Source organism: Ambystoma mexicanum, chromosome 2p (assembly GCF_040938575.1).
Source record: "Ambystoma mexicanum isolate Mex_15411 chromosome 2p, UKY_AmexF1_1, whole genome shotgun sequence".
Lineage (NCBI taxonomy): Eukaryota > Metazoa > Chordata > Amphibia > Caudata > Ambystomatidae > Ambystoma > Ambystoma mexicanum.
In genome coordinates, this window is record NC_090923.1 from 585,392,248 (window position 1) to 585,464,336 (window position 72,089).

Sequence of the window (72,089 nt, forward strand, 5' to 3'; positions counted from 1 at the left end):
ATACTATACCCATTTAGCTCAGTGTCAGGTTACAAACTTAACAAAGACAAATCAGAAATGATGCCCCTCAATCCCTACTGTCTTAAACATGACATTGACTGCTTTGGTTTTAAATGGTGTAGCTCCTCTATTAAGTATCTAGGTTTACGTTTTGCTCCTACTATCCAGGATACCATAAAACTTAATACACAATCTTTATTAGATAGATTAAAGGAATTAATATCTAGATGGTCCCCCTGTATCTTTCATGGTGGGGACGACTTGATACGATCAAGATGATGCTGTCACCAATAATTTTATACTATCTACAACCATCTACAACTCCTATGTGTTTCGATATCTCCTTCCTTTTTTAAATCTATTTACTCAATCCTACTCAACTTCCTTTGGGAGGAGGGCAAAAGCAAAAGAATAGCTTTGACCAAATTGAAGGCGCCCTATGACAAGGGTGGGCTTAAGTTTCCTGATTTTAAGAATTACCACCCCGCTTTTCTCTTGAAACAATCTAGATGTTGGTTTGCTTGTCCTAAATTATCAGATATTCCCACATGGTGTTGGTGTTTCCTATAGAAATAACTGACCTTATTTATGTATTTAACCATTCTTCATCGACCATATCAGACCCAATCAGAGCCACAATATCTGCCCTCCAATTCTTTCTATTTCCTCATAGAAAGTTTCCTAAAAAATGCCTCTCTCCTTTATTATGGCATAACAGCAATATTCTAATTAATAACAGAACCCTAAACAGAAAATCCTGGTTGATAAAGGGTATTCGATTAATACAACAAATCATAGATGGATCCTCTATTCTATCTTTTCAACAACTCAACCATCAATTTTCCATCCCCAATACAGAATTCAATTTCTACAATAAATGAATCAAGTCTTGCTTTGATGCACTTCACAGTTCTTCCAATGACATATTAACTCCTGATGCACTTAGACTACTACAGCTTACAATGCTGCCAGACATCAAGGCTTCAAAATTCTACAACATTCTTATCGCATCCTTAAAGTTATGTACGATCCGCTATAAATGGGAAAATGATTTTGGTCACATTTTAGATGATCGCACATGGTCTATCCTTTTCTCCAGAATTAAACATATCTCTACATCAGCGAATATCTCTCAGCATTTCTTCTTCTTTATGCATAGAGCATTCATCACACCTGCAAAATTATCATCATCTAAGATAGGTAGTAATGATAACTGTTGGACATGTGGAGCTGCCTCTGCCTCATACAGGCATATGTTTTTTAAGTGTCCCTATACTTTCAAGTTCTGGCAACATGTATGGAAATACCTTCATTCTATTTTTTTCACTGATATCCCACTTTCCTTCATAAATATTGTCTTGGGAAGCCTTGCAATAACCACCCACTTACCACCTGGAGCTACCAAACTCTACGATCTCTTTATTAGTTTGGCTTTGAAGAAAATAACTGCCAATTGAAAAGACTCTCGTTCCTTGTCTATCAGAAGCTGGTGGAATGACATATGTCTCACGCAAAGGATGGCACTGTGTATGGCAAACAATCTAAACTCCATACCTAAGTATAGTGCTAAATGGTGTTTTTCATCCGCTATCTGGATCACTTCAATATAACCACACATGGAATGTGACCTCTTCATACCTCTTACACTCCTTGGATGCTCCTAGCATTTTTTTTATTTTTCTGTATTTAGCTCCTGAAACCTTATTGAATATTTGTATTATATGCAAAAGTGTCATATCTTCTTTACTTAGCTCCCAATGATTCCCCCTCTCACCTCTATCTCTTGTTTGTTCTATATTTGTCTAGTGTTTGTCTCCCCCTACTTAAAATATCGTTATGCAGAATTCTTTCAATGATAAGTTGTCCTCATATATGGTTACATATTTCTCTTTTTTGTTTAGTCGTAATGCTACATTTTTCTAGCAACTTATAAGCAAAATAAGTATATAGTGCATCCTTTTACAAGTTCCTCAGAATTTTGTCGTCCCTAATTATCGTCTTTCAATAGTTTAACCAATGGATTACTGCATTATGTTTATAAAACAATGACTTTATTACTGTATTATAAATTTAAATAAAAAATATTAAAATAAAAAAAATAAAAATAATTGCGGCCCATCGGGCTCATGACCCTCCAGAACAGGTAAGTCCTGGACTTAATTACAGCACTCAAAGGAAGCGTGTGTGCACAATTCAGGCCTTCTTTCTGTACACACACACCTGCCCATGATGGATAAAATGGAACCCTGACGGAAGCAATAACTATGTTGTCGATCCTGCATATAAAAATGGTGGAAGAAGTAGATGAGACCGAAGATGAAGATACATTTCTCTTAGATTAAGTAGAGGAGTGAATAATTGTGAGTTTCAAGTATTGAACAATCAAAGATGCAGAAGGCACATGCAAGCCGGAGCAAACAAGTCTCCAGAGGCCGAGGAGAGTAATAGCCACCCCTTATGGAGTTAACCAGGAGTGTGGTTGTGGCAACCTATACCTTTTTGATATGGGTCTGGAATTCTTAAACCCACTTCTATGCCTGGTTAAAGTAGGTCGGCACTCCTTAAGTTGGCTAGCTTATGCAGAGGACTTGGTGTTGGTCGACTACACTCCTAAGGGCTTGCAGTGCCTTGTTGAATCAATAGAGGAATACGCAAGTCAAATGGCTTGGCTGTAAACAAAGAGAAAAGCAAGACAATGGCATTTTCCCCCACACCTAGAAAGAGTAGAATTTATTTATGTACCCTGAATGCCGTGAGGCTAGAGAACGTAGACTTGTATAAATACTTAGGATTACATCTACATAGCAACCTGAAATGGGAGACACATTGGGAAGTGATAAAGAGTAAATGTAACATAGTAATCAATATGATATTTTGCATTGTAAATAGCCAATGTGAGATGTCATTACAGACAGTGTTGTTACTATATCAGAAGAAAGTTTGTTCAATCCTATTTTATGGTGTTAAAATATGTGGGGGACAGTACATTGACGCCTTGAGAAGATTCGAAGCTAAAGTATTACATAAGCTGCTTGGTCTACCTCCGACAACACCAGTTGAAGTACTGTATCTAGAGTTTGAGTTACCTGGTATCGTGTACGATGCAACAAAATAAACAATCTTATTCTGTGACAAATTTCTCAAAATAGGACCTGACACAATGATTGGTTCATTCTTTGCTGCCTTTTTTGACCTTGATAATTATGTCACATTGGGCACCCTGGGTAAGATGTTTGACACCTGCATTAAATGGCAAGCAGGATGCTGTGGAGTGAGTCCGGATGGTGCAGTCTACATTAAAAAGAACTGTCTCAAGGAAAAACGCATTGAACATAGTAGTGAACAGTACCTAATCAATCTGTTTTCTGGTAAAAATCATACCTCATTCTGCAAATATATAATAAAAAGAGATACTATGCCTTCTTACATAAAAGCCTTTCCTAAAAGCGCATATGCGGGGCAATACATTAGAGTCAAATTCAATAGAAGCATTGCCTTATTGACTCAGGGTGCTCAGTCGGGGATACTGCAGGATATGTGCCATTGTTGGTTGTTTAGGAATGACATTGTTGAGAGCTTGGAACATCTACTACTTGAATGTGAAAGTTTTCTGGGCTTACATTGGAAATATCTTAAGGCATGTAATAACAGTATTAATATGGCTGACCTTACTACGGTAAGCCGGCATTTCTTAATGGCTGTGATATTAATTTGATGTTTTACATTATAAAATGTTACTGGAAATGTGTTGAAATTCTGCAGATACTCATCTAATGTGTTTTTATCAGAGGTATGTATTCAATTGTTATTAGGAGTGTACATTTGCTTTGGTATTTATTGAAGAACTGTGCGGATCACTGTACAGTTTACACAAAACCAATTTGTGTTTTTTAGGAATTGTTGCTGATAAGCACTAACGATGTATGTTTTTATCTGTGCAATTGTATTTCATGTTGTATACACAAGGCATGCCGCAATATGTGTATTAAATAAATAAATAAAAGGGCAGACTTGACAAAATCATGGTTTCCTCACAAGTGGTGTACGACCCGAAGGTAAGCTCTATTCATAAATCTCCAGATGAAGATAGCATTGTACATTCCCTCCTTTTTACATTTCTGAGAAAGAGAACAGTCGGCAATGTCAACCACGGAGAGGAAGCCTTGGCTTAAGACCTAACTGATGAGAGATGGTAGGTTAATTAGCTACATTTGGCAGTTGTCTGACGGTATTCCCCTGCACCCGGATTTTGTTGCTTATGTGCTGCTAACGAGTTGAATGTCCAAGGTTGGAGGAGAGTGCCAACCAATCATGAGGATCTATGTGATGGTGGACCATTGTTGCAGAAGCCTTTCCGCTGCTCTTGTTATGCTATTATGAGTATTTAACAAAGTTAGAGGTTGGTTAAGGTGTACCCACAAGATAAGGGGCAGCCAATACTGATACTAACACTTATATGAAATATAGGTATATATGTTCCCTTAACCAATCCCTCCACCTGATATGTTTTTACTCTTTACTACATAGGATGACACCATAGCTGATGTACATCGAGGTATAAAGCCTTTTGCGTAATGGAAATGCGTTGATAGTGTGTGAGCTACAATCTTTTTGTTTTCCAGGTTTCTCTACTTTATTGAACTGATAATAAAGTAGTATTATGCCATATTCTTTGAGTCTGTCCTGTTATTGGGCCTGAGATCATTTATTTGATAATCCCATTCAGCACTTGGAACGCTCCAGTTGCTGCTGCACAACCGATTGATGTGTTGAGTCACGTCTACATCATTATGTAAACCCTGAGGCAGAGGAACAGTATGAGACATGGTTTTGGGAGGATGGATAGAAAGGGTGGGCAGTAGTGAGAGGGGCAATTGCACAGCGAGAAAGCAAAGGTGTTGCTTGAACTTTGGTCTCTCTTTGGTGTCTATGGTCAAATTCTTTCTAAGGAGGGCATGCAGCGGATCCAGTCAAAGCAGATGCCCGAATATTCATGCCAGCATGACAAGATCTGTTGGCCCTTCAATCATGCCTAGGCATGGCTCGCCATTGCCAGTCATTTTTCCCAGCTCACTGCAGAGCATGTTCGGACACACCACAGGAAATAATTTAATATGCCAACAGAAGTCTTAATGATAAAAAAAGACTTATTCCTACATAGAGAAGTTACTGTTATCTGTGGAATGTCCCTGGGACATTATAATGTCTTCCAGTATGGACAATACTTGGCCATTGTTACTGATCCTCAGACATTTGCCATCATTTATGGCAATCTGCAAGCCAAGAATCCAACTTGCATCAAAACGAAGAGTTTGAGACTGTAGTATTATTGCTTCAAATGTAGTCACAGGCCTGGCAAGTAAGATAACCTGGGTGATTTCTTTTCCTGCTCCTCACAACATAGGATCATCTGAAAAATGTCTATGGTGCAAGAATATGTTCACTGCATTTTACACAATGCAAAGCCTGTCTCTCTCAAACTTGAATATAGCGCTAACATGTATCGACCGGATGATACCCGTTTCAACTGCTGGTGCTCTAGCAACACTTGAGACATGAGAATGAAAAAACTCAAGAGACCATTGGAGCCAAACTCGCAGATTTAATAACAATGGTGCAAAGTCAAGAAGAACTATCCATTAGAATAGAGTATCTTCCACTGAAAATAACAGGCTACCCATTCTGGACAAGGTGGTTTTCATGCTTGGATAAAATTGTTGACACCACACTAAGAGGCTGCTAGGTTGGTGATAGTATCTCAAGACAAGTGCACTATGAAGCGCTGCGCATGACGCCACTGCTTGAGAACATTTGGAAGGAAGTTACCATTGGCATTTAGCTCCACCTTCTACTGTTAACTATCTCCTAGCAGTTATGGATGGGAAATCATCCAAAGAATCCTTCCAAGTGAACAGTGCTGGTCATTCCATACTTGACAAAATATTCTTGACTTATGGAATTCCTCCAGAGGTTGAATCTGACAATGGTCCGCCATTCACTGGATGTGAGTTCAGGAAGTTTTCACAATAGCTTAGTTTTTGCCACAGGACATTTACACCAGAATGTCCCCAGGCCAATGGTCTGGTTGAACCATTTATGAGCAGCATCAGTAAAGTGATATGAATATTTCCCTTCATATAGGTTTTGCTAGCTCTGGTGCTCTGTCAATAACTTAGGTACTACTGCAATTCTCAGATCACAATGAAATGTCCTACATTTCCCAACATAGGCTTAGAACAACCTCAATTCAAACACCAGGCCTTCCTTTTCTGCACTCCACCCCACACTGCTGTGTTTACAACAATACTATAAAAACCGACAAAAACACAGTGAAATAAAATGCATTTAAATAACCACCACTAGTTGGTCATTGTCCCCCACAGCATGAAGCTTCAGGCAGCCTCCTCCTTCTAATCACTGTCCATTCCCATCTCTTAAGGGACACTCCTAGGGCTATAGTCACACCCCCACCCATTTTCTGTAGAGGCACAGTCTACAGGATTTTTTGGTACAGGCACTATGGGTGAGACCCAAGGTGTAGGCCCTTGTGCTGGCTTGATGATGTCTGTGTAGTTCACCATTGATTTGCCTCTGGTTCTTAAATAGAACGCCTCAATAGTGATGTGCTGCTGGTTTAACAGATTCATCAATTTGTAGACGTTTCTTTCAGGTCTTGAGATTGGTTGTCCTGGAAATAGTGACGGAAATAATGTGCAATCAGTTCTATGTTGTCACACCTGTGGCTAACCATCATCCCATGCACACGTATGGGGGCCCGTGTACACTGACGCCTCGACGTCGAGTATGCAGCAACTGGTTTTATTTTAGTGCTGATGGCATGTGTGTCTATCTTGGCAAAATGATTATTGTAGCTGCATGACACTGTAAACATCCCTTGGCAGGGTTAATGTCTTTGAGTAATGAACAAAGATTAGGCAAGCCTTTGAAAGAGGAATATTCCGATTTCCCAATGATCAGTCCAGTGTCTATGAGAAACTCCATCAGTTGGCCATTGATTTTTAGGAGGAAGATAGGGTCATGATCTGTTTCTATCGATCTCCATTGAACGAGGAACTTGAATCTCTGTGGTGTTCGGTCTTGGCGTGCAGCCAATGCACTCTCTGGAGCTCATTTTTGAGACTCTTGCACTTTAGCGCAGCCAGTTCCAAGCCGTGTAATGTTCCTCATTTGCAAGGCAGAGTGCAAAAAGGCAGCATACCTGCTTGTACTCCAATGTGCAAATTGAGTAAACGCTGTTGGCTTCCATGTACCCGTGACAGGCTGCATTTACAATCGATTCCTACAATGGATTCAATGGTGCAAATGCTGATGAATTGGAATGGTGATGGAGTCGTAACTAGGCAATATGACCCGAGGAGGGGGCAATTACCAGTTGGATAAAGCCCCCAGGTCCATAGTTAGAAGCCTGATTGAAGTGAGGGCATTACCTGACCAGTAGTGGACCCCCTCCTTGGGTCATATTGCCATAAGTGCCACGGCATGTCGTACTGGGGTACTAATTGCAATTTTTCTTGACTCAAGAATCGGCACTTCGACCATTTCACGACTCAAGAAAAAAAAGCAAAATAATGGCCACCAAGAAAGGGCGAAGGAATTACATGCAGTCCCTTCTCCCTTTCCACAGTGGCCAGTCGCAGAAAGAACTCCGGACGCCGCAGATGTCAGAGCCTTCTCAGGCAGGTTAGGCCCAGGCAAGGGCCATTGAGCTTGCTGAGCTCATTGACCCTCAACGGGTACTGATTTACAATCCGCCCTTCCTCTCCACAACGCAATTGAATGAAAATGGGCGTGACGTGAATGAAAGGCGTAAAAGACTTACACAAAACGTTTAGACCTTTCATATATGTTACGGCCCGGAGCAGCATGAGCTTGTATGTCTTTGCTTGTAGGGTTTCAGGTATTTTGACCAATGCTCTGGGCAATCTGTTGAGTGGCTTTGTTCACTCTTCAAATACTGGTATGTAGACTCATGACAGATAGCCTGAAAATGATGTTCTATGCCACAGAGATTGCACGTCTGACTTATAGCGGGGCACACATCGTCATGAAGACGGCCCTACCCACATTGATAGCATGTGTTGGCAGCTATTCCTTTCATCATGGGAGTGCCACTAACCTGGCATAGGATGGAAGGCACTGGATTTGCCTATTTCGATCTATTTATTACTTTGGCTTGTGGATTGTGGATCTGCTGTCATGGCAGCACGTGCCATAGCCAGGATTTCATGAAGCTTGTGCTGCTTGTGCAAGAGAGACTCACACGAAGCAAAGACTTGAGGCTTAAATGCCTCAGTGCTTCAGTCTTAGTGAAATTCGTAGTGTTCAAAGTGTGCATTGAGGCACATGACTACATTTCAAATGCTCGCACTTCACCTTTAAACTGTGGTTGGAACACTAAACACTAAACGTTCATAGTTCACATTATTTTTGGTCATAAAACATACGGGGAGACTCGCTTTCAGACCATGCAATAGGTCAACACTGTCTTCTGGTAAGTCAAAGACGATGGGCCTCATTACACGGATGGCGGAGAACCATGGCGCTATTAGCGCCATGGTTCATGCCGGTAAAATACCGGCACCGCCTTGGCGGAAAGGGGAATTACCGCCCCATTCCAAGGTTGGCGGGCGGTAATTCCCCCTTCCACCATTGCCCTTTCCCATTCCCATTTTTGCCCTTTAGGGCATAATGGGAATGGGGAAGGCGCTAATTACGGTACCGCAAATTGCGGTACCGTAATTAGCTCCCTGGGTCCCTTTGCGGGTTGGTTTTTAACGCCTGCAAAAAGCAGGCGTTAAATCCCCCAACCCGCAAAGGGACCTCTTAGTAAGGCGGTAAGGGTTTGGTACCGGTATTACCGGTACCGGTAAATCCTTACCGGCATCCGTGTAATGAGGCCCGATGTCTTGAAGGAATTATTCACCTTACATGAAGTCAAATTACTTTGAGTCACCTTATTGAAATATAAGGCTCAGAAAACACACCTGTGTTTAATTAAAAGGCCTGCAGAACTTTTGTTCATCATTTCTTTTTATTGTTCAACGAGGCACATGTGCAATTGTGCTTCCAGGTAAGGGCTCTCACATACAAGTAAGAATTAGTGTGAGGCGCGCTCGTGGATCAGAGATGCACTGTGCTAGTGTAAGAGGATGTGAGGAAACTGTTGATGGGGCGGGGATTGGGAGAGAGAGAGAGAGAGAGAGAGAGAGAGAGAGAGAGAGAGAGAGAGAGAGAGAGAGAGAGAGAGAGAGAGAGAGAGAGAGAGAGAGAGAGAGAGAGAGATAGGTTAGTTGGGGGATCCCATTTCTGTCAGCCCCCTCAAATCTTTTTGCAGTGATTCATCCTCCACTATGAGTATAGGATGGATTTTTGGCATGGTAGAACCCTCGGTGCGGTCTTCCGGGTCTCTCATAAAGATTTGTCATTCAATTAGGAGCCTCGGGTCATGGGTCAAAACTTGGGCTTATTCGGTGAGTTTGATTCGCCAATCAGAGCCCTTTCTGGTTGATTCATTGAGTTCATTCAGCTATTTGAGCAGTAAAATTTCCGAAACAAAGTTCAAGTTTTGCTGCGCTGTGAGGGATGGAGTAAATTGGACTGGCACACACTCGTGGGATGTACTGTCACTGTTCTGAACAGAGTTGTGTAGAATTTTAGAAGATGTTTGTTTTTTGTTAATCTCTGCCCTATTTTTGTTGCCCATTTTGTGCATCTATGTTTTAGTGTTTGTTAAGAACGTTGTATGTTAGTGTTTTGTTTTTTAGCCCCATATAAATAAATACATTTGCTCTGTCCTCATGTCCCTTTTGATTCCCCTAATAAAACTTCAAAAGGCTAAAACACCCTTTGTTTCCCTATTCCCAAAAAGACCACAAAAAATAATGTTTACTCTTTCAAAATTCCCCCTTTGTGTTTGTTGCTGTAGGAACTCGTAGTCTCATCTACCTGCATGCTGCTGTGTTGGTTGTTTTGATGTATAGTGGAGTTTGCAGGGAGTAGTGTCTTGAATATTATTTGTTCCCTGGGTGTTCTTGGTTCTTTGGATGTTTTTGACTTCTCCAGGTTGACTCAGTTTGTGTTTCTCTATTTCTAGTTGCTTCCCTCAGGCACGACAGCAGTGTTGGGAGGGAAGAAGCTGGGAGGCAAGGAGAGTAGAGAAGGAGCTGAATTCCTCCTTGCAGGAGGGGAATGAGTCCCCCATGATGCATTAGGAGGGAGGAATGTTATTCTGTTCATTGGTGCTGTTGCAAAGGATCCAGACCACACTGCACCGCAGGTCCCCTGATTCAGTAGGGGGGATTGAGGCATTGAGGGGGACCTCAGGATAATGAGTTGAAGAGGAGGCATGAACAAGACCATTAGAGGAAGCTTTGACTATTACTGAGGAAAGGGAGATAGGGCCTCCGGTGTAGTCTCCCATGGAGACAGAGGAGGCAGGGACTCTTTTGGATACCCCCATGGAGGCAGGGCCAGGAGGGCATGTTCCTTGTGAATGAGGAGGGGCCAGCTGCAGCAAGCATCTTGACAGAGCAGTGCAGTAGGTCTCCAAGCTTAGTGGGGGCCACTGAGGATGTAGAGGTCCCCACCCAGTGTGTTGACGGTACTGGGGTAGGAAGAGGTCCATCAGGAGGAAGGAAGGACCTGCCTGTGGTAGTGTCACAGCAAGTCAGAAAACTATCTGAGGAGGAGGAGGAGGTCAAGGAGTGGGGCAAGGACGTGGTTGAGGAAGAACCACATCCTACAACTGCTGTTGCAGGTGGGGAAGGCGTGTACAGGAGGAGCCCCAGGGAGCAGCAATCACTACGCTCCACACAACCCATTGATCCTGTATGTGAGAGTATTTTACCCTGCCACTAGGGAAGACCACCGGGGATGGGAAGAGGTCTTCTGCATGGAGGCGGACTGTGGGAAGAGGGTGAAGCTGGGGCAGAAAAGGCCAGGGATGTGCCCCTGGGATGCCCTTGTTCACTTGTGGCAAAAACACATTTACCAAGCACCCCCTCAAGTTGTTGGGAGGAGGGTGTGGATCTGAGTACATCCCAGGACCAGGTTGCAGCAATGTGGCATTGGGCATGTTGTGCCTAAACCTTAAGGGATGACAGCACTCTGCCAGAGAGCCCCATAACTTTATTGGGTGGCTATGCCCTGTGAGAGAACCCAATAACGATAGTGGGCAGCTATGCCCTGTGAAGGAGGTCAAGAACATTATTGGGCTGTTGCACCATGTTAGAGAGCCCAAAAACATGAGTGTGTAGTTGCGCCCTGTGAAATAGTCTGAGAACACTGGTCTGTGGCTGTGCCCTGCGAGAGAGCTGCAGATCTTTAGTGGTGGCTGCACCACGTGAAGAGTCGAATAACTTTAAGGGGTGGCTATACCCTTTGCAAAGGCCTGAGAAAATGTGACTTGACAAGTTGTGCATCAATAGCAGGATACACACGCATTACACACAATAGGCAATGGCATGTGTAAGTCAGCAACTGGTCAGGATCTCTCAGTCATTACTACAGCTATCAGTTTCCCAGCCATATGTGCCATGCAACAACTCCACTCCATTTTTTTATGTTTGTCTTGTACCAGGTAGCAAGTCATTGGGCCTCATTACACGGATGGCGGAGAACCATGGCGCTATTAGCGCCATGGTTCATGCCGGTAAAATACTGGCACCGCCTTGGCGGAAAGGGGAATTACCGCCCCATTCCACAGTTGGTGGGGCGGTAATTCCCCCTTCCACCATTGCCCTTCCCCATTACCATTTTTGCCCCATAGGGCATAATGGGAATGGGGAAGGCGCTAATTACGGTACCGCAAATTGCGGTACCGTAATTAGCTCCCTGGGTCCCTTTGCGGGTTGGTTTTTAACGCCTGCAAAAAGCAGGCGTTAAATTCCCCAACCCGCAAAGGGACCTCGTAGTAAGGCGGTAAGGATTTACCGGTACCGGTAAAATACCGGTACCGGTAAACCCTTACCGCCTACCGTGTAATGAGGCCCATTGTCATGATCTGAGCTGGTATATTTTCTATGGGTAGACGTTGTTGCATAGTTTCATGATTTATGGCTGTTCAATTTTGGAAATGTACATTTTGCAACATGCAGCACTGCAAGGATTCTGCTGCACATAGAGGCAATAGCTCTGGTGGCACTAAACACTCTCTTGGACTGCACATTGGGGAGTGGCGGGGTAAAGCTTAGCAAATCAACAGCTTCTCACGGATGTGCTGCTGGCCAGACATTCTGCTAGCTGTACCAGTACTGTACTGGGTCCATGTAGTTAATGCTCTGACTACTGGTCTACATATTCATGGCGGATGTCGTTTGTTGGGCCCACCGGCTGCTGTAGAAGCAGACCTCCTAAAGCCACAACCTTATCATGCATTTCCAGTATCACCTTGCAAGAGAATAAAAGTTAACAGGAACTTCCTAGCGACAATACAAATGTACCATAAGCAGCAGGAGTCTCAAATCTGTGCTATCTCCCCAGCCTCTGCCACGTTTAGGTGCTGATATGTTGTCCCAAATGTGTTGTAAACTCGCTAAATTGTGTGTTACCCATTTGCCTGAATCTCTCATGCTCCTCCTACCAAAGTCGAAGGAGTGTGAATCTCCCACAAACTGCCCTTAGGTTTTCTTAGCTCCACCTCCCAAGTGTTATTCAATAGCACGTGTCTTGTACACTCACTCCAAGATATGGGCACTGACCGCTGTGTCACTACCCTCATCCACCAGGTTTACATGCAATTCTTTTCATTTACCCCAATTTCCTGTTGGTGGTAACATGGGTCAAGGGCAGGCTAGACTCCTCAGGAGGGGTGTGAAGTGCTAATAGAAACTCAAACAGCAATAGTGCAACGACTTCAAAATCAAATAATGTCCAATCAAATTTGCATATACTTTAATTCAACAATCAAAAAAATGCAACTAACTTAAAAACACTAACAAAAAAAAAACCACCGTTGTGGAGAGAACATATAACATGCAGAACTGATATAGAACAGCATTTTGTGTACTTGAGCAAGTGTGATCAGGCAAGCAGTTGCAGCAATGTCGCTGTTCAAAGGATGTGTCTTTCAGAAAAAGACAGAGATCAGTAGTAAACAGTCACTGTGTCTGCTAGATTGACACACACCAGGGTAATGCAGACACATTATTTATAAGAAGTGAAGTTGAATTCCAGCAATGGAATTTTAAGCAAACCTGGTGACATCTCTTGACTCCATATTAGTCACTACATACAACGAAATACATATTTTTGTCAAAATGTGTGTTTTTGAATCCTTCATTTCATCATGTGTCTAGCTTACCGGGTCCCAATTTTGGATTGCTTTACCATTATTTTGTGAACATATGTGTAACAGTTGTTTATGCATGATATGTGCCTTTTTGAAGTGTGATAACTAGCACTTTTAGAATTGTGTACAGTATTTTCTTGCCAGATGTATGCCTTTTGAGATAAAATGGCCTTCTGAGGCATTCATTCTACGCATTCTCTTGCTTCACCCATAGATGTTTAAAATGAAAAGTCTCTTTTTCCACACGAGAAAGAATTATCCTGTGAGGGGATTTTGTGCTAACCATTAGCTCTGCAACCACCATCTGGTCTTTGGGGCTTAAATACCTAATGCATAATATTGTCATGATAGTCATAATTGCAGCATAATATTGTCAGTACAATAAAAGATGTCAAAACTTTAATTTTTGTGTGCGAGTGTGACACAAGAAAAGAAAGGATTTGCTTTTATGTAGATATTCAAATCTTCTTAACGTCCTGGATAACACTAAGATGGTAGTTTATGGGAAGAAATTACTTTAAACAAGTAGCATTAAAACAAAATGGGCTGCTGAACAGAGCTCCTTGAATGGCCTGCAGGCAGCCCTTTAACGACCTGTCATTACTTCTGTATCTTATCAGCGTTCCTTTCTTCTGGCATATGTTTAAGCGTTCAGCACTGATGGGTCCTGTATTCTATCTCAGAGACACCGGCAGCGTGCTTACTTAGTACGTGGGTGTCCACTTTCAAGATATGTAAAGTTACACAAGAAAGTTTCCTTTTTCAAAGTAGGTCTGTTACTTTACCCAGGAAAAATCGGGTTGCTTTATTGATGATTTAATGTTCTTAATAAGTTGCACAAGAACAGACTGGACGTTTGTGACTAATGTCATCTTTATCCTAGTGACTTTACTACAGAACATTTGTAATGATTCTTAAAGTGAGAAAAGTACAGTTGGGTAAAAGGAAGACATGTTTCAGGCTTGCATTATTTTCCAATTTGCGACTTCTACTTTCCTTTCAGGGTGTTGAAAATAACACTACAAGAATATTCGTTTGGCTTAACATGTTTCACTAAGGATTGTAAGGTTACTTTCATTTGAGGTATGTGCATTTTTCAAGTAATCTATCAGAACTCTTACGTTTCCTGTGGCCAGGTGTGAAAAGGCTATACAGTCCTGTTTTCCCCTCTTTGGATTCTGGGACTCAAATTTTGTCTTTCATATTTGAATTTTAGGAAAATTACAAATCCCAAAATTACAAGCATATTCAGGACTAGATCACCTTCTCACGTGTGGCCATGGGAAACTTGAGCACTTCGCTTTATAAGGCAATATTATTATAGGCCTTGAAATCCAAAATGTAGATATTCGTACCAAGTTGAGCTTGAAAGTTAAGTGTTCAAATGCCTAAACTATAGATTGGGTAAAAATCCTAGTTTCACAGTTTAACCAAACTGTGTGATCATGGGCAAACAATGTAATCTCTTTGCCGAGAGGCAGATGAATGTGTCATTAATAGCATTGCTATCTCACCCCCACCTCTTTACCAGGAATGAAAGGAGCGCATCATTTATGGCACCTGTCCGCCTCCACCGCCATACCGTAAGTACGAGAGGCGGTACTCACTAAGACAACCCTATCGTCCTTATCCCAGAGCGATCGAAGTAGAGATGAATCAGCAAGCTCTAGCATATATGATCATGCTGTAACTGAAAGATGACGAAAACAAAGTAACAGCACCGCTAAACTGACACACATAGATACATTAGACATGAAGCAGGCATACACTCACCACAAAGATACACAGACACTGGGTCAAACTGCATTTATACATATAGAATGTTACCTAAAAGACATATAATCAATGTATAGGCTGAAACGCAAGACGCATAATAATACAAATAAAACTTGCTTAACGCAGAAATGCGACAGTAATGAATGGCCATTTTGGATAAAATGGATGGCGCAGCCTCGTTCGAGTGAATGGGAAGCATCGAAGAAGCATTGAAACCGCAAAGAGTAGGTGCGCTGAATCAGCCGAAAACACAGATCCGATCAGACCAGACAGTGGCTACACAACTCCTGCCAAAGTTACGTCAGAAACGGGAGGTTTGGACTAGCACTGAGGAGAACAAAACATAATAAATCCCAAGCGCAAGGAACATTTCTCTTAGATTTAGTCAAGAAACAACCAACCCTTGAAGACCAGGTACCCATTAACTAAGGCTTAATATTGAATATATAATTAGCTCAACAAGTCTCTACTGGATAGAAATGGTAAAGACACCAGCACTAATATGGGCTACAATCCTAGTAAGAGACGAGCAGAATAATCCAAAATATGGTCTCCCCACACGTGACTTGTAGTTGGAGAACAAGGTCTATTCATTAACTCCAGACAGTGGCTACACAACTCCTGTCAAAGTTACGGCACAAAAGGGAGGTTTGGACTAGCACAGAGGAGAACATAAGATAATAATTCCCAAGCACAAGTCAAATTTCTCTTAGATTAAGCACAGAAACAAACAACCCTTGAAGACCAGGTACCCATTACCTAAGGCCTAAAATTGGAAGAAAAGTAGCTCAACAAGTCTCTAGTGGATAGAAAGGGTAAAGACACCCACGCTAATATGGGCTACAATCCTAGTAAAAGACGAGCAGAATAATCCAAAATATGGTCTCCCCGCACGTAACTTGTAGTTGGGGAACAGAGGCTATTCATTAACTCCAAAGACAGATGGACGGAGGTCTTCTCTCCCCTCAAATTCTTAGAACAACGAAACAAGACAAAGCCCAGTTCAAAGCTAAAAGTCCTGGCTCGTAGGAAATCAGGGATGGTGTGTTATAATTGGGAAAAGCAGCACCTTGATACCGCTCCCCCTGCCACTATTGTTGCTCATATGCTGATGACCTGCCCAATAGTCAAGGTTGGCAAAGCCAATGCCAACCAATCAAAAAGTGTAGAGATGACATGTATTCAACTCTATTAATTTAGAGGTGGTCTCAGGTGGAGCCATCAGATAAAGCATGACCAATGAAAAAAGCGAACACTTACACATTATATAATGCGGTCAGTCCACCTGTTTTTATGTTGATGCTCTGTGCGTTACATGAAGCAGATCTGAACTTTTTGATAGTTTTAGAATTTGACGGATTTATATTTCCTATTTTGGTAAAAATAAGGGGAAAATAGTTTTGATTTTAACAATTTTATTTTATGCATTCATTGAGACTGCCAGTTTATGACCTTTTGTTTGCACATTGAGGTATTGCTTAGTCGCACGTAGCACTTTGCTCAGTGTTTGAGACTCCACTTCCTGGCAATACCCACTATGCGTGCCTGTGTGACGGTATCAAGCATAGCCGCAGGCTTTAACCGGCCCATATAAGTGTCAAGTGCTGATGCAAATCCTGTTTGAGCCTGTTTATGGCCTGAATGGCAGTCAGCCGAGCTCGCTGACAGTCCTGGGTCCTATCGCTGTAGTGGAAATGCTATATTACCACATTAGGTTGGTCCCTCATTACTGATTTTACTGTTATATACAGCTATTTTATGAAGTATGTCCATAGGTGGCATCAAATATGACGCACCCTGTTTGAAGGGGTTGGACAATAATTATGGTGATTTTTCACTTAAGAAACTAAATGAAATCAGATATCTGGGCATTTGTAGACCAATGCGGGAACTGTTGGTGAAATTAACAATATAAGATTTAAGGCAGCTTTAATTAATGAAAGGTCTGCTTGTGCTCATGCCACATAAATTACTGAGCTTATTGAGGAATATAATTTGGACCTGCTCACGATTACTGAAACCTGGATTTATGAAGCCTGTCAGGCTTCTTTTCATGAATTAGTCCCGAAAGAACATCTTATACAATGTATCAACCATGTAGGAAAGAGGGGGCATTATTGTTATCTTTAGGACCGCTTTACAAATTTCCCATTTAAAAATTATTGAATGGGATGCTGAATCACAGGTGGGACAGATAACTTTCAAACTATCCCAAAAGTCCTTCATTAACATAGTACTGATGTATAGACCTCTTGGACCATGTAGAACATTTATGGAAAATCTTGACTCCTTTTTGACAATCTCAGGGAGCAAATATAGGGAACTAATACTTATGGGTGATTGGCACATTTGGCTAGATGATCCTACAAGCTCAGAGTTAAAAGAACTTTGGGAAATCTTAGATAACCATGGATTGCACCCACTAGGGATTCTGCCATCCCATGTAAAAGGCCACTGTTTGGACGTGCTCATGGCAAGAAGCAATTATGTCTCCCTGATGGAGAGGGATTTATTGGTCTGACCACTTTGTACATTTGTTTACTCTGACCTCGCCTATGGGGGGGAAATCAGACATCACGAGAGGATCCTCTATATTGACTCGGAAAATTAAAGATCTGGATAAGATCTCAGGGACTGAAGTTAAGGAATCATTAGCCTCCATTGATATCTCACTACCAAGTGAGGAATTCCTCACTGCAGGGGCAAGGATCATGGATGCAATTTGCTCTACCACTGCACCCCTAAAACCCAAGAAGAAGAGGACCTCTAAACTGTGATTCACTCAAAACTTTACACCTTTCCGTAAAATGGCTAGTATGACAGGTCGTAAATGGCAAGAGAGTAAAACTCTGGAGACAGCTTGCAGGACAAGAAGGGCCCTAACTTGCTGTAAACAAGCCATTTTTAAAGCTAAAAGAGATTTCCTGCACAAGGAAATACTGGCAGCAAGTAATAAACCAAGTGAACTATTTTCCATTGTTTCCAGGATTTGTTAACCTATTTGGAAGATTTCTACTATCAAACCTTCCCTGGCACAGGCCAACCTTTCAAATAGATTTTTTGATGAGAAAATCAAACTAAATGAAATAGATATTGCAGCTTAATACAAGACCATAGCATCTAATTTACCTGGACCGATAACAGACTAGTCTTCAGTGTGCCTAACACAGGCGCAGACTGTAAGTTTGCTCGTCTTCTTTGATTTCCATCAGGTACCTGACAATTATATATACTTGCTAATGAAAGTATTTAAACTGACTCATGACTCTATTTCGACTTCCCGCTTATGCTGCTTGGCTCTGGAAGTCACTCCATTCTTGACTGAGTTTAATAATATGTCTCAGATGCAGGGAATAGTGCCTCAAAGTTTAAACAACACTTTCTGACTCCATTATTAAAAAACCGACCTGGTTCCAGGGACTCTCCAGAACTATCGACCAATTGCAGGACTCCCTTGGCCTGTAAACATCCTTGAGAAGGTGGTTGCCTGATAGCTGCAGGATTTTGTGGAAAGAGAGTTGCTGCTGGATACTTTCCAATCAGGCTTTTGATCTAAGTTTGGGACTGACACGGCTCTACTGACTGTTCAGGATGATCCTTTCGAAGCCCCAGACCGAGGGGAGCTGTCACTTTTGCTGATGCTGGTCCTGTCCGCGGCCTTTGACACGGTCAACCACTATACTTTACTTGACTAATTGAGAGTGGTGGGCAGAGTGTCTGAACCTGCCATTAAGTGGTTCGAAGCATTTCTAACTGGCCACCAACAACAGGTCAGGTTGGGATACTACATCTCAGATCCCATTATGGCCGGATGCAAAGTACCGGGGGGACCTTCACTCACACCCCTTCTTCTCAATCTTTAACTTTTCCCTCTGTTGGCGATTTTGAGGTATCATGGGATGAATTATCATTCCTACGCTGACGATATCCAAATGTTCATCAAAATTGTACATTTTGAAGAAACTTTTACCAAGATTAAACTTTGTTTGGAGGAGGTCAGCCAGTGGATGTCCACTAAACAGCTTCAATTGAATGTGTCCAAAACGGAGCTTATATTGTTTGGACCCAGACATCTACTCACCGTCATTAAGAAAATGTAAATCCCTACCCTTTTAGGTGCTAAATTGTGGTTTGCCTCCAAGGTTAAAAGCCTTGGCTGTATCTGGCAGGACAACTTCGGCAGCAAGGCCGAGTTAGGAGCTAAAGTACAGGCAGTCTTTTATTCACTTCGACTCTTACGCTAGGTCCTACCATATATTCCAAACGAAGACCATGCCAAATGCCCATTTAGATTACTGTAATAGTCAGCTGATGGGCATTCTGGCAGGGACTCCAAAAAGCCCACAATGTGCCCATCAGCCGATGGATCTCCATCTCAGTGCACACTACATTGTTTGGCAGTGAATGAGTGCATTAAATTTAAGGTGGCATACCTTATTTTTAAATATGGACTGGCCCCATCCACCTAAGAGAAAAGATCGGCTGCTATCAACCATCTAGGTGCCTTCGATATAGAGATATCTTGCTTTTGACTGCTCCCCTTTCAGTATGTGTTTGTAGGGGCGACAGAAGATATGCTGTTTTTGGTCGAAAACTGTGGAGTGCTATCCCCAGAGACATCAAAACCCTTGAGACACTGTATCAATTCCGTAAAGCACGCAAGACGTTTCTGTTTAGACAAAACACAGTGCTATACCATGACTCTTCTTTCTGATTTTGAAACTATGTTCAGTTCATATCCTGCTTTGATTACATTTTTTGTTCCAGCTGTGCCGCTATACTATTCGTCATGAGCTCATTATAAATACCCAAATACAAATACATAGATTATTCCGCTCACCAATCCCACCTTCCCATAGGTTTTTGAACCCCCCGTTCAGGGGGTGGTGTTGCCCTTATCTTCCCTGAGTGGATTCCTGCCTCTGTCACTCCTACGCAGACCTACTCCTCTTTTGAATGCCTTGTCTGCCGACTCTCTCTCTCTCCTAGCCATTCCCTTACCGTGGCTACTATCTATCGGCCACCTGGTCAAATTTCCTCCTTCCTCTCTGAATGGGCTGACCTCTCCTCCTCACTCCTGTCCTCAACCACCCAACTCCTCTTTCTCGGTGACTTCAACATCCACCTCGATGCCTCCTGTCCCCCCACTGGTCTCTTTCGCGAACTCTGCAACTCTCTCTCACTCTCTATTCTCCCGTCTGGGCCTACTCACTCTGCAGGGCACACTCTTGATGCTCTGATCTCTTCTGACCTTCCCCTCTCCCTCCCTCTCTCCACTCCTCTCTCCTGGAGCGATCACTTTCTCCTATCCTCCCACCTCTCCCTCCCTACCCCACAGGCAAAGCCACCCTCTTCACTGCCACCCACCTTCTCGGTCATCCGACCCATGAAGCGCGTGTCAGTTGAGGCTTTCGCTGCTACCTTCTTGCCCCCTCCTCCCCCCTCGGCTGACTCCCACCCTGACACAGCCCTCTCCATGCTCTATTCCTCTATATCTGATACTCTCGATATCCTTGCCCCCGTCATGAGAATCCGCCTGAAGCCCAAAGCCAAATGTAACTCCTGGTATGACTCGGATCTCGTCACCCTAAAACGCAAGTGCAGGGTGGCAGAGAGGAAATGGCGTGCTTCATGTTCATCCTCTGACAAACTGGCCTGTCGCCTGCTCCAAAGGCAATACCGGCTCTCCGTTCTCACCAAGAAGAGAGCCCTTATCCAAGCCCGCATCTCTGAGGCATCTAACAACTCGGCCGAACTCTTTAAAATCTGCAAGGAGCTGGCCAACCCTGCTGCAGTCTCTACCTCTCCTGTCCCCTCCCAGGCCCTCTGCACTGCACTGGCCTCGCACTTCATCTCAAAAACTCAGGACATCCTGTCCTCGCTCTCCTCCTCTCTCCCCCCTCCCTCTCTTCCCGGCTCTTCCTCTCTTGCAGCCGCCCCTCCGCCCTCCTTCTCTGCTTTTCCACCTTTTTCTGCTGATGAGGTTTCCAGACAAGTCCGATCTATGAAAGCCTCGTCTAAACAGGCTCACCCCTGTTCCTCCAAAACCATCAAGGACCACATCGACTCCCTGGCTCCTGCCCTGGCTGACTTTTGCAACCACTCATTCGCCTCTGGAGTCTTCCCATCCCCCCTCAAGCACTCCTTTGTGCACCCCCTCCTCAAGAAACCCTCTTCCGACCCCTCCTGCCCGGCCAATTATCGCCCAATCTCCATTACTCCCTTCCTGGGTAAGCTCCTGGAGAAACTGGCCATTTCCCAGCTTAACCTCCATGCTGAATCTGTTGGTAATCTTCATGACCATCAATCCGGCTTCAGAGCGGCCAGAAGCACGGAAACTGCTCTCCTGAACATCCGTGAGGACCTGCTCCTGAACCTCGATTCCAACACTCCCTGTGTTCTCATTCTGCTCGATCTCTCCTCTGCCTTTGACACTGTCAACCATGCCATCCTGCTCAACTGTCTCCGTGATAACCTGGGTATCACTGGTCAGGCTCTGGCATGGCTGACTTCTTTCCTTTCCGGTCGACCCTCCCAGGTCCAAATGGGCTCCTTCCTCTCTGACATCTTTTTCTCCACCTGTGGTGTCCCCCAGGGTTCCAACCTCTCTCCCTGGCTTTTCAACCAGTATCTGGCACTCCTTGCCCACCGCATCGCCGCTCTCTGCCCCTACTTCCAGTGCTATGCAGACGATACCCAGCTCATTTTCAGGCTACCCTCGGCCTCCTCCTCTCCTTCCCTCATCTCCGACTGTCTGTCTGCTATTCAGGTATGGTGTGCCGCCAATGACCTCTGCCTCAACGCCAGTAAGACTGAGATTCTACTCATCGGCACACCCACTCCCTCCTTCCCTGCAGCTCTCTGGCCGGCCTCCCTTGGCCCCCTTCCTGCCCCTACCTGCAAGGCTAAAAACCTCGGGGTCATCTTCGACTCCACACTCTCCTTCTCTCCTCATATATCTGACGTCTCTAAGAAGTCACACTACCAGCTGCACCTCCTCAGAGGTATTCTTCCCTTCCTCTCCTTCCCCCAGAAGCTCACTGTCTCCCGAGCCCTGGTTCTCTCAAGGCTGGACTACTGTAACAGCCTCTATCTTAATCTGCCTGCCTCCACTCTCCGCCCTCTGCAACTTATCCAGAACAGAACTGCGAGACTTGTCCTTGGCCTCAAGCCCAGGGACCGTATCTCTCCAGGACTGAAATCCCTTCACTGGCTCCCAGTGGCTGCGAGGATTAAGTTCAAAACCCTCTGCATTGTCCACAAGGCCTTCTGGGGCCTGGGACCTAAATACCTTCAACTCTCTCTTCCTAAATATCTTCCTTCACGAGCCCTTCGCTCATCCGTCTCCAACTCCCTCATGGTCAGCCGCTTCTCGAAGCAACGAGCTGGGGGTAGATCTCTCTCCGCAGCAGGGGCCTCCCTCTGGAACAGCCTTCCTGCCTCCCTGAAACTTGAGGAGAACCATCTCCGGTTCCGGAAGCACCTCAAAACCTTCCTCTTCGCTTCTGCCTTCTCTCTCCCTCTCCCCTGCTAAACCTGCTTAACTCCCCACTGAATTCAGCACTAAACCTGCATCTGGGCCACTCTCAGCAACCTCGGTCCAGGGCCCAGCCACTCTCCACTTGCACTGCCTCCCTGGCTCCCCCTGCACTGTGGGACTGTCACTGTACCCTACAGCCCCCTTCCCAGCACTTGCTCTGCACTTACCTCGCACTTGCCACCAGCTGGCCCTTTTTATTTATTATTTATTAATTATTATTTTTTACGCTACTTACCTTGTACTGCACTTTCCCCCCCACCTCCTCCCCCTGCACTTCCTCCTTTTCCCCTTACCTCTGCACTTGCGCGATCTGAATGACACCTGGCCTAGTAGGATCGTTTGTCTGTCTTCCCCTTGTTTCCCTCCCTCCCTGCCTCGTCGCGCCTTGAAACACTTGTGTATAGGCGCGTTACAAATACCATATCATATCATATCATATCATAACTGAAATTGTAGTGTGATGTCCTTTGTGACGTAGTTTCTCTTTTTAAGATGATGTTGAGCTCAAAGATGATGAGAACGAGTGGGGATCTTTCATGTTCATTGTTGTCCCTGTTCTATATGTATTGTTAATAAAACAGGTGTTGATTCTTTCGTTTTGGGGCATGGCGTTTCCCGGCTTGTCTGTTCCACTAAGGGCTGGGTATTTTCCCCCCATCATTACATCTTCATGTATACAGGGCTGACCTTAGCAGAGCCAACAATAATTTCTTCGTCTATTGATGCCAGTCACCAAAGTGGTGTGGGCTCTTCATATTATGACCCCACAGGACAATGAGGGAAGCTTTTGCTTTGCCCTGTTATGTTATGTTATTGAGTCTTGTGTAGCACACAGTCTACCATGCTAATGGTTTCGTGGGTTTTCACGATCGCTAGGAGTTGGGGTAGGAGACTAATGCAGAAGCAGGGCATGATTGTTTTGTTGACATGTTGATGTGTTCAAGAACTGAAAAGATAGGGGTCTGTGTAGTGTGTAAGTTTTACACATTTTCTGTGTTGTCTGGAGCAGAGGTTAATGTGTATTGGTATATATGTGGTGGGTTAGTACGGTATCTAGGGAATTTATTCGGGTGACATGCGTTCCATCGTGTAATCTATATTGATTCAGTGAGGAGTTGTATGTGAAGATGTGTTGTTTATTGTGGGTGTAGAAAGATTTTCGGGTAGTTACTGCTACCATATATTGCTCAACAGACCACCTAATAAAAAAGGTAAGCTACCTTTTTCACTTTGGAAACATCCAAGGTGGGCCATTTATCTGCTTATATCAATGGAAAAATAATGTCTCCAACCTATGACTTGTTAAGCCGTATTGTGTTAGGCCAAGTGCTACTAAATCAGGTGATGCTATCTCATGGCAAAATGTAGGGCCCACGGTTTCTTTTTTTTTTTTACTTTCTTTATTATTTTATAATAAACAGGTACCCAATTGGGTGTATAACTTCCCCAACTTATCCCATCTCCACCCTCTGCCCCCCTCGAGAGACTCACAACTTCACAACCATAGTTTGCTTTCATCATCCAACAAACGTATATATTACTGAGACAAGCATTGTCGGTGTCCGGGATAGAAGTTATGATGACTCTTTGATTCAAGGTCGGGCTTTTCCGGCATAGTCATCTCCTGTCTTGGCGACCTGGGGAAGAGTCAGGGGACCGTGCTGCCTGTTCCTTGTCCAGTTGGTACTGTCTGAAAGGGGGCCAATATTCAAATTGGCGGCTGGTACTCGGGAGTGATGAAGCAAACACTGATGCCCTTAGGTCACAAAGGCTCATGCATTCCAACCATCTCGTAAACGTGGGTGCGGTAGGCCTTCCCCCAAGTTCTGGCCACTAGGTGTCTAGCTATCACTGATGCCATTACTACGTTACCCAGATGAAGGCATGGCATGCATCGAGGTGGAGCCTAGTAATTTTTTTTTCCATATGGGTGCCCCCATTCGATCAGCGCTAAGAGCCATAGTTCTGGTGTGTATGTTTTTGCCAGGGTTAATATCTCTGACATAGCTTCTTCTATGTTTCCCCAGAAGGTCCTAACGTTAGGGCAACTCCAACTTACATGATAAAAGTCTGCTCATTCAGTGCCACAACTTTTACATGTGAATGAGCTCTCCGGGAAGAATCTGCTTAGAGTGAGAGGGGAGTAGTATGATTGATGAATATATTTGTAGTGTAGCAGTCTGTACCAGCAATTCAGGGAGATGGATCTGGTTTGGGTGCAAATGGACTTTGTTCCTCGCTCTGTTTTTTCTCTAAAGACGTTTCCCATGTGGCTTTTTACGCATGCTTCTGCACCACTTTCCCACTCCTTACAAGTTTATAAATGGTGGATACCAGCTTCCTAGTGGATGTGGAAGTGAATTATGTAGCACTGTGCCGGGTGGAGGGACGAGGCTCATAGAAAGTCAGGCCATTTATTCCTGAGCGTACACCGCAGTCTGTAGTAGTGGAGAAGAGTTACTGCATCATGTTCACCTCTAGTGCCTAGTTCGTCCCATGTCACAAACCGGCCAATCTGCACTAGATCACCCAGGGTGTGCACCCCTAACGCTTGAAACCGTTCTCTAAAGGACCTTTCGTGTGTGAGTGGGAGTCCTATTAAATTGTATACTGGCAATTCAGGTAGAAAGCAGGGGGAGGTTTGTAGTACGTATTGTATCCTCTCCCAGGCCCTGCATGTTATCCCAATTGGTTGGATCTTATCCTTCGGAGTTGTGCCTCTGTCGCCCCATATCATACCCATTAGAGCATCTGGTTAGGTGATAGCCTAAGCTAATTGGTGTATGGGGACTCGGGACTGGGAGGATTCCATCCAGATATATATTGTGTCTGGGCGGCCAGGAAGTTGAGGTTCATATCAGGGTACTCCAGGCCGTCCAACTCATATGGTCGGGCCAGGGTGTCGGAAGGTATCGTGGGTTGTTTACCCGCCTACACCAGCCTCATCATCAGCCACCTAATGCGGGCCAAATAGCTAGCAGGGGGCCATATCAGGACATTGTTATATACATACAAGAGTTTAAGTAATATTACAATTTTTGCCAATGCTATGCGGGCGGCCTGAGAGATTGGGAGCAGTATCCATGCTTCTACTTTTAGTTCTAGATTCTCTAACGGTGTGATATAGTTGTCTTTGTACATGTTATCTCTGACTGTGGATATTGTAATGCCCAAATAGCGTAAGCCCTGTGGAAACCAACGGAAATAATTTCCTACATCCATCCTTTGTACTTCCGGGGTTATGGGAGGACCTCAGATTTCTCCCAATTTATCCTGAGCCTGGATAGTTCCCCAAATCTGACCTCTTCTTGCATCAATGGGGGTAAGTTTTGGCAGGGATGTTTAACATAGAGGAGAACGTCATCGGCATACAGGGATATGGTAGAGAGGTGCGCGTGTGTACAGATCCCTCGCTGTGTGTGTAACTCCCGAATTTGGCAGGCCAGGGGTTCCATCGCGAGGGCAATTAAAACCGGGGAGAAGGGGCCTCCCTGTCTGGTGCCGCGTGTGGGGGATATATGCATTGAGGTGTAGCCGTTTCTGTATATTGCTGCTTTTGGTGCCGTGTAAAGAAATTTTGCCCATTTGATATATGTCAAACCTAGACCAGAACGCCGGAGTACTTTGAAAAGGAAGGGCCGTTTGACAGAGTCGAATGCCTTCTCAGCACCTAGGGCCGCGACTACCATTGGTATTTCTGGGTTAACATTATGCATAAGGGTGAAAAGGCGTCGCAAGTTATTCTGGGTAGATCGTCCAGGGATGTATCCAGCCTGGACTGGTAGGACTAGGGCCGGCATATGCAGGAGTACGCGATCTGTAAGAATATCGGCAAGTATTTCATTATCAGTATTAATAAGTGAGAGTGGCCTGTATGATGAAAGATGTAGGTGGTCCTTTCCAGGTTTTAATAGGATGGTTATTAACGCAGATCTAATAGATTCTGGGAGGGTGCTGTTGGACAAAGCGTTATCGTACATAGCTAGCAGGTGGGGGGTGACTAGGTCAGCATAAGCCTTATAGACTTCAGCGGTAATGCCATCTAAGCAGGGGAGCTTCCCGTTAGGACGTGATTTTATAGCTTTACAGACCTCCTCTTCGATGATAGGATTATTAAGGGCACCCCCCTGTGCAGGGTCCAACCAGCCCAGGGCGACTTCTTCTAGGGAACGTAGTAATGCATCATGCCCGGGGGTGGATCGCGAAGCATACAGCCGGTCATAGAATTCTTTAAATTCATCATTAATCCACTTGAGGTCTCTTCTGCGAGTTCCGTTCTGGTCCTCAATTTCAGCTATGCTGGTGGGGGGTCATTCTCTCTTAATGGCCCAGGCCAGAGTCTTACTTGGTCTATCTCCCTCTCCATATTTTGCCTCCACTATTGGATCCCCTAAATATCTTTCTTCGTTATTTGCCAGATCACAAAGCATCTCCCTAAGCGTTCTTAGCTCTTGGCAAAGCTCGGGAGTGTCTAGGACATTCTGTCGTTTTTCCCCCTCACGTATGATATCCTCCAAATGTCTCATGGATCTCCTGAGTGCCTTCAATACCCCTCCTTCCCTTGAGATACAACTTCCTCGCATATATACTTTGAAGGCCTCCCCAATTGTGCCTGAATCTGGAACTGATCCTTTGTTAGTTTGAAAGTATGTATCCATGTCTTTTTCTATGTCTGCCCGGAATGCCACGTCCCGAAGGGCGTCGGCTCTGCAGCGCCAGCGAAGCAGGTTGGGGGGGCAAGTTGTGGACCCAAATCAAATTAATATTGGTGAATGATCAGACAGGGACCTGGGGAGGATAATCGCCTTTGTTACCACCCTGAGGATAGAGGTCGTGGACATCACATAGTCAATTCTGGATGAGCTCCCATGTACCCCAGAAAAAAACGTGTACTACTTATCAGTAGGGTGAAGTCTGCGCCATACGTCATGCATATCATGATTCTGCGATATGATAGACCATGCTCCGGTTGCCTGCGGAAGGGTCAGCTGTGACATCACAGATCTATCCAGATCTAGCCATGTCTAATGTGAGGGCCAGATTAAAGTCGCCAGCCCATATCATCTCGTACCCTGTGAATTTGTGGAGGTGACTAGCGCACTGATGGAAGAACTTGAGTCCGAGCATCTCACATGCCAGTATTAGGTATCTCCCCTCCTCATCCTGCTCAAGATCCTCGACAAAGTTGCCTACTCACAAATGCAGCACTACCTCGAAGAAAATCGCATCTTAGACAAAAGGCAATCGGGCTTCCGCCCCGGGACACGGGACCGAATCGGCCCTACTAGATCTTAAAATCCAACTTAATGACATCATGGACAAAGGAAAACCAGCACTCCTCCTACTACTAGACCTATCTGCTGCCTTCGACCTGGTCAAGCATGACATTCTAGGCACGCAACTCAAAAATGAATCTCACTTCTCGCCTGAATCCGTCTCCTGGGTAAAATCCTTCCTCGAGGGTCGACTTATGAAAGTCTTTTCTGAATCGGCTAACGCTACCCCCACCACTATCCACTGTGGCGTCCCACAAGGATCCTGCACTGCACCCACCCTATACAACATTTTCACCCTCCCACTGTTCAATGACCTGGACCAGCGCCACATAGCCTACACCAACTATGCTGACGACACACAAGTCCTGCTCCCCCTTACTGGGGTATATGAACAAGACGCCGCAGCATTAACCAAGATATACACAGCCATTCAACCCTGGATGGCAGCCAACGGCCTCTGCCTAAATGGGGACAAAACAGAGATCCTACTAGTTGGCACCAAAGAAACACTAAACAAACTCCCGCCGCAATACAAATCCTTTAATGTTGACAACTCCACCATCACAGTCTCCACTGCAGTAAAAACGCTAGGAGTATATCTTGACTCCACTCTCTCTATGACACGGCAAGTCAATGCCGTAGCCTCTTCTGCTGCACTTACCACTAAGATAATTAATGCTGTTAAACCCTTCCTATTCTCAAAAAACTGCCTGAATGTAGCCAGAGCCACAGTAGGAACCAAACTGGACTACTGCAATGCCCTCTTCCTGGGCACGTCTGCACAAAACGTTAAAAAAATGCAAGTCACTCAAAACAATGCTCTAAGAGCAGCCCTAAGCATACCAAAAAGGGAGCACATCTCCCAAGCCAGAAAAGAAGCCCACTGGTTACCTATAAAAGAGCGCATACTTTTCAAATCCATGGCCATCACCCACAGATGCCTCTCTGCCAATGCCCCACCCTATCTTTCTGAAAGAATCACCCTCAATTCATCCACTAGACCCACCAGGTCACACCTGACTAACCAAACCTATGTTCCCACATTCAAAAGAAGTAAAGCCGGAGGGTCCAGCTTTCAACACCTAGCACCCAAAAACTGGAACGCACTCCCCACCGCCTTAACGAACGAAAAATCATACCATGCCTTCCGTAGACTACTCAAAACCACGCTGTTTAACTAACCCCTCCTTCCCTGTCCTAATGTATTTTCACCACTGTATTTAAATAACCTCAAATGTATGAATATATGCATCTATGCTCTGCTCTGTATCTGTATATTCACCGTTTATGCATGTAACAAGTAAGACTGCTTTCAGCACCACGATGCCCCTGGGCAGATGCGCGCTATACAAATCCAAATAAATAAATAAATAAATCCTGGATTTGTTCATGTAGTCTGTATTGCAGTGTTCTGTGGATATAGGTAGCGACTCCTCTGGAATGTGATGAGTAGGAGGAGTCATATCTATGGGTGCCCCACCCGGCTAGCCTAGGGAGGGTGGCGCCCCTGGTAAGGTGGGTCTCTTACAAACGTAATATATTTGCCCCGTGATTTTTGCTGTAGTTGGCTATCAGTCGTGTTTTCTTCTGGTTGGTTAACTCCAGTATATTCCAGGATAGCACAGACAAGATTGTCCCGGGTTTCCCACTCACTATGGGTGTTTCCATCCGACTGGTACATGTAGGCAGACATTGTGGTTTGCGTGAAGTGGATGTATGTTATGATATCTTCATTTCTTGAATATGGTGTGGTTGTGTGAGCCGTAAAGGTCATCAAGGGCTTGATAGGGACCTTAGTAACCAACAACATTCCCCCCTCCCACACCAGAAACATAAACCTACCAGCACCCGTACCCTCCCCTTAAAACTAAATCCAAACATTTAGAACAGTTCAACTGTCCGCAGTGGCTTCGGGTATCGGGGCGCTAGGGGCGACTTACTCGCTCCAAGTGGCTGTGGCTAGTAATGTGGCATTTGGGGCCTGGACCTGTTCCCGGAGCTGACGCCTATCTCAAACTGAGGGCCGTATTGTTTTGTGTCTGTGCTGTAGCCCTTCAGGGGTGCTGGGGAGATTGGTCTGGTGAACCCCCCGGGTCGGGGAGGTTCCCTGCGAACCATTCTGCTGATTCCGGTGAGGTGAAGAAGACAGTGGACCCGCCGTGTTGAATGCAAAGTTTGGCTGGGTACAACATAGCATATTTCACTCCTTTTCTTCGTAGGATGTTCTTAATGTTTTGGAATGTCTTACGTTGATCCTGAACATTTGGGCTAAAATCTGGGAATAGCCGAATCGTGGAGGATCCCCACTGCAGCTTTCCCTTTTCCCTTGCGACCCGGAGGATGATATCACGATCTCTATAGCAGAAGATCCGGGCAATGATCGGGCGTTCGGGGCCACTGAGGGCGGTCTCGCAGCTAGCGAACGGTGCGCCCATTCCACCATGAACATCAAGGTAAGTGGGGGGTTATCAAGGACATCACCAACATGGTTTCCACAAACCTTTCCATATTTTCGATCGGGCTAGACTCAGGAACACCCATTATACGAATGTTGTTCCACCTGGAGCGCCCTTCCATGTCTTAATTGTTTGTGATTACCTTTTTCACAGTTTGTTGTAGTTCCGCCATTTCTCGTTGCAGCGTGGCAACATTATACTCACCTTTCCCTATCCGGTTCTCAGCTTTTGTCATTCCTCCGCAGAGTTTGTCAATTTGTATGGCCGATATATGTACTTTGCAAGTTAGTGCATCTGTTTTTGCCCCCAGGTTGTCTGTGCTGCTTTTTAGGGCCAACAGCGTTTGATTTAGGGCTGCCACATCGATCTGAGCTTGAGTCTGGTCTTGGCTTGTGGGCGGTGTTTGTTTGGGTGGGTCTGCCCACGCAAATAAGTCCATCCTAGCTTGTTTCTTGGAGTTGCCCATAGGAGCATCATCTGGAGATTGCTGTGTCTCCGTGGGTTTCCCACCTGTGGATTGTGGTCCATTAAGTAAAGACTGTGTAAGCCTGTGTAGTTGGTGGTTCGGAGTTCCCACCTTCGGACCCAGGGGGCACGCGCCCCCTAACACCTATGTATATCATTGGGTTGTGACACCCGAGGACTAAGCAGTGAGTTGTGAGGGGGAGGGGGCCGGTGCAAGGGCAATGACCCGTGGCATAGATTTGTGGCAGCTATAAGTTGTTACCTTGGGCAGGCAGGCAGGGTTATTGATTGGTGCGGCCCTTTACTTCTCCTGCATTCCGCCGGTCCAAAGATGCTCAAGTGGTTGCCCTCGGTGCTGGGCCAGGGCAATGGCAGTATCCTCCCCCTGGGTATGGACCTTAAACTGTGCCGGGGCTGGCGTGCTCCTACTAGGTTGGGCGTCAGTGTTGCTTATGATGAGGGAGGTCCAGCACGCTAGTAGGCGGGCCAGTGGTGTGGTGCTTGCGGCTTCCCACAGATGCAGGCCCACGGATCTCGAGGGAACGTGCGCACCAGTGACTGTTCGGAGGCGCAGTGTGTCCAGTAGGTTTTCCGCACAGTGCAGTGATCATGTGATGAGAGTAAGGAGATTATCTCAGCCTCCCACCCCCAGGGGTAGTGCCAGTCCCATGGGGGGGCAGCAAACGTGCTAGTGCTCTCCTTTGCCACTCCCCCATGCTTTTTGCCCAGTTATTCCAAAGAAAAGGGGGATTCCTCTTATAAAGGTGCCAGCGTGGGGCTGCGTGTTTTCGCAGATCGGGTCAGGCTGAAGGCTCACTTCGCCTCGTCTCTGTCGCTTATGTCCCTGGCAACCCTCTGATGACTCCAACAATATCACAGTCTCTGTCCTATGGTTCCTGTGGTTATTGTAGGCTGCAACTGGGAATGGCAGCAGCCTGGGTGAAGGTGGCACTCCAGGGGGGCACCACGGAGGGACACATTTCTGTAGCACAGGGCTCATGGCATTGAGTGGTTGTTGAGTGGACCAGGTTGCTGAGGTGCAATTCCACGGGGGGAGGTAGGCCATCACTCGCAGCCACTGGCCTATCCCCGGGACTACGCTGGAGCTGCAGGGGTTGACCGCCTACAATGCATTCAAGATTCTTGTGGGATTATCGTGCAGTGAGGCAGAAAGGGGATCTCCTGTGTTGACCCCTCCTTAGAGAGGAACGGGGGAATCGGGGGGGGGGGTACGGGGGCACATACTGCTGGGCCGTGAATCAAAATTGGCAGGGTGCTCTGTAATCAAAACTGATCTGTAGCCGTGCGGGGCACTGAATATCCACTTGGCATCCTTGTGTCGGGGCTATGTTCAAGTGATGGCCATACGCAGTGGCACCTGCGCAGGAACTAGTCCTCCCCCAGAGTAGAGTGAACCCAGGTTCACCTTGGAATTCAGAGTCGTGGGCTTCTGTATGTTCACCGATGATCAGCGCCGCACCAGTCAGGGGCCATCCATGAAGCGTCCCGCGGCTGCAGGGCGTGTGTGCTGCATGCGACGATCAGCTGTTCCGCCTGCTCCGTCCCATTGTTGGATGGTCTGGTCGTGGGCTGTGTGGTGTAGCCGGATCGTCATTCAGTATGTTCAGGTGGGTGCCTGAGTGTTGTTACAGGATCACACTGCAGGACATCCCAGCACAGTTTCTCCCCGTTCTCTGCCTCGGGACGCACCCAGGCCACTGATCGCTGGGCCGCAGGGTCTACGGGACATATTAGAGACCCCTGCAGTGCCGTGTGGGGCTATGCGGCAACAGGTTTCGGCCACGTGAGACTACGAGGCAGGCCTGCTCTCTGCTCCTCCAAATGGCGGCTCTGCTCGCCCCACCCCCCCTTCCGCCTTCCGATGCCACAGCTAGCAGGGCCTCATGTATTGCCTGAAGCACTCAGATGTGGGCTACACTGACGTCAAAAGGTGCCCCAGCTTTAGTTTTCCATGTGTTGTAGCTCCGGGGACCGAGTGCGGGACCGGTACCAAGGATATTTCCATAGGATTGTGATCTCGAAGTCAGAGCTTCTCAGGCAGTGGCCATATTGGAATTCGCTCAACAGCGCCCCCACTGGGCCCATGGTTTCTAATAAATTTCCCAGGATATCCCTTGTAATTGACCCTTGACTCCGCCAAGACACTACAACTGTAGCAGCGATCAGCCTTATGTGGGATTATGGTACAATACAGATGAAAATGCACCATCAACTACTGACAAAGCCAGCCATGCATTACATACCAAGCACCAGAGAAATGATGGGTCAGAGGAGCAACTCACAAACGAGCCAATTACCAGAGGGTTGATGGACCAGATGAGCTGAGGACCAGAGGAGAGGGCCCCATCAGATAACCAAGGACATGACAGAGATTGACCTGGGGAGATTGACCCACCAGGGAGCTAAGAGACCAAAGGGATACAAAACAGAGGAAGAGCATCTCACACAGACATCCAAGGACCCATGTTATGCAGGACTCCATGAGTGAGTCCCGGGTTTTCACTTTGCATGCTGGTACTTGTAGGCCCATACTTTTAAAGGAAGAACAAAAACATAATCCCAGTCTGGCGTCTCGAGTGCAAGCCCCATGCTTGCTGATTTGCACATGCGTGTTGCTGGGCGTCCACGCCCAATATGGCTCGTCAGTAGTTTCCCACCCAGGCATTCCTGGGTAATGTCGTTTTCTCGTGTTTCCCCGTGCAAAAAGGGCAAAGGTGACTTCTGTAGGGAAGCAAAGGCCTGATTCTTGTCCCAGTGGGTTCTTCTGCCCTGTCGCTTGCTTGACACGACTTGACTGCCTGTTATAGTGTGAAAGCAGTCTGTATCTTGCCTTTCTTGCCCTTATCCCAGACAGTACTCCCCCTAGTCCCTCCACAGCCTGACAGTACTCCCCCTCTTCGGAAGACACATACTCTTGGTTTTTACAGATGGTTTTGGTGAAAAGTGTGCTGCAACTGCGGAACATGAATGTTCTTGGCTGGCTCCCAGGATCTGCCTTCAGGGCCATAACCAACCCAATCTACCAAGTAATACACCTGACCACCCCTCTGCTATTTGGAGTAAAGACCTCATACTCCGTATGCCCTTGTACAAGCACAGGTGGGATTTTTTTTGGTGCTTATTTTGGTCCTAGCTGGTTTCAGAAGGGACACATGGAAGGTGGGATGGTTCTTCATCTGTGGTGGTAAGTCAAGACACACACCGCAACCGGATTGATGAGCTCTTTGATCGGAAAGGGGCCTAGGAATCATGGCTGTCATTTTCCTGGACCTTACTGGTGTATGTTATGAGTGGAAAGCCATACTTTAACCCCCTTTGGTATTCTGGGCCTTTACGACAGTGTTGGTCTGCATACTAATTATAGGTGTTTTTTACTAAGGACTAAATGGCTCAAATGTTTTTCAGACCCCCTGAATACCAGTCTGTCTACCCTGCAAAGTGGGCAGAATGGTGGATTGTGCAGCAGTGGGCAATACTTGTGGGTGGAAACCTTAGTTACTATAGAAGAGCATATGCTTGATGGACACATTTACTGCATTGTTATACGCAAGCTCGGCTAGCCATACGTGTTGGGCCCAAAATGTTTCCGTGTCCATGGCGAAACAGTGTAGATATTGTTCCAAGCTCTGATTCACCCTTTCAGTCTGCCTGTCGGTTTCCGGATGGAACCCAGAGGATAGACCTACGGTCATGCCCCCTAACACACAAAAGGCCACCAGAAACGGGACGTAAACTGGTGTCCTTGACCTGTAATCACAAGTGAAAGCATACCGTGCAAACGTGCCACATTCTGAAGGAATACACCGGCAACCTCTGCAGCTGTTGCGACCCCCTCGGTTGGAAGGAAATGGCTCATTTTGGTCAGTGCATCTACTATGACCAATATGAAAGTGTATCCCTGGACTGGAGGAAGGTCTATGACTAAATCCGTTGTGATTGTGTGCCCTGGTACTGGCGGGGCAGGGAGAGGATGTAGGAGACCTGCAGGCTTCTGTTTGTCTGCCTTGTTTCAGCTGCATGGGCCACAATCCAATACATATTCTTTTACACCTCAACTTAAATGAGGCCACCAGAAATGTCATGATAAGAGGTCCCTAGTTTTGGTGATTCTGGGATGCCCAGCTAATACTGAGTCATGACACCAGCATAAAGCCTTTTGCTGTAGTGCGGTGGTAGATAAATACAATGCTTGGGTCACGAAAGGCAACCCCTCGTAGATTGTACGCTGGGTGTCACTGTTAAATGAGTCATGCAACTCCTTGATGTTCATGGCCTTACGAACCTCATTGTACACAGTGTCTGTGGTGGCAACTCCTATGTTTGGTTAACGGTACAATAGACTATGGGCTGCTCTGTGACCCTGCGCCACTAGGCTCTGGATAACGAAATAGGAAATTTGTCTTACGGTTTTCGATGCCAGGTCTATAAGTTATTATAAAATCAAAGTCAGCTAATTAAAGGGCCCACCACAATTGTCTATGACTAAGGTGTTGGCTGTTCTGATGAATTGTAGGTTTTGGTGATCTGTTAAAACAATCACAGTGTGACAGGCCCCCAAAAGGTAGTGACGCCATTCCTCAAATGCTGACTTTACAGGAAGCAATTCCCTATCCGCTATGGCGTATTTGTCTTCAGTAGATAGGAGCTTACGAGAATGGTAGGCAACAGGATCGAGCAACCCCACCTATGGATCCTGTCAGGACAAAACTGCCCCGAGGGCATGACTGGAGGCGTCTGTCTCAAAGATGAATGGTTGTGCCACGTCTCGGTGCAGTAACACACTTGCTGTTGTGAAGGCCGCCTTCAGCTGTTGAAACCCATGCTCAGCCGCTCCGTCCCAACAGAACACCTGTCCTGTTCGAAGAAGTTGTGTGGTTGTGGTTATGAGGGCCGAAAGGTTCTGAATAAACCATCAATAAAAATGTGCAAACTCTAGACATTTCTGGATATCCTTTATAGAAGTAGGCGCTGGCCAATCCAAGATGGCTTGGACCTTTTTTGGTCAATTTGTACCCCTGTTGGAGCTGAAAAAAGACAAGGAACTCTATGGTGGACCAATGAAAGGAACATATTTCAAGTTTAGCATATAAATGATGCTCTCGAAGATGCTGGAGAACTGCTTTGACATGCAGGACATGGCTTGCATGTTCCGAGAATAAATAAGAATGTAGTCTATATAGACCACTACAAAGACGTCAATGTAGTCTTGTAAGACCTCATCTAAGAAGTACTGGAAGGCGGCAAGTGCGGAGAGGCCAAATGGCATAACCTGATATTTATATAACCCAAACTTGATCCGAATGGCAGTTTTCCATTTGTCTCCTTCATTCACCCCACCAGAGGGTATGCACCTTTGAGATCTATTATTTTTGTATATAGATGCTCTTCTTACTTGGTCTAATAAGACTGGGATGAGTGGTAATGGGTACCTGTTTTTTATGGTCACTCGATTGATGCCTTAATACTCTATACAAGTTCTTAGGTCTACAGTTTTCTTCAGATTGAAGAACAAAGGAGAGACGACTGGAGAGTTCGAATGACGAATAATGCCACTAAGAAGATTAGTGTTGATGTACTGCCGCAGGAGTTCAGTCTCTGTCTCTGATTACAGGGTAGGACTACACTTGCTTCTAGATCAATTCAGCAGTCAAACGACCGATGCAGAGGTAGTGTCTCAGCAGCTTGCTTGCTGAACACATCGCGATAGTCTTGATATTCACGTAGCAGGGAGTCTTCAGACTGGGCTTCAGTGGTTTGCGTTTTTGTAGTGGTGTTTGCACTCTGTGTTGTTATGTAATGCGACTGACAATAAGAAGCTAAAAGGAACTTTATCATCCCTATGCTAGTGTCATGTCTTTTTAGCCAAGGCGACCCCAGGATAATACCAAACTGGGGTGCAGCAATACTGTCAAATCTTATTGATTCCTGATGCTCATTTCGACACTGGAGCACCAACTCCCGAGTGCCTTCAGTAATAGAACATGTTATGTTATGTTAGTGCATTTCTAAAGCGCCAAAGCCCAAAGCCATCTAGGTGCTATTTCTACCTTCAGTAGGGGGAGCAATTTAGACCTAAGCATGCTAATTAAACAGCCTGGTCTTCAGCAATTTCATAAAGTTCAAGTGGTTTTCCTCCTTATGAAAAGTCTCCGGCAACTCATTCCATGCCGGGCTGCCAACACAGGAAATGCACAGCCGTTTCCTCATGTTCTTCTTACACAGTCAATTTGTAAGCAACAGGCCTTTGGGGATCGAAGGTCCCTATTGGGTTGATAGATGTTCACCCTTTCTTTAAGATACTGGTGTGCAGATCCAAAAACACATTTATGGCATACTGTCAACAGCTTGAAACAAATTCTAGCAGTGACGGGCGACCAATGCAGCTCCCTCCGAGCTACGGAAGTGGGTTCATTTCGGCTCATCTGATGCACCATGCAAACTGCAACCTTTTGACCTTTTTGTATTTTCTGGATATCCTCCCTTGCTACTCCCCCCCCCTCAATAGGGCATTGCAATAGTTTAAACGTGGCAACATCACTGCTCTAGCCAGTTTTGCCCGGTTATCTTTTGAGACTATCAGTGCAACCTGTTTCAGCATGAAACTTGGGGTGCCCAGTCAACAGCTCTAATGGGTTCTGCCTTTCTCTTTCAGTATATAGAGACCCCTAGCTTGGCGGCATATGATATTTCAATACAATTCTCTGTTGCTCCCAAATCTACCAACAAGATCACTGGGTGAATCTGATTCAAGAAACATAAATGCCCAGTAATCGTGACATGCTATGCGTAATTATCAATGCCCAGACATGGAGTCCTGTTGCTGGCCACGCTTGACCATGTGACCCATACTACTGTTGAGCTGAAGCATTTCACTGGGCCTTTAATTTAGTTGGGCATTCACGTACAAAGTGACCAGTAGCGCCACAGTACAAACACAACCCATCTTTCCGGCTCCTCTCTTTCTCCTCTTTGGTGAGAGGCCCCCAAACTGAACCAATCTGCATTGGAATCTCCCTAGAGACCTTATCAGGATGTGGACATGGTTGACTGGATTGGTCTAGAAGGGCAATTGGTTCACTGTCTCTCAATTTCCTGTCTCCCCATCTTTCTGTTTGGCAATGGTCTAGATGCAGAGCTAAGTCAATCATGGTGGTACAATCTGTGGGCTGTGGGTCTGCCTGGGCAATCAGATCCTTTAGATCGTCTCTGGGCCAATCCGTCTCTGTGACTAGTCGATTGAACTGTGTGGCATATGTCACAAGCTCCTTTCATCCTTTCTCAAGGTTTAGAAGCTCTCTATTCCAAAACAATGAGGCAGCCTGGCGATTAAAGATTTTTCTGAATTCTTCGAGGAACACTTGCCAATCATACATGCTTAATATATGATGAGGCCTACTGCATTTTGAGACCCGGCCTTCTCTCCCACTATGCAGGATTCTCAAATATAGGTGTAGCCTCTATCCTTGTTTAATATATGCGGATACCGGCTACAGTGTGAAACCTAGGCCCATTGGTATAGGACTCTCAATTCTAGAACTGGACAAATATTGCCCCAGCCGAGCAATCCTGCAGCTTACGGTAAGTATATCTCACACCACTAGTGTGGACACAGGCCGCAGGCACGGCCAAGCATCCATGCACAATACAATACGGCAATGGCTAAGCACAGCCGGTCTAGTTTCACACAAAGCCATCCAGACTGAAACCCCTGACTTACCTCAACACCTCTGCCACTAGCATACAGCGACCACCGCCCAAAAGGAACCCGGTATAGCTGACCTCACATTGGGCCTCATTCCGAGGTTGGAGGTAACCACCCCCTTACCGCATACCGGGTCCGGGTTCCCTGAATGGGGAATTACCGGGCCATTCCAACCTTGGAGGACCCGGTATTTCCCCATTCAGGGAACCCATTCCCATTCAAGCCCCCATGGGGCTCAATGGGAATGGGGACCATGCTAACAACGGGCCCGTTAATAACAGGCCCGTTGTTAGCATGATGGTCCTTTAGCGCCTCCCACTAAGGTCGCCTGGTAAAACCAGCCGCCCTTAGCGGGACCCGCTAAAGGACCTCGTAATTCGGCGGTAAGGGGTTAATTGCCCCGGCACCCTTAACGGCGCTGTTAACCCATTACCGCCTACATCGGAATGAGACCCATAATCTCGCTCAACAATAGCAATCTATCTCTAACCCCCAACAGCACCCACCCATTTGTCTGACCTCTATTGGGCTGCTTTGTCGAGCCTTGCCAGCCACAGAAGTCGAAGAACGGCAACATGCACACATGCATCTTCTAAGCTAAACACCCTAGAATTTACAACCACATCCACTATGGTCACCAAGGGCCTTCCAAACGAGAAAAAAGTGAATTGAGGCCACACAAGTGGGGAAAGATTGCAATGTAAATAACCAAATACAATATAATACAATACATATCCCAGTGTTTTAGGTGTGTGCTTGTTTTTTCAGTTTATTTGAATGGGAGTCACCTTGTTTTGGGCTTGTTTTGAAGGGACATTCAGCTTATTCTTTGCCTTCCGACCTGGTAACAATGCAGGCAACGCTGGGTCCTACAGCACAGACCATGAGGAGAATGTACTTCCAGGCTGATGTATCAGGACCAACTTCATGGGGACGTTTGACTGGTGCTGTTCAGAAGTACATTCCCTCAAAGCATTGTTGGGAGAGTAGGTATGAGTGCCATGACTTTAAAGGCATGGTCTAGTAAAAAATGTTATTGTCCCTACGGGTCGGCCATGTTTTTTTGAGCGTAAGTGGCTCGATTTTAGAAAACTTTCCTATGGACCTTACCCGAGTTTTCGTCCATTAAACCCACGCGAAAACAAGCACCAGGGAGCCGCCATTTTCTGATGATCCTATCTTTTCCCCGATCGCCCTGGCTGACCTGCTTTTGCGGCACTAAATCAATTCCCCCGCCCCTGAGCCTGTCATCAGCAGACTCGTACCGCCCATTTCTCAACGCCAAAGCACGTCTCGTGTCAACATTCGCTGCGCTTCAGCTAATGACCTGTCGCCATGGAAATGGCAGGACGCCTCTCTCCTCAATAAGTATAAACAGACCGTTTCACAACACAAAGCAGCCGATTTTCTATTCCATTCCTCTCTCTGTGTTACTTTGAGTATTCTGTGACTCATTTCAGTGCTCTGGTCAGCTACCTTCGCCGCTTGTAGCCCGTGCGAACAGATACCAGTACCACTGCTATAAATTATTTTAGTTTGTTTAACACACAATGGCTACAATAATGCCCTACATGTACGAGCCTGAGTATACCGAGGAGGAACTACTGGAAAGGGAAGCACGCGAAAACGATGGGGATTCGGACGGCAGTTGGCAGGACGAATCAACAGATGAAGAGCCTGGGCCTAGTCGAATGGACGGCGTCTCCACCTGGTGCACATGCAATCGGTGCGAGCTAATGCCAACCGAGGACGAGAACTGCTGCTGCCGAGAAAACTCGGGATGCCTGGCCTACATTTCAGAAGGCGAGCCACGACCGCAATGCATCACCGAGCTGCCAGACTTAAGGGCAGCCTGCCTCACACGGGCCGTGTTGAGAATAATGATGGTGCTTATGCACGAACTTCGAGCAACTGTTCGTCCTCGTAATCCGAGTAACGAGTAAGTATACTCTGCTTGTCATGCCACTCCTATTTCATGGTCTTCTACTGTATCCAAAATTACATCTACATATCATTGTAACGCATGTAAGTCGTTGAATAGTGTGCATTGTCTAGATAGCATTTGTCCGTGTAAAATGCCATTAGTTACAAGAATTGTCATTGACAACAAACGTTTATTAAACCTATCTTGGTAATTTAAAAACAGTTTGTTTCATTCCTTTTCACAGGTGGTACAAGCTGGTGGCCTATCGTTCCTTTACATGGTGGCTTCACGGAAGAGTGATACCCGCCTGTGCCGTTCGTGCCATTAGAGAAACGTTCCCGAGTGACAGCAGTCAGTACAGGGGATTTTCTCTCGCTGTGCTGCAACCTAACCTGTATAATCTTTAAAGTCTTGTATTTTTGTGTCATGAAAATAAGATACAAAATAAAACACCACATATATTTTAACAACGGTTGTCTCGATTTTTTAAATAAATCAAGTGTTTCCATTCAAGGATGGACGTCAGACATCTGTGCTCCGAATGGGTGAAGGTCTGGTTGCTGTGAAGCAGGGTGGTCACTATCTATCTAAGCTAACATAACATATTCTCGATAATGCATGCACTAAAACACACTTGTTCAAAGTCTTTCAGTAGGTTATGTCTCTATAAAAGTCACACATATATCTATACTAACATTTACCATTGGATTATACAGTCTTGACCACTATAATACACTGGTTGAAGTGTGGGTCTGTGCTCACAAGAATCTCCGGTATGTGGCATTTGTTATTGATAAGCAACGATATACTATCATTGATATAAAGGCGATATACTGTATATTGATATAAAGGCGGTTCGCGCCGGGGGATGAGCGCTGGCATGGGGGGCTGTCAGGAGCGCGAAAGGCCAAGGTGCCAAACTGCATGTACACTTCAAAAGGTAGACCACGCCAAGGGGCCATTGTTTACATGGTCTCCTCATACCCCGTGTCTCCAGGTAGGCCTCCGCTGAGGCAGGCCGCCCCCCTGCAATACACATAAGTGTGTCTCCATTCAGCAGTCTTCCTGTGCCTTATCTGCACGCCCCAGGCCCATCCATCCCACCCCCCTCTATCAAAGGCGGTTCACACCCGGGGATGAGCGCTGGCATGGGGGGCTGTCAGGGGCGCGAAAGGCCAAGGTGCCAAACTGAATGTACACTTCAAAAGGTAGACCACGCCAAGGGGCCATTGTTCACATGGTCTCCTCAGACCCCGTGTCTCCAGGCAGGCCTCCGCTGAGGCAGGCCGCCCCCCTGCAATACACATAAGTGTGTCTCCATTCAGCAGTCTTCCTGTGCCTTACCTGCACGCCCCAGGCCCATCCATCCCACCCCCCTCTATCAAAGGCGGTTCACACCCGGGGATGAGCGCTGGCAATGCGGGCTGTCAGGGGCGCGAAAGGCCAAGGTGCCAAACTGCATGTACACTTCAAAAGGTAGACCACGCCAAGGGGCCATTGTTCACATGGTCTCCTCAGGCCCTGTGTCTCCAGGCAGGCCTCCGCTGAGGCAGGCCGCCCCCCTGCAATACACATAAGTGTGTCTCCATTCAGCAGTCTTCCTGTGCCTTATCTGCACGCCCCAGGCCCATCCATCCCACCCCCCTCTATCAAAGGCGGTTCACACCCCGGGGTGAGCGCTGGCATGGGGGGCTGTCAGGGGCGCCAAAGGCCAAGGTGCCAAACTGCATGTACACTTCAAAAGGTAGACCACGCCAAGGGGCCATTGTTCACATGGTCTCCTCAGACCCTGTGTCTCCAGGCAGGCCTCCGCTGAGGCAGGCCGCCCCCCTGCAATACACATAAGTGTGTCTCCATTCAGCAGTCTTCCTGTGCCTTATCTGCACGCCCCAGGCCCATCCATCCCACCCCCCTCTATCAAAGGCGGTTCACACCCGGGGATGAGCGCTGACATGGGGGGCTGTCAGGGGCGCGAAAGGCCAAGGTGCCAAACTGCATGTACACTTCAAAAGGTAGACCACGCCAAGGGGCCATCGGTCACATGGCCTCCTCAGACCCCGTGTATCCAGGCAGGCCTCCCCTTCAAGCAGGCCGCCCCCCTAATACCACGACATACATACGTCATTCATTCACAAACACACAAACACACCCCAGTTTCTAATACTTTAAAAACCACTCGATATGTCTCATGAGAACATCTTTGTGCTTTGCAAGTCAACTCCTGAACGTGCTACCTGGGAGCCACTGAGATCTATGCTAATCTGCTCGTCGTTGTGCTATCCGTGAACTTCTGTGACCGCTTCGAGCATACCCATCAGTGCGCTACCTGTGGCCATCCACCTATTCTCCCGCAACATACTGCTCTGCTTGCTGAATCCAACTGTTTGTTGGTCAAGGTAAGGCCTTGTATCCTGGTCATATTTCGCAGATTTTTAAATTTCTATCTATTTTCGAGCAGAGTACACAATAGTGCTATGTTCATTGGTCTCATTGGTATTGACTTGAGTTTCCATTGCTATGCTATCAATAGATCTATTTATTTTCATCTGTGTCTATTGTCATTGGATTGCATCCTTCGGGGGTCCAGTCTATAATGTAAGCATGTTTCCTTCTTGTGAAAGACAGAACATCCAAGGGACGAGTCACATGTTCAGATTTCAGTCACATCAGTTATACATTTCTGCAACTTATGCAAATACTAAGCAGCACATAATGAACTGGTATAGTTCCTGCGACCAAAACAAACCTTGCATTGATCATTGTATGATTCATTTACTTTTGTATCAAATCTTTACTCTTGAAGATTGTATAATAATGTCGATATTTACTTTTAAGATTTAACAACAATGCCTGCCTGTTCGATTAGCGGTTGCCCTTCGAAGACCCATGGGAAATCTGAAGGAACTACAATGCATGTATTCCCGAAAACTGTTGATCGAATAAGAGAATGGGTCAGACATTGCGGATATCCACTGGATGAGCTGGAAAGTAGAGTCCAACAAGTCTTAGAGGACAAGAGGGGTGATCGATACCGCATCTGCAGCCGGCACTTTTCCTTGGACATGTACACAACTTCTTGGGTAACAAAGAAGAATAAACGGCGAACGATACGGAAATTGCGCGAAAACGCTATTCCCACTCTATTCGTCCACATTCCGCCACCGGTGAGTCAAGTGCCCGGATTTAGCTTTCGGCCTTGCGGTAGTGTGTAGCCAAATGGATTAATTGATATTGTAGGTGTTCTATCCCTTGTAATAATTTCGATATTGATATGAGTGTATAGTTTTTTGAATAATGACATTTATCAATATATTCTTTTTCGGTTTCATAACCCACAAACGCAATGTATATATATATGGGGACAGGGAACTGTGCTGTATTGAGCATTTTTCAAGTATTCTGTCGGCTTACATGGCTATTTTTAATATTGGCATTTCATTATCAATCATTAATTGACCTTTACAACTTCTTGACTATCCCTTGAATCTGAAGAAAGAACATTCTACATCCTTGACGTGGTCACAGTTATCAACCATTTCTAGCGCGTATCCGGTAATCTTACTAGGCTAATCCGCTACATACTTGTTTTATGCATGTCAAGTAATAGTTTTATTCTATCGTGTAATTATTTTACCAAATGTTTGGTTACTGCTTTCCAATTGATATACACCTTAGTTATCGTCCACTGGTGTTTGTTTTCAGTTATAATTAGTGTTATCCATACTAAGTACTGTCTTTCAGGGAGATGCTGAAGCGTCCGCCACATCTACAACATTTCTAGATGTTTTTCAACATCAGGAGGTATGGATACTGACAGCTCCATCGAGCATCATCATCAGAGCTGGAATTCTTGTTGTTTGATTGTTCTACACAATGTTTCATTCGTGGTTAGCCGTTGATATGTACCTGTGCTGTCGACCCCAGGTGTGTGTTATGTTTTCACAATTGTAATCCTCACTAATGCAAGTACTATGTTTCAGGCAGTTGATGGAGCGTCAACCCCTGCACTTGATGCAGAGCCTGACATTCAAGTATACGAATCGGCGCATCAGCTTTCGGAAGTGCGCACTACATTTGCAACATCCATAGATATTCTTCAGCAGCACGAGGTATGGATAATGACAGCTCCATCATGCGTGATCATATAACGTGATTCCATTTGCTATACTTTCCTCCCTATTAACGCAAGTGATGTGTTTCAGGGAGACGACGAAGCTTCCACCACAATCACAACATCTCATTTAGATGATGCAGATGTAAAGGAATCGTTGAAATAAGTCGATGAAATGTGATCATATTTGGATTTTCCTTGATTCTTTTGGACAATGCATCTTTCGCGGTTATCTCTTTATATGTACCTGTGCGTTCGACCCCAAGTGTGTGTTATGTTTCCAATATTGAAAACCATACTAATCCAAGTACTGTGTTTCAGGGAGACGACGGAGCTTCCATCACAATCACAACATCTCATTTAGATGATGCAGATGTAAAGGAATTGTTGAAATAAGTCGATGAAATGTGATCATATTTGGATTTTCCTTGATTCTTTTGGACAATGCATCATTTGCGGTTATCTCTTTATATGTACCTGTGCCACTTGCGACCCCAAGTGTGTGTTGTGTTTCCAATATTGAAAAGCATACTAATGCAAGTACTGTGTTTCAGGGAGATGCGGATGCCTCCTCTCCAATACAACCATTCATGGCAGTCCATGCAGAGCCAGAGGTATGGATACTGACAGTTCCATCAAAATAGATCATCACTGGTCGAATACTTGTCGTTTGATTGTTGCACACAATGTTTAAATCATATTTGGCTATTGAGATGTACCTGTGTGTTCGTCCTCACGTGTGTTTTATGCTAACAATATTTTGATGCATAGGGCCTCATTCCGAGTATGGCGGTAAGGGATAGCGGCCACCTGTAACGAGACCGGTGGCGGTGATCCCTTACCGCCATACTCCGAGTTCCCTTTGCGCCCTCGCTCTTAATGCCTCCTTTGAGCAGGTGTTAAAGTCGAGGGCGCAAAGGGGCCTCCAAGCCAATAACGGTGACCGTAATGAACGGTCACCGTTATTTGCATCTTCCCCATTCCCATTGAGCCCTATGGGGGCTCATTTGGGAATGGGGAAGAGCCTTGGTGAATGGGGAATTACCGCCGCGCCAACCTTGGAATGGGGCGGTAATTCCACCATCCACCAAGGCGCTGCCGGTCCGGGTACGGCGTCAACCAAGGCGTTAATAGCGCCATTGGTTAGCGCCGTACTCGGAATGAGGCCCATTGTAATGAAAGTACTATGTTTCAGGGAGACGATGGAGCCTCATTCCGTGCTGTCTATGCGGATACAGAAAATATAGTCGTTGCAGCGCAAGAGGAAGGGAGGACATGCGGAAACGAATCGGAGCCACAGCATGCAGATGTTGAAGGTCAAGTCAAAAAAGTTGCAAAGAAAAAAAACAAAAAAAGGTTAGTTACAAACAGTTCATAGCTTTAAAAAAATGTTTGTGCTGGGGACTATTTTATGTTTTTTTCCAGTCAATTCTACTACACTCCATCTTGTGTTTAAACTGAACATTCCTTTTCCAATCTCTCCTCCAGTTACCCGTGGGTGTCAGAACTATACACACACAGACAGTGAAGCGAATGAGAGATGTGGCTTGCCAGACCGTGTACACTATGGAGGAACTATTAATTGAGGCGAGGCGTGTTCGGGCTCGAGATGCTCATGTCCAATAGCCAGAACATGAATTAATTGTGTTTGGAGACTACAGCAAAGTTGCATTGGACCATAGCTACAGTGCGACCGCACCACCACAAGAAGATGTTATTGAATGTATTGAAGATAGCTCTGAAGTAGTTGCAGATCAATTTACACAATCTACACCCGCCAAAAATTTGCCACCAAAAAACCTGTCGACTTTGTTGTGTTCTCCCATCAATGTTGAAGTAATAGATGTTGAAATGACAGAGAATGAACCAGCCGCAGCATCCATAGACGCATCAGAACTTGATATCAGCGATATTACTTTCCAATGTGTTGAAATTTCCACAGCGTCAAAGGCCAAAACAACGTTGACGCAGGATGACAGTCTAATGAAAGAGAGCAAATACATTGTTTTCGACAGTTGTTTGATGGAAATTATAAGTATGCTGAAATGTGTGCATTCCATTAGAGGGAAAGTATGTGGGAAGCCATTGATTAATGTGACTCGCCAAATAAAAGGCAGTAACGTCAAAATTAATGCCGCCTGTAGATTAATTCATAGGTTCTCATGTTCTGCACAACCGATGCTGGGGAAACTGCCAGCAGGCAATCTACTGTGTGCAGCTGCATCACTTTTTAGTGGCTCCAGTTTCAGAAAGTTAGAGGCTTTCTTTCATTTGTGGGACTCCATTTCATTTCTAAAGCGCTGTACTACACATACCAACGTGATTATCTGTTTCCGGCCATTAGTGATGCTTGGAAAATTGAACAATTGTCTCTAGCAAGTACATTCGAAGGCAAACGATTCAGGCTAGCCGGCGATGGACAGTGCGACAGCCCTGGATTTTCTGCCAAGTACTGCACCTACCACTTTCAGGACATGGATAGTAAGAAAATTGTGAGTTCGGTGGTTGTGCAGGTAACACAATGTACATCCTCAGTGGCCATGGAGAAACTAGGTTTTATAAAATCAGTGGAATATCTACAATCGAGGGGAATGCACATCGACCTCATAGCCATGGATAGACACGTTTCAATTGCCAAGACAATGAGAGAGCAGTTCCCACATATTAAACATCAATTTGACGTATGGCATCTTGCTAAATCAATCAATAAGAAAATCTCGGCTGCAGGGAAAAAAATAGGTTTTGAAAGTATTTTGCAGTGGTCACATTCTATCACCAACCATCTTTGGTGGAGCTCAAAAACTTGTGAGGGGTCAGTGGAAATACTACTTGAAAATTGGCGGTCACTGATGCACCACTGTACCAACGTTCACCGCTGGACAGGAAATGAACATTTCCACCAATGTGAACATGGCCCTTTGTCCCCAGAGGAAGCACGGAAGAAGAAGTGGTTGATTCCATCTTCACCGACACACAAAGCCATTGAGAAGATTGTTTTCGACAAAACTCTATCAAGAGATTTGAGAGGACTGACAGAATTCTGTCACACAGGAGATTTGGAGGTGTTCCACAATATGTGCCTAAAGTACTGGCCAAAGCGCTTGCATTTTAGCTTTTGGGGCATGAAACATCGCACTCTACTAGCGGTCTTGGCCCATAACAGCAATGTCGGACGTGAACAATCTAGGACTAGGGGTAAAGTAAGGATGCCTCGCTACACTAAGGTGTTTTCAAAACGAAGTAAGCAATGGGTGATCAAACCAGTCTATGATGAAATGCAGTTCGACTTTGTGAAAGGCCTTATTGTTGCTGTGTTAGAGAAGCACAGATATGGAATTTTGGACGTTTCTGTGCAGAGCAGTGATCCATTGCCACCGAACATTGTGACTGTGCCATGCCCACCCGAAGCACAGCTGATTGTGAAGTACAAATCCTGGTTTAAATAATTGCAATACGATTGTCTTTTTGTAAATAAATGTTATTGTACAGTGTACCTGTAAACCTAACCCCTACCTTCACTATCATGGGTGGCGAACAAGCTAGGTGTCATCTTTGAATTCTCTCTATTCACCTCACATATGTGTATGTATATATTTTTCTCATGTCTCATCTCATGTAAATGTAAATGCTGCGCACTGTTAACAGAGGGGAGGCTTGAGTATTGCAAATAATAAAACAAACAAACAAACAATAAATCTCACTTTTAACTCAACTCCTGTGGTACTTTATACTTTCCCTGACCTTCCGCCAAAAATTAAATGTCTCAATTTGGGCTTCAAAGTGCGCAGACAACGGGGACAAAATTGGGGCACTTAGAACGCGCCAGCCAAGCGGGCCGTGGCATTTGGGAGAGAAGCCAGTTCGCATTTGCACATTGAGGCGCACTACATAGACGGATTCTAAACTTCAAGTTCTTCCAGATGCCTATACTACGTGATGTTGCAAATAAAGAATGTGAAGGACAGCGCCCAGATGAGGCCCACAAGTCGCACTGGAAGTATAAGGGTCTATTGTTTTTTGACCTTGAGACAGGGACCATGCCGAAAGAACTACATTTGAAGGGAGTGCGCAATAACGTAAGAGACGATAAGGCAGAAAATTCTGAAACTAGACCGAGTTTCAGTTTTAGGTCAGTATACGAAAAATCATTGTCAAGAGCACGGTCCATTTTACAGACTGCATTACGAAGAGACACAATGGAAATTACAAATATAATGTAAGTAAATCTTTACACGCTTTTATACCGGAATGAAGATTTAATGAATGGATGCATGAATAAATGAATGAATGAAGAGCTAGGAAAAGCAAGTAAAACTGATCGTAGTGGGCACATGGGCATGCAGGTCCACTGGTCTCACCAATCTCGATCCTTGGCCCAGCCACTTTTCCCTGCACTACGGGACTTTCTCTGTATCCTTCAACCCCTTCTCCCGGCATTTACCTTGCACTTGCCACCAGCTGGCCCTATTATTTAATTTGTATTCAACTAACCATGTACAGCCCTTCCCCGTGTGCGATCAGAAAGACACCTGGCCTAGTAGGATCGTTGTCTGTCTGCCCTTGTTCCCCACCTGCCTCGTCACGCCTAGAAACACTTGAGTATAGGCGCGTTACAAATGCCATATCATATATCATATCATTCCTCACGCATGTAGACTGTCGTTTATCATTGTGTGTTGGCCTTGATTTATCTCGTTACTTTTCGCATTGATTTTAGAGACGAACATACTCCATTGAACTATCCTTGCAAGCAAATAGTTTCTGATCGGCCGTAATAAATAAAATGAGTAATATTAATGAAGTTCGGCTAGCGAGACTAATTATCATTTTTTTGTTTTCATAACAGGTATTTGATCCCTTTCTGCCACTGCCATCTGTTTGAGACACCGGCGGATGGATTCTTCAGCAGACACCTGCAGCTTTGTGTCAACAACTGGAGCACGATCACCATATTATGGGACGATCGCCAAGGGCCTACATGCCCTTACGCTGTACTAGTGGCTAGAAGCAACATATCAACCTTTAGGCTGGACTAGTGCCTAGTTGATGGAACAGCCTTGCGGTTCACCGTGCTTCCAAAGTGATTCTTTTTACGAAAATGAACACCCTGTGTACCATAAAGGAACAGAGCGTGACTCAAGATGAAACGGAACAGTTATTGCGGATACAGATAAAAGAAAATAAATGGCTTCCGGAGTTCATATGTCAATTGCTGAATATTCTCTAAACATTTAATGTCAAATAAATGTACTTTACCAAATGTACCGTGTTGCTGTTTCATTTTAAAGTACAGTTTCATATTCCGAATTGTGGCGCGCTGTGTTGTGAGTTGATCTGTGTTGGTTTCCGGGTTCTGTGTGGAGTCGCGCAGAAGACGACTGGGTGCGTTTGCCTACGCAGCACAGTAACGTCACGGGGAGAGGCGGGGAATATGAATGTTTTGATAATGTCAGGCTCAGGGGCGGGGGAATTGATTTAGTGCCGCAAAAGCAAGTCAGCCAGGACCAGGGGAGTTGCTAGGTCTGGAAAAGACCCGGGGCTACGCTGATGTCGGAACTGTTGGGACTGGGGGCTAGCTAGTCTTTTGGTTGTAGCTTCTGAGATTCTATCCGGGGCTACAACCAAAATATCAGGGGCTATAGCCCCCTTATCCCCCCCTAGCAACGCCCCTGGCCAGGGCGATTGGGGAAAAGATAGGATTATCAGAAAATGGCGGCTCCCTGGTGCTTGTTTTCGCGTGCGTTTAATGGATGAAAACTTGGGTAAGGTCCATAGGAATGTTTTCTAAAATCGAGCCACTTAGGCTTAAAAAAACATGGCCGACCCGTAGGGACAATCAAAAATTTTACTAGACCATGCCTTTAAATATGAGGCGGATCCTCTTTTTGTTTTGCTGGAGGCACCCTTGCCTTGGATGCACTGCACCCTCACCCATCTGCACCGCCGGCCCCAGGTCCACTTCGCACTTCTCCTTACTTTTTTTCTGGCATGACCGGCCACAGACCTGCTCCCTTGGCCCGGGTCCATTTGATTCCCCTGCTTTGCCTTCACACCATCATGCCCGTGACTGCCCACAACCGTCGGCAATCCAGTGACTCCTCTGCATTGCGGCTTTCACCTTTCTGCTTCCAGGTTCTACATTGCCGGACGCTGGATCCAGGCTTTGCTCCTGTCTCACCCACAACGCACAGCACCATCTTGAGGCGTGGGACCTGCCCAAGTAAGTGACTTGCTTGGGGAGGGATCAGGGGTGTGCAGGATTCCAGTCCCTAGGTAATATGGGGATTCCTTCGGTGCATGGGAGGCATGATGGCAAGTATGGGGTGTGGGCTCCAGTGGTGGGGTGGCAGGATGCAGGCGTGGGGCTTGGGTTCTGTAGTGGGGAGGCCGAATGGTAGTTCTGGGACCTGGGCTAGGGTGCTGGGGAGGCAGGATAACAGGTATTGGGCTTGCATTCTGGCCTCTTGCTGTTGACGCAGGATGCCTGGTATGGGGCTTTGGTTCTGGGTTGTGGGGGGTGGAAGGATGCCAGGTATGGGGCCTGGGCTCTCGGTGTTGAGGGGAAGGATACCAGGTATGCTGTCTGTGCTCTGATGGTAGTGAGGCAGGATGACAGGTATGGGGCCTAGGCACCCGGTGGTGGGAACACAGGATGCCAGGTATGGGGTCTGGGCTCTGGGTGTTGAGGTGGAAGGTTGCCAGGTATAGGGCCTGGACTCTAGGATGGCAGGATGCAAGGGGGGTGGAAGGGTGGCAGGTATGGGGCATGGGCTCTGGCGGTAGGGAGGCTATGATGCTAGGTATGGTGCCTGAGCTTTGGGTGGTTGGGTAGAAGGATGCCAGGCATGGGGTCTGGGCTCTGGCGCTAGGGAGGCTAGGATGCCTGGCATGGTGCCTGGTTCTGGTGGTGGGGAGGCAGGATGCCAGGTATGGAGCTTTGGTTCTGGGTGGTGGGGGGTGGAAGGGTGCCAGGTATGGGATCTGGGCTCTGGGTGTTGACAGGAAGGGTGCCAGGTATGCTGTCTGTGCTCTGATGGTGGAGAGTCAGGATGCCATGTATGGGGCCTAGGCACTGATGGTGGGAACACAGGATGCCAGGTATGGGTCCTGCGCTCTGGGTGGTGAGGTGGAAGGTTGCCAGGTATGGGGCCTGGACTCTAGCATGGCAGGATGCCAGGGGGGGTGGAAGGTTGGCAGATATGGGGCATGGGCTCTGGTGGTAGGGAGGTTATAATGCCAGGTATGGTGACTGCGCTTTGGGTGGTGGGGTAGAAGGGTCCCAAGTATGGGGTCTGAGTTCTGGCAGTAGGGAGGCTACTATGCCTGGCATGGTGCCTGGTTCTGGTGGTGGGGAGGCAGGATGCCAGGTATGGGATCTGGGATCTGGGTGGGGGGGATTGCAGGTATGGGGCATGGGCTCTGGCAGTAGGGAGGCTAAGATGCCAGGTATGTTGCCTGGTCTCTAGGTGATGGGGTGGAAGGATGCCAGGTATGGGGCCTGGGCTCTCGGTGTTGAGGGGAAGGATACCAGGTATGCTGTCAGTGCTCTGATGGTGGCGAGGCAGGATGACAGGTATGGGGCCTAGGCAACCGGTGGTGGGAACACAGCATGGTGAGGTGGAAGGATGCCAGGTATAAGGCCTGGACTCTAGGGTGGCAGGATGCCAGGGGGGTTGAAGGATGGCAGGTATGGGGCATGGGCTCTGGTAGTAGGGAGGCTATGATTCTAGGTATGGTGCCTGAGCTTTGGGTGGTTGGGTAGAAGGATGCCAGGTATGGGGTCTGGGCTCTGGCGCTAGGGAGGCTAGGATGCCTGGCATGGTGCCTGGTTCTGGTGGTGGGGAGGCAAGGTGCCAGGTATGGGATCTGGGATCTGGGTGGAGGAGATTGCAGGTATGGGGCATGGGCTCTGGCAGTAGGGAGGCTAAGATGCCAGCTATGGTGCCAGCACTTTGGGTGGTGGGGTGGAAGGGTGCCAAGTAAGGGGTCTGGGTTCTGGCAGTAGGGAGGGCAGTATGCCTGGCATGGTGCCTGGTTCTGGTGGTGGGGAGGCAGGATGCCAGGTATGGGATCTGGGCTCTGGACGGGGGGGATTGCAGGTATGGGGCATGTGCTCTGGCAGTAGGGAGGCTAAGATGCCAGGTATGTTGCCTGGTCTCTAGGTGATGGGGTGGAAGGATGCCAGGTATGGGGCCTGGGTTCCTGCACTAGGAAGGCTAAGATGCCAGGTATGGTGCCTGGTTGTGGTGGTGGGTAGGCAGGAGGTCAGGTATGGGGCATGGACTCTGATGGAGGGGCGGCAGGATGCCAGATATAGGCAGGGGCATCATTTTAGGGGGGAAAGGGAGTGTGTCCCCCTAACGTGGATGCACAGCATTGTGTCCCCCTCATTTGACAGGGGCCCCTTTCCTTTGGATGTCATGTCCACCCCCAACATTTTCAGAAAAGTTACTCCACTGGATATAGGGCCTGGGCTCTGTGTGGTGCGGGAAGAATGCCAGGCATGGGGCCCTCATCAATTTGGTGAAGCATACTAATCGCCATTATATAGGCGTCCCCCTTACTTTTTCTTGTGGCCCTTATGTGCACCCTCTAAATTGTATTCCTGGAGACTGCGTAATAAGATTACGGGTAGGTAATCAGAACACAGAACATCTTACTTCAATGGAGACTGAGCAGTGTGTGCCAACCCTACAATGGAGCCACCAGACTGGAGGTGGGAATAGTGTGGCGGGACGGGGATTCTAGTGCTGTTCACTTATTGGGAAAAGGGTGCCTTAAGGACAGAAAGATGGAATTTATCTTCCTGGTGGAGTGGACGATTTGTATTTAATCCACCTGCAAAAACCATGGGTATTTAGTACGCCACTGTTGCTGCTAATCCGTGTACTTGGCTCACGCTTCTATCCCTCGTCTTTCTTTCCGTTTGTTTTCTCATGTTTTACCATTCCCAGATGTACGTTCTCCCCCACCTGTCCCTCCCTCCCTCCCAGTACCAGCTGTTTCTCCCTCGTCCGCTTTATTGGCGAACATGCGAAAGGCCTGGAAATTCTCGTGCACAACTGACAGACAGCAGGGAGACAGGGAGAAGAGTGAGCGAAGACTGCTGTTTACTCCCATGTCTCTCCGTTCTGTTTTTGTTCTGGTAGGTGGAAAGAAAAGGTACAGTACAGCTGATGACAAACTCGCATGAATATGTGGTGCGGGACTGCAATGTGATAGACTCCCCCCGCCCCCCAAAAAAATACTGAAATAGCATCTGGTGCCTAAAATAAGCTCGGCACTTGGAGACTGGCCCTCCCTGTGCCAGAGGACGCCCTGCTGCTGTTTTCCTTGCTCATAAAAGGCTGACTCTGGGCTGTAGGCTGACAGGAATGTGTGGGGCGGCCCTTGACCCCCTGGGAATTCAGCTCTGGGATGAAGTGTGTGCTACCATGCACTGAACGCACGCCAGGGCTGCCGAGCAAAAACAGCTTACAGTGAAATAGCTGGGGAGACAGACGCTTCCCAGTCAAGTTTACCGTGAATGCACCGCTTTCTTGTAAAGTTACAGAAGCTGCATACATTATTCACGCGAAGAAACAATGCATGGAGTGGTCGCACCCATATTTATTTGCCTGTTATCCAACCTCCCAACATATTGGGGGTCATCGCGAGTTGGGCGGAGCAGTAAAATCCAGCAGTTACGCCACATTGAGCACTGTGCCCAATCTTGAGCTGTGAAGAAAGTAGGAGTTTAACCTCCAGCTTTTTGCTGGAGGTAAAAATCTCCCCTTTCTGCCCATGGGAGTAATTACGACCCAGGCAGTAACCATGGTGCTAGCAGCGCCATGGTTGCCGCCGGTATTTTACCGATTGCGTCATGGTGAATGGTGGAATTACCGCCCCATTCCAAGCTTGGCGGGGCGGTAATTCCCCATTCACCATTGGCCCTTCCCCATTCCCCTTTATGCCCCCATAGGGCTCAATTGAAATGGGGAAGGCGGTAGTTACGCAAATTGCGGTACCGTAAATACCTCCAAGGTACCTTTGCGGGTCCAATCCTTAACGGCTGGTAAAAACCAGCCATTAAGTTCGGGACCCGCAAAGGGACCTTGTAATTAGGCGGTAAGTGGTTAACGGCGCCGCAACCTTTTACGGCGCCGTTAACCCCTTACCGCCTGGGTCGTAATGAGGTCCCATGTCTGGCTCTATTAGCGCAGCGCTAATTACACCGGCGCTAATAGCACCAATAAACCACCATTGGGTCCAATGGACCCAATACGAATGGGGATTTCCAGAGGCCTGGGTGAAGATGTCTGCACATAGTCTGTGCAGGAAGATAACCTGCACCAGGGCCTGACGGAGCGAGTGGTGAAGTGCAAGAACCCTGTCGGCACCAGAAGGAAGATAACCTGCACCGGGGCCCGACGGAGCGAGTGGTGAAGTGCAAGAACCTTGTCGGCACCAGAAGGAAGATAGCCTGCACCGGGGCCCGACGGAGCGAGTGGTGAAGTGCAAGAACCCTGTCGGCACCAGAAGGAAGATAGCCTGCACTGGGGCCCGACGGAGCGAGTGGTGAAGTGCAAAAACCCTGTCGGCACCAGAAGGAAGATAGCCTGCACTGGGGCCCGACGGAGCGAGTGGTGAAGTGCAAGAACCCTGTCGGCACCAGAAGGAAGATAGCCTGCACTATCAAAAGGTGGGATTTTAGGCATTATCTCAAAGGGGAGAAACTAAGCTAAAATATTACTAGTCATGAACCACTACAGATGTTTAGTCAACTTAGAACATTATGTTGTCTGACAAAAATTACAGAGGCGGAGGAGGAACAGCGGACATCCCAAACACGCTGTGATCTGTGTGTGACTTGCAGGTACAAATCCCTGCAAGTCCAACTCAGCCATTCTTCAGACCAGGGTGGAGGAGTATCAACTTTGGTTGGGTGATTGTGTAATTCAATCAACACAGGACGTTAGATTGGTTGTAAGGTGTTTATTGTATGCACCGTGTAATATGCAGAACACTTGACATACTCACAGTTGAGTCCTTGGGGAGTTGGTGCAGTTGGCTTCACTGCACTGACCATGACACTTTCTGCCTAAGAGTCTTTATTTACAAGAGCTTCCACGAGGCCTCATCATATGGCCATGGAATTATGCTCTGGAGATATAGCAATGTGGCACCAGAGTGTATGGCTGCTAAGTGGGGTGTAGGGCCCCACCTCAGGAGGAGCACTGGGGCACGGCGTTGCCCTGGCAGTCTGCTCCGCGTCTCCCTGCTTTCCGGCTCTGTGCACGCCTCCCACACGTAATCTTGCGAGATCTAGTGGCTTCGAGATCTCGCGGCCCGAGTCCCCACGGTGATATTCTATGTAAATATATGCTACAGAAAGTAACTTTGCAAAAGAGCTATATAAACCACCATAGATACATTTTAAGGGCAATGACAAAGACTAAAGCCACCCCGACCTAGCAATTTCACGTTCATCCGTCGCTGAAACACAGAAGACAAAACATGTTTTTGTTGCAGCAGGGCAATGAGCTTTATGTCCCAAGCAGGTTACTGAAATGAACAGCAAGCCAGAGCTGCAAGGTAGGTTAGCAGGATGGGACAATCGAACAGAACCAGCAGTGCCGAGGTCTGAATACCCAGTAAAGCGGCAGCAAAAACAAACGTTCACAGCAAGTAAGAAGCACGAAAACTGAGTGCAAGCTTGTGCTGTTGACATCCACTTCGACCTCTGGTCATGCGCACCAAATATTTCTTGGTGCTGCTGTCCCATTACCATCGCAAAAATGAAAGGTAATGTTAACTTCTAAAGTGCGAAAACCACAGTGAGACCGACTCAGGGTTAAAAACCAGCAGGCACTTTTAATTAGTAAAGAAACACTGAAGGTGATGACAAAGAGCAATGGAGGAGGCACCCCGATAACGAGGTCAGGGTCCTCCTCCCCCCCCAGGTAAGGGGGAGGGTTGGTGCAAAGCGTGCCAAAGCGTGAGGAAAGCCAGAAAAGGGCAACAAAGAAAAGGGGCGTGACAAGCCCCATATAAGCCAGTGGGTGTCCTGCTGCAGGAAGATCCAGCCCCAAGCAGAAGGACGCCCACCTCAGCTAAGGACAAGATATTTGATTTCCACCCACCCACCCAGCATAAGGAATAGCGGTATGGCAATGCCTGGCCGTTGATATCGCGGGACATCGAGGCAGTGTTTTGGTGACAAGAGACAGACTCCGAATGAGCCATGGGAAAACCGGAAGGGTCCTCGATCTTCTCAGGACCAGCGCCTCTTGGGAGCCTGAGCGGCGGGGACATCTGGTAGTAGCAATGAGGGCTCAGCTTCCCCCGAATAAACAGCGCTCTCCCATCCCAGGAACACCTGCATGGGCAGGCGGGGCTCAGACACGAAGGGTTAGGGGAGTTGTGCCTATTATGGACGTTGTTGGGAAAAGGGCGAAGCAAGTTTTGGACACGGAGCACTCTCTGTACCTTTGTAACTATTTTCACAAAATTGTGTGCAGTGTTTTGAATTTATTATGTTGTGAAAATAAATCTGCAGCCTTTTTATGCCAAAAAGAAGACACGTCTCATTCTACACTTTTGTGGGTGGGAGATGAAAGGGGCAAAGAGCAAGTATGATGTATGATGGTACAGAGATAGACAAATGCCCAGGTTATGTGCGTGCCCCTGAATCGTTCTTCTGCTTTAAGTAACCAAAGGGAATACAGAATGCAATGGTTGTCAGCAGGCCAAGTCTTAAGGATGGACGGCATAGGTACCTTTCAAAAACAGCCTGTTAATACTAGCTGGCGAAGGCCACAGGTTGGGAAGCCCAAGCATCGGCATTGGAGAGCGAGGAAGATGAACAAACCACCCACAGATCCATCTATGTAATAGGCCAACTGTAGATCCAAAGAAATACTGGTGCCCCCTCATTTGTGAGAGAACACTACAGATGTTATATGTGAGTTAGCTTGTCTGAGACACTCCCAATGATGAAATTGCCCAGGATGGATAGGAAATTGCTAATTTAAATGGCCGATGACACTTTGATGGTACACGATGTTGCAATGATGCATGTTGATTTATTCCCAGTCGCAGTTTCAGGTAAATGTAGCACTCCTTAGAAAGTATGTTAATAACAAAGGGGAGGATAAAGGGTGAAAGACCACTGAAAGTCATTTATGCTATCTGGAGTGCAGTAAGTACTGGTGCTGCTGTTCTAAATTTGGCTTACATTGCCAAGCTCAGCAAGAAAATTATTAATTTTGGTGTTAGAACACAAGTAGGCTCCCCGTATGCTGGATACATTTGTGGACAATATTTTCGGTCCTGTCCATCCTGCAACGCTGACTGCAGCCGAGGCACGCAAAGTAATCTGAACGCTAGTCGTTGAGGCTAGGGGTGATAACTGTTAGAGGTACCCAGAGCTTTAATGAGCACCAGAGGCCTTGCTAGGGGGGGCTAAGGGGGCTGTAGCCCCTGGTCTTTTGGTTATAGCCCCGGATAGAATCTCAGGCGCCACAGCTAGAAGGCTAGCTAGCCCCCAGTCTCAACAGTTCCGACATCAGCGTAGCCCCGGGTCTTTTCCAGACCTAGCAACACCCCTGATGAGCACCATAGAAAACATGATCGAGTCACGTAGGAGGTTGTAACAGACATTTAGGTAGACTGACCTGATGCCATTTTACTATGATTATTTGCACAGACCACATGTGGAAAGCTGAGGCAGCAATTTACTGGGGTGCAATGACCTCCACCTCCTGCATGAGTCCTTCATTCCCAGCTTCAGGGAAAGACATGGAGTCTTTCAAAGCAGCAAAGGGATGGTCAGCACAGAGATAAGACACAGAGGCCTAGTTGAAACCAGATGCTCCCCTCTTCCCTGCGTCAAGGACATACCCTGGGACTCAACACTGCTGGCCCACGTAAGATTGTTTTTGCTGCAATAGGTTTTGTCTCAGTCGCAAATCTGAGGGTGTTGTTTACTCGCACGTGCCTGTTAGATTGAGAGAACCAATGTTGACAGGCTTTTAATCCGCTGCTCCCCCATTGAGTCTGGGCTCTGACAGTGGGACCAGGAGATGAGTTCTACCCCTCAGGCCTTCATTATACACTTTAGCTGCCTGACTCAGTTCCTTTCCCTCTCCCGAGCCTGCGAGTGGTACGGAACGTGCCGTGTAGTAGGACCAGGCATGCACAATTCCCAGTTGTTGCAAACTGCAGCCACATTTCCAGCACATTTTAAGAGGTGCATTTTAACTGCTATACAAGGAAGCGTGGGCCTGCAATCTGCACTCATTGCCATTTTGCATATCAGTCTGCACTCGCGGCCTTGTAGTACCTCATTCTGCACTCACTGACTTGGCTGTAACCTCAATCTGTACCCACTGCCTAATTGTATATCTCTGTCTGCACCCGCTGTACATATATCTACACTCACTGCCTTGTATACCTCAATTTGCACTCACTGCCTTATTATGCCTGAGCCAACACTCGCTGCTTGCATTATAGACCTCAATATGCCGCAAAGCCCTGAAGCTGTTGCTGTGAACGGTTCCATGTGTTAAAATCACGGCAAAAAATGGCCGTGATTGCAAAATATTGCGGCAAAAATGCTGTGGGTTTTTGCGCCACAATCATGTAAAGGATGCGGGGGACTCCCCTGAAACCCCCAGACCCGTTATACCATTTAATGGGAGCGTGGGTCACCCCCGCAACCCCTGCTCCCCTTAAATGGTATAATGGGATATACCTTTACGGGTCAAACCAGGCGATTGTTTTTACCGGCAACATTTTTGCTGCAATTTTATTACCTGATACCCTATGAACAGATGGTGCGATTGGCAGAAACTGCACTTTACACATTATTACATAAGTTACATTACATTTTTAATTTGTATGGCTCTGTTTAAGAATGAGCACATTGTCAGGGCCTAGGATACCATATACCACTTGGACACAAGGGGCCTGATCCACAAAGTGTTTCTCAATTGTATGCAATCAGCATTCAAAAACGCTTTGTGAATCAGGTCCAAAGCGTTCAAATCCTTTATGAGCACGCAGAGATGGCAGTTTCTATATGCAAACCTGTAGCATAGGCATTTACTTTTTCAAAGACTTTACACAACACATTTCAAGACAGTGTGCATTTTCAGGAGAGTCTACCACCATGAAGAGAGTAGGTGTTCGTATTTGTGCGAGAGTCAGCAGCTGGCAACTGCATGCCACCGGCAACGCACACTGCATTACCATTGCAGGTTATGCGATGAATACAGCGAAAATACTGTACTGAGCATTCACCAGCGCGCACAGTAAGTGACGCTCCAACACCCGGACAGAAAAAGGGGGGGTCATACTCAGGATGTCTAGGCAGCCTGCCTGAGTCTGGTAGGGCTAGGGGCTCCCTCCAGGAAGGAAATAGGAGGCCGAGCCTTACCGTGGCTCTCCTGGACTACATGGCCTTTGGCCACGATGGCAGTGGCACAGCGCAAACTTCTTACCGTTCGGTAGGAGTTGGTTGACCTCCACACAAGTTAAGCATGGCAGCAGGCCGCAACGCGCATGTCTCTGCTCTGCTGCTTGAAAGCTAGGCCGACCACACCCTGGCTCTAGCTGAGGGCTACGCTCTGCGAGTGCGCAACTGCAGTTACAACAAGTGTAAGAAGGTGGCACGTGCGGCCATCACCCCACCCATACTCGTCATCGTAACGGGATTGTCATTGGCTGGCAAACAGCTGATGACTATTCAATACATTTTACTGTTACTGTGTGTAGAGAAATAAGGTCCTAAAATCTGTAGTTTGTGCACAAAGTATACTGGCGAGGCCATAGCTCTAGCATCCCACCAGTCTCTTACAGTGACCTTATGATAATGGATTATGTAAAGTGCGCAGAGCCTACGGGCTTCGTACATTAATACTATGAAAGACTGTGAAATGGGACGCGCCCACCGTGTGTCTGTGTGTGTCATCAGATTCAGGCTCAGCCGTGATGCGACTAGATTATTTATTTATTTAACATTGCCACCATGCTGCGGTGTGGCTGCTGGCATAACAAAAGTAATAACAGAGATACTGTTATTTTCTATGCACTCCCTGGAAGCCGCGGGGGCGGTGCCCCTACGCCCTGAATGAGCGACCACCACTGGGACTACTTTTCATACCCATGGCAGCCACCCGCGGCAAAGCGGAGGTTTGACCAATTGGTGCATCACAGCAGTGAGGTCACTGCATGAAGATACTGTACTTTGTAGACTTTTTACAGGACTGAGAAGTGGGGACTGGCAGTGAACAAGTAAGGGCAGTCTGCATCTGCCAATGTGATTTAAGCAATTTAAAAAAAAACAACGAAAAGTGTAATGGAAAAAATGGAAGGGTTGGAATAAAGATATGGCGCTCAGGGGAAGTGTGAAAAAAGGAACTTGCCCAACGTTCATATGGTATGGGCCTTGTTCACATAGTATCTGCTACTTTGCAAATGACATAGCAAGCTTTGCTTGAGACCATGAAAGGGGGCATACCAGAATTTAAACAAAAAACAGTGTAACTGATTAATAGTTGACATGTTCTAAATAAAAAACTTGTAAGGAGAAAAAAACTCCCTCACCGGTTTACTGTGACTTATTTAATACTAGGAACCCAGAATTGTGGCCCATCTCCTGTACTAACACTGTTAAATCACTAGTTGCTCAGCACCTCAACAGAATAGCTGGTCTGGGATCGTGGGGTGGTGCCAGTGTGGCCCACTACTGGCCCGGGGGTACGTTTAAAGGCTGCTCACCCGGACCAGAACCATAAAAAGCAGGGGCTACAATTACTTCAGCCTATGTTATCCAATTGAAGAAATACCAGACTACAACTCCCAGAATTAACTGATGGAGAAATTAAATCACAGGACTGGTTCATTATAGCCACAGTAAACGGGAAGTCACCTGGGGATGGGGTGGAATAATCTCTCTTCACTCAGGGAGGGAAGCTTCCTTTCAAGGGCTCGGGGTAGTGCAACCCTAGACTAACAGAATTGCTTGCTTAATTTTTCTCAGCACTTAACAAGCAGTTGAGATATTTAAGTAACAGTTCCCAAGTAGTGAAAAGCATTTCTCTTCTGCAAGCATTTTTTTTCTCCTGAGAACATTAAGTAAAACACGTGGAAAATATTCACTAGCGAATTTACATTTTAAGTGCCCCTTACGTACCTGACCAGGGGCCTCATAACAACTCTGGCTGTAGCCGTGCCCTTATTAAGGGCACGGCTGCCGCCGGAGTTTCATTTTTTCCGGCACCCGCGAATGGGCAAGAACCGGGTCATGCCGAGCTCGGCGGACCCGGTAATTGCCCATTTATGGGTGCTGGAATCAAGGGACGCCCCATCCCCATTGTGTCCCAAAGGGCAGAATGGGGATGGGGAGGTCGGATGCACCGGCACATGCTGAGTTGTGGCGGTGCATCCGACGTGCTCTGCTCGCGGGTGCCATTACACCCGCTAGGAAAAACCTGGCGGGTGAAACGGCCACCGCGAGTAGAGCGCGTAGCATGGTGGTCTGGGAACTACGGTACTGTCATGCTTACCGGTACTGTACTTACCGGACCGCCATGCTCGTAATGAGGTCCAGGTCTTAGTAGATGCCCCTGTAGTGCTGAGCTATCATTATGCAGCATGCTTGCTTAGTCAATGCTTAAGACATGCCTTTTCCTTTACCTGGGGAATGTTTAGTCCTCCCCAAGAGAAGCTCAGTTTCGGTACAACTTCTCCCTTAAAATTGATCTACATCTGGTAGCTTTAGACTCAACTCTGGTGAAGCTCTGGCAATGGTACTCTAAATACCTCCATTTAATTGCCTTATTGGCTATTGAAGCATTGCCAGAGGGCCTGTCTCTGAGCCAGCGCATGTTCAAAGTCAGGGCTAGCGCTGAATTTAGTTCCATTCGCCATGAGCAACACTTACTAAAACGGACACCCAGGCATCACCTTTCACTTTCCTCGCCACGTGAAATGAGATACTTTGCGAAAGGTTGCCAAGCACAACGGCAACACCCTTCTCTCAGTTCTAACACATAATTACCACAGCCAAAAATATGATTTAGCCTAATATAGGTCCCATCTTTCTAATCGTTCTTAAAGCAAGAAGTTGTATCTTTGGTTTACGTTATACTCATCTGCTTTTCTCTAGCTTGGGGCATTTTGCACTCACCTGCGCCTTGCATTGCTTGCTTTAAATGAAGGGGTTCCTTCAGTGCAGGCTGCAAATCACATTTAGGGGCTTGCATAAGACAGACAAGGAAACAAAGGTTCAAATAAACAGCGAGATCTCACAGCAGCTACATTTCTACAATCTTCTCGACGTGCAGAGACCCAGGAAATAATGCAGTGCAATAGCAAGTGTGTTCCAAAACTGCGGACCTTGCAGCGAGTATACCTTTACCCCTTCAGGCATGTTTCAGGAAGTGACTAATGAGTTGTGATGCCAAATAAAGCATGTAGGGAGGACTGTGAATTTCCACCTTCACAATCTCGAGCCCTTCGCTCCTCTACTTCTAACTCCCTCAGGGTCAGTCGTTTTTCAAAGAAACGAGCTGGAGGTAGATCTCTGTCTTCGGCAGAGACCTCCCTTTGGAGCAGCATCCTGGCAACCATGAAACTGGAGGAGAACCATCTCCGGTTCCGGAAGCACCTTAACACCTTCCTCTTCACTTGTGCCTTTGCCCCTTTTCTCCCCTGCTGATCTGTTTTCTGCTTATGCCCAGGTATCTGCTCACCCTCCTGCACTGCCTCCGAGCCACCACTTGCACTGTGGATCTGTATCTGTACCCATACATTCCCCCATTTTTCTTCTGCACTTATCAGATATACCCTATCTGACAAATCACGCACTTGCCTCTGCCTGTATTTATCTATTTATTTATTGCACTTTTATTTATTTCTGTTCTCTCCTTTGTGCCACACTCTCCACTTCTCCCCCTTCCTCGCACGTTCCCCCTTTTTCCCTTTTCCATGCACTTGCGCGTTCTTAGTGTCACTGGGCCTAGTAAGATAGTTGGTTTTTATTCTCCCTTGTTCCCCGCCCTTAATAAAAACTTAATAAAATATTATTAAAAAATAAATTAAAAAGTAAAAAATATATCATATCAGCTTATATGTTTGGGTGCTTTATTGTGGAAATATAGGTCTAGAAATATTTTGAATGTGATTTGTAGTCAGGGGTAATCCATCCGCGTTTCGTAAAATGTGTTCCCCTTTCCTTTGTGACCTACACCACAATTGTCAACTTTTTACCAGGGTGGAGTGGTGAGCCTTACAAAACACATTTTGGCCCTACCTGTCTATGATTCCACTGAATTCTCTAAAGTTCCTTCCCAGGGAACCTATAGAGAATGAACAAACTGTACAAGTAGATGTCTCAAATAGTTACTACTTGATCATTCGTACTTAGGTACTACACTTTGTATGTCCTCAAAAGTGAATGTCCTATGTTTTTGAAAAATACCAGTGTATTACTACACCACTGCACTTCAAAATAAAACCCTTTTGTGCAGAAGAACAGTTTCATGAGAATCCTGTGACCACCCACACAAGGGGTTACCTACTCAGGGTGTAGCAGTGGTTACTCTTCAGCAGAGATCGACCTGACCTTGCTCATTCGTTTGTTGATATTATTGCTCCTCACTTCAAGACAGGAATGCCAACTAACCAACCCACTAACAACTTCACCCTCTCCATACACCTCTCAATTTATAACCAAACACAACCACAAACTTAAAATGCAGCAATCCGCACAAACTTCACCACACTGCAACAACAAACAAAGCACACATAGACCCGCACAACAGCAGATGACATCTTCTGACAGTATAACACCCCAAGCCAAGCCAATGGAATTCCGGGCTGAGCCTGCCAACAGCACATCACTGCTCTCTTGCACTTCTCCAGCTCATCCCCACTAACCCCTCTGACCCCCCCTTTCTTTCAGAACCACCAGAGAGCTATGGGACCACTCGAGTGTTGATAGTGCACAATACAAATAACCTTTAACATTAACACTAACATTGTATGTATGTGTGTATGTTTGTCCGGCTATACAAATCTACACATTGAACCCAATGCTACCAAATTTTGCATGGATTTCTCATTTTTCTGGGGCAAGATTGTAGTCTATGTTTGGATGCAAAAAATATATTCCGTAGACACCCTCATTTACTGATGTTCACCCTGATTCACTAAAGTACTTACTAGAAGGAGACTGAGGGCCTTATCACGAGTTTGGCGAAAACCCTTAAATGTGGTGGTAATGCTATTACTGCTACATTTAAGGGTCTGCCAAATCATGTGCGTGCCGTATTTACCCCCAGCTCTGAGCTAAAGGCAAATCCGCCATGATTTAGCCGATTTTTGGCGCCATTTCCGACAGTGGTAATAGGGCTGGCGGTAATAGTGCTGATCATCCCCCAATGGGGAATAGGAAATTCCTGAATGGGCCCAATGGGGAATGGGGACTTACTGTTCCACCAAACCTGTGATCCGGTGCTAATAGCGCTGGGGGGTTTGACGGTAGGGCTAATAGCCCCGGCTGTAATATCGCTGGGGGTTAGCGCCCAACTCGTTATGAGGCCCTAAATGTTGAAAAGTGTCTGAAGCAAAATGTTTGATATATTGGTTATTCCTTTAAAATGTATTACTACTGTATACAGATCAAAATGGTTTGTTAAAGCATTTGTAAAGGGAATAAATTAAAGTCCACTCCACTCCAAATATGGGAAATGGCAAGGTTACAGTTTACTTAAGTTCATTCACGAGAAGAGAGCACAATCAATCTTTCCTGGACATTTTCTCAAATGTGCTGAAGCCATTAACTGAATGAAACATGGCACAGAAAAAACTAACATCACTTGGAAAAGCACCATCTGATGCAACGTGAAAATCAATATCAAGAGGTTCTGAAACACAACAAACAGCAGCACGACTTGCCGACCAGAGGACAAGAGCAACTTTCTCCAGGGCACATGAGACACCAGAGCAAACTGAAGCAAGACTTGCCGACAAGAGGACAAGAGCAACATCCTCCAGGGCACATGAGACACCAGAGCAAACTGAAGCAAGACTTGCCGACAAGAGGACAAGAGCAACATCCTCCAGGTCACATGAGACACCACTCGATCAGGACACGGGCAACGCCGGGTACCTGAGCTAGAATGGAAATAAAATAGGTTACCACAAAAAAGAGGCCCAATGTAAAGAGGCCAACTGGGAAATCTGCATAGTTCTATAGGACAGTGCCCTCCTGCAGGCCAGTCAGAACTGCTAGGCTATGACCCCTCTGCACTGCAAAGCAAGCAACCCCAGGCATGTTTCTGCCTTGTTAGACCTAATCAGTGAGTTGGGGCTTATTCTAAAAGACATAGTAAGCAGGTCACCCATGTGTGGGAACACACTCCCTCAGTTAAGGAGGCAATTGAAAACCAAAAGATGATGGCTTTGAATTAATAATAACCAGTTGCATCGCTCTTGCCCAAACTGCTAGACTACAAGGCTGAAACATTGATGGGTTTGATTGTGTCCCCATGCCACGTGTACATGATCCAGAAGTTGGAATGGACTTCTCTTTTGGTGGCAGGACCCAGACTCATTTGCACATGGCTGGTCCCTTTCTGTAGAGATCCAGACAAGCTGAAAATGTATGGCATTGTGTTTGCACCGAGCAAGTAACACACAGATCAACAATGTGATTAAGAATTGCTTCGCCGCCCTCCCACACACAACCTTTGCAGCTTGGAGTCATAGTACTGTTTCTATCAATGGTTGATTTCACCAACAGGACAGATTATGGCAAACTGCAATGCCTACCAAAGAAACGGCGCAGTACTGAAAGCAGCTGCAAGAATGATACTGACACTCGAGCAGAGAGGCTTGCTCACAGCAGCATCATGAATGCACCACTTGTTACCCGGTCAAGAAAAGGATACACCTCAAAGTGCTTTGCATACCGTACGGCACCCATAACAGCAATGTAGCTGAATTCACCCAAGGGAAAATCTCCCCATACCAACCGCTGGGGTCACTTAGGTTACACCTAACAATTCCATGATACTGTAAACTCAAAACACTGACAAAAACATAACAACTCAGCAACTCAGATCCAAACAACATCAAATAAGAGCCGCTCCAAATCAAATGCAGCTCTCTAACATACTAACTCAGATCAACTGCAGTAAGATTAACTCTACGATGACACCAACAATCATGGATTTTGGGATTTATTAACCTCAGAATCCCACCCCGGGAGTTTTGGGGATTAATTATTAACAACCTGCCCTATTTGTTTTTTTGTTTTGTTTGTTTGTTTTATTCATATTTATATAGCGCACAACAGCCCGAGGACATCGTGGCACTGGTTACAGTACAAAGCTTAGTTACTTAGTTACATGGTCAATAGCAATATATATACAGGTTGCAATATAGTTACATAGTCATTAGCAGTATATACACAGGTTACAATATAGTTATATTACATTTGTGTTACATTACAATATACATGGCAGAAGTGGAGGAGGCAGTCCTTCACTTGCTAGTTGAGGAGAGTGGCCTTGAGGTTGCTGCGGAAGACAGAGATGGAAGTTTCAGCTCTAAGGGTGGCAGGGAGTGAGTTCCAGAGTTTTGGTGCAATATAGGAGAAGTCTAGACCTCCCGCTGTGGCTCTCTTTATGCGTGGTATGTGTAGCTGGTTGGTGTACTGAGCTCTGGTGGGGCGAGTGGATGTGGTCCTTGATATTTCTTCAGATAAGTATGCTGGAGCGGTTTTGTTGATGCACCTGTGAGTGATGGTGAGGATTTTCAGAGTAATACGTTCTTTGACATGTAGCTGCCGGGCTTCACGTCTGGCGTGGGATATATGGTCTCTTCTAGGGATGCTCATGGCAGCTCTGAGGGCATTGTTCTGTGTGGTTTGCAGTCTGTGAATGTTTTTGGCAGAGGTGCCAGCTAGAAGGGCATTGCAATAATCGAGTTTGGCTCCTATAGTTGCTCTAGCTATGGCCAAGTGGTTGGGGGTGGATAAGTAGGGTTTAATGGCATTGATAAGTTTGGTGCTGAACGCTGATGCAGAGGCTATGGTGCTGACTTGTTTGGTCATCGATAGATTTGCATCAATGTGAATACCTAGAGTCTTGACAGCGGATGATACGGAGATGGTTGAGTTGTCTATGTTGAAGTTGTTGTATTGGGGGCTTAGTTTCGAGAATGTGTTTGACCGGCCCAGGATGAGAATTTCAGTCTTCTCCCCGTTAAGACAGAGGCCATTGATTGCCATCCAAGCTTGGATAGTGGCATAGATGTTGTGAAGGGCTGTGGCGTCTTGGTGATAGAGTCTAGATAGGGGTAAAAGTACTTGAGTGTCGTCTGCATAGTTTGTATATGCAACACCCATGGAGTCAATCAAGTAGGTCGAAGAGGGGTTTTGTGAAGAGGTTATAGAGGGTGGGAGCTGTACAAGATCCTTGGGGGACACCGCAGTTTATAGTGGTAGGATCTACGTTAGCTGTGTCGGAGTAGACCTTCATGGCTCTTCCTTCAAAGAAGGAAGTGATCCAGGATGCTGCTTGATTAGAGAAATGGGCTGCATGGGTGAGGTGGGTGGTGAGTGTTTGGTGATCTACCAGGTGAAAAGCAGCTGATAGATCGAGGAGGAGGAGGAGGAAGGCAGGTTTGCCTTTGTCCATGATCTGTGAGATTTGATTTTTTAGGTTTAATAAGGCGGATTCTGTTCCATGCCCGACACGGAAGCCAGATTGTCTTTTGCCTAGTATGGAGTTAGCTTCTATGTATGATTGGATCTGGATGTGAGCTGCTTTGTCCAGGATTTTTAGGAGGAACGGGACTGTCGTTATCGGTCTGTAGTTGTTGGGTTACACCCAGGCTTCCTTGAGATTGTTTGGGACAGTTCCTGTTTCGAAAGATGCTTTAATGAAGGCAGTAATCAGGGGTGCTAGGTCATTGGCGCATTCCTTGATGATTTTGGGAAGGCAAATGTCTGCTTTGCAGAGGGATGGTTTGAGGTTTTTGATGAGATTAAGGACCTCAGGTTCAGTGACGTTTCTGAAGGAAAATTGAGCGTGATTGAGATTACTACGCTTGTCTTGTGTAGGGTGGTTGGTTTTTCGTTTGGGAGGGCTTTGCAGTGGTTTTGGATTTTGTTCTGGAGGAGTTTTATTTCGTTGAGCATGGCGGACTGAATGCTGGCACACCAGGCTTTGTCTTTAGTTATCTCATCAGCGGTAGCCGGAGGAGTGACTATTTCATTAAAGATTGCAAATAGCTTGTTAGTTGGCCTTTGAGATCCTATCATTTAAGGAGTTGGATTTTGCTGCTAAAATGGCTGTTTTATATTGGAGGGCTATTTGTTTGAAGAGGCTCTTATTTAGATCACTGGGATCCGTTTGTCAGTTTTTTAGCGACTGGCGCTTTTGAGCTCGGAGGGTATGGAGTTCTTCCGAGAACCAAGAATTTCAGTGAAATTATTTTTTTTCCTTCTTGCTTTCAAGTGGGGCTATAGAGTTTATGGCATTGGTGAGAGTATCATTGAAGATAGCTGATAGTATATTTGGGTCCTGAGAGAAAGGTGATGCTAGGCAGGGGCTTTTAAGGTGGGGACGCAAGTTGTCCGCGTTGAGTTTTTTAGAACTTCTTATTGTGGCAGGTGGTGCGTGGGTGAGAGTCTTAGGTTTAGGTTTGGTGGGGATGAGGAATTCGATGTATGTGTGGTCCAGATTAAGTGTGGATAGTAGATCATTTATCTTGAGGGCATGTGCAGGTAGGGAGCGTACGTTCAGTAGTGCACATTTAAGAGGTGGGTGTTGTGTGCCTTTGATGTTTTTGTTTGTACTAGTATGGGGTGAAGTGTGCTTGTTGTGGTGTGTGGTAGTGAGGGTCTTAGTGCGAAGTAGTGTAGAGGCATGTTGGGGTGGTGGGGGGAGAGGGGCAGTGTCTATGCTCATCTTAGTATGGGGTAGTGGTGCAGTGCGGGTGCCTAATCTGGTGTTTCTCGTCGTGATGGGTGTGGGTGAGCAGAGTAAATACCTAGGAAGTGATCGATTTCTGAGATTGCGGAGTCTGGTGGCTAGGCTAGGTGGCCAAGACTGTATGATGTTGTAGTCTGGTGCTGCAGCATGTGAATTTTGTGTGACACTGAACGTCCTCTTTGGGCAGCAGCTTCAGACCCTAGGGTGGCTCACCCATGGAGAACAGGACAAAAGAGCTATTGCCAGACCAAGTCTTGCTCTGTGTTACTGCCTGTATTGCATCTTAAGGCACCACCTTCAATATAGTACAACCACAGATTCTGATCATAGTGCCTAAGCTGAAAAGAGGCCATTAGAATGGGGGTCCAGTAGGGCCTGCTGTTAGATCTTGATCCCAACAGAATCAATGGACCACCTCCAAACACCTAGCAAGACACCTGCACAGAGACAGGCGCACTGCTACGTCTAGGTACACACGCTATACCTAAGAGTTGGGCTTGGGGCAGGGCTAGCCAGCACTCAGCCCAAGCAGTCTCCAAATATTGACATTAAGCAAGGGCTCTGCCAGGGCTCCCCAAACTGACTCCCCCAACCAGATTTATTCCCTGCAGTAATGCAAATGAGAATGAGTGCCAATACTGCTCTCTTCAACAGTAGATGTCACTTTCAGCCACGTTTAGAACCATAACATGTGTTAAATAAATGTGCTTGTTTGAAAACACTGAATGGAAATTATTCCAGAATACATTGTTTGATTTTTTTTTAACACCAACACATATTAAAAAATTGTCATTTGAATGATTTTAATTTGTAAGAATCATGGACTTCTTTCAAAAAGAACTGTGGGATTGCATGGTCCGCTGACCTATTTTGATTTGATGTCCAATATTATATTTGAATACATTTATTTTCATCAATATTTTTACACACATTAATTATATTTTAATACAACTTTTAAAGTAAAATGTATTCCTTTTCATTACACAGATGAAAACTTGATTAGTGCTGTTAGGTCACACCTATAGTTGCATAGGCATCACTTCTAAATGTGCAGTAGCACCTGCAGCGTATGAAGCGTATCAAGTGCTGGATGGGATTACCACAATAACTTATTCCAGGCCCAAATAACAAGACAGACTCCAAGAATATGGCAAAATACTACTTTATTATCAGTTCAATAAAGTACAGAAATCTGGCAATCAGAACAAATTGCAGTTCACACACTCTTGAATACATTTCAGATACACAATGGCATTAGCAGCCTTGGAGGCGCCTGGAGCCAATGAAAATGCACTTTCCTTAAGTCCCCGCTCCCCCTTCCCACTCACCTTAGCACCCATGTAGTTTGCTACATAGGTGCTAATGGTGACTTGTTTTCTCCTAAAAAATAGAAACTTACCTTTCCTGGACGGCACCGGTCCCTGCAGTCTTGTTGTTCCGCAGTCCGTTTCCATGTTGATAAACTTCACGGATGCTAATGGCAATATGCTAATGGCATGCTTTTACCTACATGGTTGGCCGGCTGCCTGGGTGCATATTGCCTCAATATAAGTCAGCTATGATGTCATCCTACATGGCAAATTGTAAAATCTATCAGGTGGAGGGATAGGTTAAGAGAACATATATACCTATAGTGTATTTAGGTGTTAGTAACATCATTGGCTGCCCATTATCTAGTAGGCACGCCTGGAACAACCTCTAACTATGTATAATACAGATAATAGTAAAATAACAGCAGCGGATTGGCTTCTGCAACAATGTCTAGTCAATCATCACACAGGCCATCGTGATTGATTGGCACCCTTTTCCAACCATGGATATTCGGTTTGTTAACAGCACATAAGCAAAATGAAACCCAGGTGAGGGGAACATCAGACAACAAACCACTTGGCCAATTATCCTACCATCTAAACCAATTCCTCTTCTTTGTAGTTGGCCTTGCTGACTGTTCTCTTCCGTGGAACTTTAAAGGGAGTGAAGGTACATTGCTATCTTCGTCTGGAGCATTATGATTAGGCCTTGTTTTCTGGTCTTGCACCACGTGTGAGGAGACCATGATTTTGTCCACCTTATCCTACTTTTTAGTGTTGTTGCTCTTTCTTGCATATGCTTTCTGCATTTTTAATTGTCCAATACTTGGCACTCACATATGTTTACTCCTTTGCTTTAGCCAAAAGAAATATGTCCTTTGTTGGTGGCTTATCCTCTTTGATTTCGTTCATGCCTTGTAGTTGCTTCTTGCTACAGCATCCTTGATCCTAAGCCTCTAGGCTCAAAAAAGATCAGCTGAAAACAAATGGATTAAAACACCATCTCAAGAAAATAAAACTCTGTTCAAAACTATAGCCAAGAATTATAAGCTTGAAACTTTTCAAATACAAAAGTGAAGTCTAGAATCATAGAATCCTAAATCCCCAATCTATTACTAGAGAGCTATTCACAATTCTCAGGGAATTGGAATCCCCAGTCCCACGACTGATCATACGATCAAAGATGCACAATGGTGCTCTAATATCCAGA